A 72,089-nucleotide genomic window follows, 5' to 3' on the forward strand; every position below is an offset into this window, starting at 1 on the left:
TGAAATAATCTCAAACAAGAAGATGTGGTATAGCCTTGTATGCAAAAGGAAAAGAAAATCAGTGGTACATCGATAATGGATTCTCCAAACATATGACAGGTGACAAAGAGAAACTTCACTCATATAATGCCTTAGAAAAGGAAAAGAATGTCTCGTTCGGAAATGAAACTCCAGCTATCATAAAAGGTAAAGGTTCTTTTTTCTTGAAAGAAAATGTTAAAGCTAGAAATGTTATGTATGTAGATGGTTTAAAGCATAACCTGTTGAGTGTTAGTCAAATGTGTGATCAAGGAAATGAAGTGGTGTTTCGATCAAATGGATGTGTTGTTCGTGAGCTTGATATGAAATATACCGTGATCAAAGGTACAAGAACTCTAAACAACTTATACATACTCAAAGGAGGACAACAACAGTGCTATCTAAGCAAAAATGATGAAAACTGGCTGTGGCATAGAAGATTGGGACATCTAAGATTTTCTCAAATAAGAAAAGCATGCAGACTCAAGGTTGTTCGTGATCTTCCAGATATCATCATCCCAAAAAATACAATATGCAAACCATGTCAAATCGGTAAGAAAACGAGAATTCACTTCATGGAAAAAGAAGGGTTAGCTAGTAAGCCTCTTGAATTTATCCATACTGATTTATGTGGAACAACAAGGAAAAAGTCACCTCATGGAGAAGAATACTTTATTTTGTTCATTGATGTTTTTTCCAGAATGTGTTGGATAGGTCTTCTAAAGTATAAAGATGAAGCAATTGAAAAGTTCCAAGCCTTCAAAACTTTGGTTGAAAATGAATCATATGGAAAAATCAAATGCCTCAGATCTGATCGGGGAGGGGAAATTATATCGGATGAATTCTTTGACTTTTGTGAACAACATGGAATAAAAAGGGAATTCTCCACTTCAAGAACACCTCAGCAAAATGGTGTAGTAGAAAGGATGAACAAAACAGTTCAACAAATGGCTCGAGCCATGCTAGATGAATCTGGAACTCCCGCAACCTTTTGGGGTGAAGCTGCATTCACTGCTGTGACTATTCTCAACAAAGAAAATGTTCGAGTAAATAGCACTCAAACTCCACATGATCTTTGGTATGGTAAGACTCCTACTGTAAAATACTTTAAAGTTTTTGGAAGAAAATATTTATCAAAAGGACTGATGAAAAACTTGAAGTTTGAACCCAGAGCAGATGAAGGGATTCTTATTGGTTATTCTTCCAGAAGTAAAGGATATAAATGTTAGAATAAAATACTTGGGAAAATTGTTGAAAGCATTGATCTTGTAGTTGATAAAGCATGTAGAAATCCAAAACAGATAAAATCAACAGAAGATTATGACAATGAGGAAGATGGGGATTAATTTCCCACATCAAATCAAAATTATATTGAAGAAGAAACCAATGAAGCACCAGAAGAAGATATAATGGTAGAAGAAAAGACTTCGTCTAGGTATGTTCAGAAAAATCATCTAGAAACTCAAATTTTAGGAGAAAGGGAGGCTGGTGTACAGACAAGAAGAACTATTATAGGGACCTCAAGCTATCTAGCATTACTATCCTCCACCGAACCTCAAAATGTAAATGAAGCATGCAAAGATGAATGTTGGGTCAAGGCCATGGATGAAGAAATTGAGAAAATTAAAAAGAATGACACTTGGGAATTAGTTCCTAGAACTCATGATAAAAATATTATAGGAACTAAATGGATATTCAAGAACAAGCTGAATGAAAATCAAGAAGTCATTAGAAACAAGGGCAGACTTGTTTGTAAAGGGTATGCTCAACAAGAAGGTATAGATTTTGAAGAAACTTTTGCACCTGTTGCCAGACTTAAAGCCTTAAGAATGTTTCTTGCTCTTTCCAGTTTTCGGAAATTCAATGTATAACGAATGGATGTAAAATCAGCCTTCCTTAAGGGAGATTTAGAAGAAGAAGTTTATATTGAATAGCAAGAAGGATTGATTCTTGGAAATGATGAAAAACTTGTATGCAGACTCAAAAAGGAAATCTATGGTCTGAAATAGGCTCCAAGGGCTTGGTATTACTGCCTTGACAAATATCTACACCAACAAGGTTTTACAAAAGGTTCTGTAGATAGCAATTTATATACAAAGATTGAAAATGATAAATTGCTAATTATTATTGTTTATGTTGATGATATCATTTTTGGTAGCAATGAAGAATCTATGAGTCAGAATTTTGCTTCAGTAATGCAGTGAGAATTTGAAATGTCCTTGCTTGGTGAACTTACCTATTTTATTGGTCTACAAGTTCAGCAAACTAAAGATGATATTTTTCTTTCACAAACCAAATATCTCAAGCAGATCTTGAAAAAGTACGAAATGGAAGATTCTAAACTTGTATGTACTCAAATGGTAACAGGATGTAGTCTCAGCTCAAATGATGAATCAACAGTAGTACATCAACCAACTTACAGATCCATGATTGGTAGTCTGACTTATCTAATAGGTACCCAACCTGACATCATGCATGCAGTAGGAATAGTTGGAAGATTCCAAGAAAATCCAAAGGAATCACACCTTTAGGTAGTCAAAAGAATTTTCAAATATCTTCAAGGAACTCAGGACTTTGGACTATGGTATCCTAGAGATGCAGATCTTACTCTTCATGCATATACAGATGCAGATTGGGCAGGAAGTGTTGATGATAGAAAAAACACTAGTGGTGGTGCATTCTATATGGGTTCCAGATTAGTGTTTTGGTTCAGCGAGAAACAAAGTTCAATTGCTTTATCTACAACTAAAGAAGAATATGTGGCTGCTGAATCTTGTTGCACACAACTACTTTGGATGATGCAAACTTTTCAAGACCATTAGATCACATGTACTCCACCCATATCCATTCTATGTGATAATACAGGTGCCATCAGTATTTCAAAGAATCTAGTCATGCACTCCAAGACCAAGCACATACCCATCAAGTACCATTTTCTACGAGAACAAATGCTTGAAAAAAAGGTCAAATTGGAGTATGTCCCCTCTAAAGAATTGGTTGTTGATATATTCACTAAACCACTGCCCAAAGAAACATTTGAATATCTTAGACAAAAGCTGGGAGTTATTGCTGCATCATCCTGCTGTTAAATCTAGTTTTTTCAGACGAAATTTACTACACGCTAGTTTCATGAAGTATATGCATGGGTACATGTGGGTTGCCTTGGCTGAAAGCACATATATGTTTTTCTAACAAACAAAAAAAAACATTGGTAGCATACGTTCAGGAGGAGCTTTCACATTCCACATTGTTGGCATTATGGTTGCTGAACTCAACTTTTTCTTAGTTACATTAGTCATTAGTGTGATATAACTTCTTCTGTCATGGTCTTTATTTCAATGAGTTCTATTGGTCATATGATGTAATTTATTTCCCCAATATCCTTGGGATGGATGATGTAATAATTTTTGTATTTCTGTCATGTATAAACTTTGGTATATGCCCACTTGGTTAGAAGATGAGTCAAATATGGTGTATCCCCACTTGGTTGGGTGATTGATCTATGTATGAGTTCGTGGTCATAGGGAGGTCATACTCACGTTGTTGAGTTATAGTGTCATGTTATTATACTGAATCATCTCTCCGTAGACTCGGCATGTACTCAGGGGGAGTATGGATAACATCATGCAAAGGAGAAGAGTAGAGTGGTTTTCCCTTTTCCCTTGATGTCAAAGGGGGAGAGTATTTTGGTATTTTGGTGTTGTATGGTATCTCTAACAGTCTTTACAGCTTGCAGTAGTCAACACTATCATGGTTTCCATCAAGTCCAAAGGGGGAGATTGTTGGCATTATAATACAAGTATTGTCCTTGATGGAAACTCTACAGGTTAAGTCAGTTTTGATAAGAGGTTAACAGGAATATTCAGAGGCAATAGGGTAGTGGTACAGAGAATTAGGAAAATGGAACTAAAGTATATTGATTAGAATAAAGAATTTTAAGGAAGAAGATGATGTAAGAGCAGTTTAAGAGATACACACAGGTTCACTTAGTCCAAGAAGCATATACACGCAAGTACTTAAAACAGAAATAGAGTATAACGTACACACACACTCCCACAGAAGGCAAAGCGTGTACATGTTGAAAACCATGGTTTTGGTCTGAGGTATTTGGTCCAAGGTATCTTTGGACCATGATATTTACCCTAGGTATTTAGCCTGAGGTATTCGGTTCGTGGTATTTGATCCAAGGTATTGGTCCTAAGTGGATTCGGTCCATGATATTGAGAAAGGCCAAAAAACTGTATAGAAAAGAGAGGATCATAAGGCCAGATGTGCAAGTGAATAAGATTCTAAGGAATACTTCTATCTGAAGTATATTTTATGTTGCAGGGTTATGTTTGGGACTAGATCTAAAATATTTATGTGCACCTTGAGTTCAATATTGGATCAGGATCATGAGACCCAAAATGACTTATTCTTGAATGAAATGATATTGGTTGAGGCTAGATCTGATGTTTTGCGTTATCTATCATGATCTGGGTTTGTCTGAAGTCTGGAATTGCAACAAAGTTCTGAGTCAATATTTCCAAATCTGTATGCAGGTTCGTCTCAGCAAAAGAGCGTATACACACAGGTTGTGTTCTTTCAAGTAGTGTATACAAAAGAAAGTCTTGATGTTTAGAGATGACTGATCTATCAGATCAATATTGTTGATTTATTGTTGCTGTTATTTTACTGTTGTCTGCCAATGAAGTCTTCTTAGATCTGAATGTAAATCTGAATGCATAAGGAGGTTGATATTTGATTGATTTTATAAGTGAGAAGAAGTGTTTTCTGTTGCCTACATGTGTAAAGTTCTGTAAGTTGACAGTAGATGTTTAATACATTGCTAGTTGGTACATCTTGTGATTAAGAGATTTTATGATTCAGAATCTTTAGAGGTATACGCAGGTTGGGCTGAAGGAAGTCGCATATACACGTAGTTTTTTCTTCATTGAAGTAGCGTATACAGTCTAACAGATGAATTTTGAGGTTTCAGTTGGTTCTAAATGTTGATATAGGTTTCTGGGTTCAGCACAGTGTTCTGATGAGAGTGATCTGATTGTTTCAAATTAACTGCATGTTGGTTGATGAAGTTTGAGTTTCTAAATTTCTGATGGGTTATTGATGAGTCAAGGTATTCATATGTCTTGATGTGTGCCAGGAGCATCCAGTCTGAAAATTCATGAAACGTGGTCCCTGGTGGAAAAGTGGAGTTTTCTATAGGTTGGCACCTACATACTACTAAACATATTGGCTAGTACAAGAGCTAGGGGGTTGTAGCTCCCTTCCAGTAGAAGCTGGAGAATGAGAGAAGGTTGTAACCTTCTGCAGGTAGAAGCCTGCGTACTGGTATGAGTCTGCACCAGTACAAGATTGTAAATAGATTTTCTTATTATTAAAAGAAGACAGAGACGACAGCAGCAGGTGGTTTTCACCCACATTGGGTTTCCACCTTAAATCTTGCTGCTCATGTGTGTTTCTTATGTGTAATGGATTATTATATTTATACTGCACATGGTTACTATTTAATGATTGATGAAATATTGATGCACTAATTAAAGATCAACATATGATGAATTAATTAAATCATAAGTTTACTACATAAATGTTGGTTTCCTGAAAGACATTTGCGTGTACATGCTAGATCCCCTCTATGAAGCAGCGTATATAAATTTGATTATGAAAAAGAAAAATTCTTGATCTAATAATACTAATTCACCCCCCCTCTCAGTATTATTTCCAACACAAATCCCTCCACCTATTCCTTATACCCTAATTCCCTCAAACACATTCCTCCACTTATCCCTTATACCCTAATCCCCAAAACAAAATCCTAAAACCCTATTTACTAAACAGTCCCTACCAAAGAAAAATACCCTCCTTCTCACTCTCATATCATATATATTCCATCCTACACTGCATAAGCTCATCTCCCCTTCCCCTATCCCTGTTCACCATAACTCACTCCTTGATTACCTTCTCTAGGGTTACAAAGCTTCAAAATTCAACAAACATGGACAAAGAGGATAGAGATTATGAGGAGGAGGAAAATAGTGGTAGTGAAAGCATGGGAGATGAACCTCAGCATTAGAGAAAACCACATAAGGGAGGAAGAATTATCAGAGAGGAACCATCAAACATCAAAGAGTTACAGGCTTCTCATATGACTGTCACTTGTTTCAGGAATCTAGGGTGTTATGCGTTTTGTGAGAAGGTACAAAGAGTTCAACATCATCCTGAGACAACCAAGCTTTTTGTAGCCAATCTTCGTGATAACAAAGTAACTCTTGCCGGGGTGACATTTATAGTTTCATCCTCCATCATTGTTGATGCCACACGGATTCCAAATGTGGGGGAAAAATGGTATAAGGCAGAAGATTTGGATGAGCACTACTATGAGCCATACATCAAATCTAGGTACAGAAATGAAAATAAGAGGATCTTTCCTTTTAGGTTCCTTGAAGACAAGTATTCCCCTATGATGAGGATCATTATGAAGTATTTTACATGTGAGGGAATATTTTCTAGATTGTACACCAATCACATTAGGATTCTTATGAATTTCACAAGAGTGAAAATGTTGAACATCCTATATTTCTTATTAAGGAACATTGAGAAGATGGCTTACATTGTACATAAAAAAGCCTTACCCCAGCAGATGAGTAGTATCTATCACTATTGCATGATTAGCATGATTGTACTACATCATCTCAACCTCCTCAATATCTCCTGGGATACATTTATTGTCAATGACATCTTCAATGGTCCCTAGATTCCTCCACGGGTGCCTCAAGAAGTAGAAAGGCCTTCCAGCAGTGCCAAAGTAAAGAAATATGAGAAGGTTAAAGAGACTAAAGCTGTCGAGGAGACAGAATCCTACAATACATATCAGAGAGGGGCTAGAAAGTTGTTTTGCAGCAGATAGGCAAGTGTGTACTCCACTTGATGTGGAAGGGGCCTTTCCTTCTTCATCAGATCATAGGAAAATGCTTGCTCCACAAAATGTGGAAGGGGCTTTTCCTTTTTCATTGACACAACAGGTACAACAGGTGCAACAGCTACATAAAGGGAAGAAAAAGATGCTGGAGGAAAGCCTTGATGATGAAGAGGAAATGGAATTTTATTTGATGGAAGATGATGAACCAGAACAACCACACATCCATCATGGCATTGAGATAGTTTACTTGGAGGCTTAAGATGAGTCAACAAACGAAAACATAACCATAAGGGAAAAAGATGCACGGATCCAAGCACTAATGGACAACTTGGCGAGAGATAAGTATGTAATTTCATACCTTGAGCAAGAGAACAAGCAGCTAAGTGACAAACAAGTCCTCATGGAGCTGGAACTTCTCAAAGCAAAGAGGCAAAGTGACAAGGGCAAGTCAGTAGTGCAACAGGAAGAAATACCAGCTACCTTGACTACAAAACAAAGAATTAAGAAGGAAATTGAGGAGGATAGAGAAACTTCACCTGACAGAGTCAATTTTCATTTGGAGAGGCTACTACAAAAGGCCAATAGGGACAATCGAATCATTAGGCATTTGGCTCGCCATTACTGGACCCGAAATAATATTTGCAACATAAGGGTCAAGCAAATGAAAACAAGGCTAAAACAAGCACTCAAAGGAAAAAAAGGAGGGTGATAGAGTTAGGTTGCTTGCTGAATCTTCCTTAGATAACCAAGATACTTAATGGTGGTGTTTTCCACAAATTTTGAGGAAGTTTTGAAGAATTTTTTGCCTTTTGAAGAATTTGACAATTTTTGACACAGAAATTTTGGCTCTATGCACAGCGCCACTGGCACTGCGCTTTTCCTAGGGGCATCCAATGAGGATATGGTCAGCATTTTTTGATTCATGATGATGATTACATGCACCTTCACATTTTATAAGCTTTTAGAGTAGTATTGGTCAACCAAAAGGTAAAAAAACACCCAAAAAATGACCTCTCTACCCTCTATTTGACACACAGAAGCAGTCTTGGGGGAATCAATTTTTGAGGGGTAAAATGAACTCCAAATGAAAAAATTCAAATTTCATGGAAAGTATACTTGAAGAGCTTTCCAATGAGTTATCATGAGCTCAATTTTGACACTGGGAAGACCTCCAAAATGGTCCTGCAAAAAGAGCTATGCATAGGACAAAAATTGTGATGGGTTTCCACTTCACTGTGCCTTAACTGTAATTTAGGGTTTCCTCTCATGGATGGTGTTTTACAAATGCAAATGGTGATTACATGTACATGTACATGTAGATTTAGAGTCTTTTGTTTTGTACACTGATAGTGGATTGAATGATGTAGATATTCAACTTGTAGAAGTAGATGATGTACCAGAAATTTCTGAGAGTTTTAGAGCAGTTCTTAATCAAGAAAAGGAAAAAATGGCAATTCCTTCTAAGAAGCCTCCATAGGAGTAGAAAGTCAATGAAGAGCGGAAAAATGAAGCAACCAGCAAAGGTAAGATCGAAACTAAAGAAGAATTCCAACATCTGGAAGATGAAGATGGCCTTTGGAGCATGGACTTCGATGGTGCTTTGGGTAAAGATGGTGCAAGTATTGGAATTTGGATTCGAAGTCCTATTTTTCAGCTAGACAAAGTCCCAAGTAATGTTAGAGTGTGTTCCTATAAATTAGCTTTTGATTGCTCTAATAATGAAGTGGAGTAGGAGGAACTGACTATAGGTCTAAAGATTTTGAAGAAGCTGGGTGTGAAAAGGATCTCTGTTTATGGTGATTCAGAGCTAGTGATTAAACAAGTCAAAGGAGAATATCAAGCGAAGCATCTGCGGATGAGAGCTTATAGGAACACAGTCCTGGATATTTTAAAAATGTTTCTAAAATACACATTGACAGCGGTGCCAAGAAGTCAAAACATCATTGCTGATTCACTTGCTACAACATGAGCAATCTGAAAATTCCAATGAATTCTAGCAATAAATTTGAAATTCATGTCAAACGTAGGCCTATTGTTCCTGATAATCTGAGATATTGGCAAGTTTTCTGGGATGACAATGAAATTAATTCCTTTTTGCAAAATGAAGGGAAGTTTAAGAATGCTTTCATTGATGATGTTTGTGATTATGATGAGCAAGACATTGAGGTAAATCAGATGGATGTTTTATAGCTGAAGGATATTGTTATTCCTAGAGGTCTTATACTTTTAGAGGATTTGTTTGATCAAGATGATGTGGCGAGAAAACCAACCTTGGTTCCTACTGACAAAGGAGTTGAAGATGTAAATATTGGGACAACAAACCAACCCAAGCTTGTTAAGTTATCAAAAACATTATCTCCTGAGTCAAAAGCTAAGTATGTTAAATTTCTTTCTGAATTTTCTAATGTTTTTGCGTGGGATTACTCAGATTTGAAAGTATATGACAAGAACATCATTCAACATACCATTCCTATCAAGCCAGATAAAAAACCTTTTAGACAAAAGTTGAGGAGAATCAATCCAAAGCTGCTGCCATCCATCAAGAAAGAGGTAAATAGATTGTTTAAAGCTGGTATCATTGTTCCAATTAGATTCTCTGATTGGGTTTCAAATTTGGTCCCGGTACGAAAAAAGACTGGAGAGATAAGGTTGTGCATTGATTTCCGGAACCTAAATAAAGTATCCCTGAAAGATAATTATCCTCTTCCTAAGATGGACCATATTCTACAAAGAGTAGTTGGAGCATCACGGATGTCACTACTAGATGGCTACTCAGGTTACAATCAAATCTTGGTGCATGAAAAAGACCAAGACAAAACTGCCTTCTCAACACTATGGGGAAATTTTCAGTATGCCAAAATGCCATTTGGGCTAAAGAATGTCGGGGCCACTTTTCATTGGGCCATGGATATAGCTTTCTCTAACGAGAAGGATATTTTCTTGGTGGTTTATTTAGATGACTTGACAGTATTTTCTGGTTTTTATGATGATCATTTACACCACCTAAGGATTGTTTTTCAGAAATGCAGGGAATTCGGGATTTCTTTAAATCCAAAGAAGAGTCTTTTTGCCATGGAGGAACATAAACTCCATGGTATTCACATTGATCCTTCTAGGGTGGAGGCAATCTAGCAAATAGACTTTCCATGCAACAAAAAGGAGATTCAAGCTTTCAATGGTAAGATGAACCTCTTACGCAGATTTCTACCAAATTTGGTTGAGAATTTGCATGAGTTAACTAATATGTTGAAGAAGGACAACACTATGAAATGGACCGAGGATGTCATGAAATCTTTCAACTTGGTAAAGCTTGCTTTGACCACAGCCCCGGTTTTGATCAGTCCCGATTATACTCATGATTTTATATTTTCACTTGCATCTGAGCACACTTTGGCTACAATGTTGATGCAAAAGAAGGATCAGGTGGAACATCCCATTGCATTTTTTAGTCAGACTATTAGAGATGCTTCTTTGCACTATAACATCATTGAGAAACAATCTTTGGCTCTTATAAAGGCATTGAAGAATTTCCGAGTTTACATTCTACATTCTCATACCATAGCATATGTTCCTAACATGGCTGTCAAAGATGTCTTCATGCAAACTAATCTGGAGGGAAGAAGAGGTAAGTGGATAGCAATGATGTTAGAGTATGATCTTGAGATTAAGCCTACCAAACTAATCAAAGGTCAAGGCTTGGAAAAACTCATGGCTGAGTCGAATCTTCATGCTTTGGACATAAATCTCATTGCAGCAATGTTAGATGACGAAGATGGTGGCACCCTCATTCAGGTATCAGAGACATTTCTCAACTCACCTTGGTATTCCGATATATTATATGTTCTTCAGCATCTTTCTCCTCCTCTTGGAATGTCAAGAAGTAAAGGTAGATCACTAAAACTAAAGTCTGCAAAATTTTGCATTTTAGATAGTGCTCTCTATTGGAAAGATCCGGGAGGGGTTCTCCTTAATTGTTTGGTTGAAAATGAAGCTCAACAGGTAATGAATGATTTTCATAGAGGAGATTGTGGGGGTCACTTTTTTTGGAAAAAAACAGCTAATAAAATATTGAGAGCAGGATATTATTGGCCATCTTTGTTTTCAGATTTATATAAGATAGTCATGAGCTGCCACAAATGTCAAGTTTGTTAGGGGAAAAGGAAGCTGCTTCCTCTTCCTTTGAATCCAGTTGTAGTTAATGCACATTTCCAGCAGTGGGGGCTTGATTTCATAACAGAAATTCATCATGCATCATCAACACATCACAGATGGATTTTGACAGCTACTGATTACTTCACTAAATGGATCGAAGCCATTCCCACAAGGCAAGCTACGGACACGGTAATTATTCAGTTTTTAGTGTCCAATATCTTGTATCGTTTTGGTTGCCCTCACAAGATTATTACAGATAATGTAGAAGCATTTAAGTTGAATAGAATGGTTGAGTTTTGCAAAAAATACAACATCACATTGGGTCATTCTACGGCATACTACCCACAGTGCAATGGACTAGCTGAGTCTTCAAATAAATCCTTGGTAAACATTATTAAGAAGATGTTGGAGGCAAACAAAAATAATTGGCATTGGAAGCTTGTCAATTCTTTATGGGCTGATAGAGTGAGCAGTAAGAAATCAATAGGTATGTCGCCTTTTGAATTGATTTATGGTACTGATACTGTGTTTCCCACATCCCTTGTAGTCTCGGCCATGAGATTATTGCAAGAAGCCGACAGTGAAGAATATGATATTCAGCACCGGATCATTCAAATGATTCACCTTCAAAAATCAAGAGAAGAGGTTTCTCAAAACATTTTCTGGCTGCAAGAGAAGATAAATAAAATTTATGACCACAAAACCAAGGCAGAAAAGTTTCAGCTGGAAGATGTAGTGCTACGATGGGATGCATGAAATGAAGAAAAATGGAAATATGGTAAGTTTGACAATATATGGATATAAAATCTCAACCTATCGAGGACAGAATGCATTTTTATTAAAGGAAATGGATGGTCAAGAATTCTCGGGAGGACCAGTGAATGGTGCGCTCTTGAAACACTACTATTTCTGATGCAGCTTGCTGAAGTTGCTTCATTGTCATTGTATATACCAGTTTGATTTCCTTGCAATTTTTGAAGTACAATGTCATTTGAGCTTGGGGCCCAAAGTGAAGGCTATAAAGCTTAAATTCTTTGTGTTGAGTTTAGTTGGTTTTTGAGTTAGTTTAGAATCAGTTGTGAGTCAATCTTCAGTTTGTATCGAGCCATTTTTCAAAAATTTCAAAAAAAAAAAAATTCAGTCTGACTGTATTGGCACAATCAGCTGGGCACTTGGTATACGGTATTCTTGACACCTCCAAGGAGATGCCATACCCAATAAGGCCAATGTTAGTGTCATTATTTGCATACTTCCATTAGGGATCAAATTTTCTCTTTGCATTTTCATTTTAGGTGTCTCATACTGAATTTTTTGGATCATTCCACTAGGTCATGTCAAAATGGTCCACTAATGATTGTCTTCTTCTTAGAAAATCAAATTTTCCTTCATGAGGTACATTTTTTTGACCCATTTTCATGTTGTATTCAGTTATGGTTTCAGTTATGTTATTTTTAGAGTTGAAACAGTTATGTTTCCATTAGGTCTTAGGGTTCATTTTCAAGGTCAAAAGCATAGTTTCAAGTGTAAATAAAGGGCAGCAAAGGTATGAGGATGACCAATAAAAAAAGAGTGATTGCTAATAAGTCATGATTATTGTACAAAGATCTTATTTCACTAATGTAATTTTCATCTCAAAAAACATGTTTTTGAGATGAAAACAAAGTATTTTAGTTGATTTATATTTCTTGATGTAAGTTAAGTCATTTCATGTAATAAGTGTTCCTAGCTGCCCCAAGCATTTCTCCTTGCTACAAGAAAATGAAACCATTGAAGAAATCAATTCAATCAGAGCATCCATCCACCTGAAAAGAGACAAAGAAGGAAAAGCATTAAACAAAGATTTGAAGACAAAGAAAAAGTTCCAAAACATTAGAAAGTGGGTTTTTCTAAAGAAAAAACAAAATCAACCTCTATATAAGATGTCAAATTCCTTTTCCAAATTCATCACTTTCATTTGAAAAAGAGAAAGAAGAGCATTGAAGGAGAGAGGGGAATTGAGGCCAATTGGTGGCTAAACAAAAAAGGAGGCACTATGCACAAAGGAAGGAGCACTGCGCACAAAGGCCAGAGCGCTACACATAGGGACGGAGCGTTGCGCACCTATAGAGGGCACTGCGCATACGACCAGCAAGCACCAAAACACCCTATCAACCATCCAAATTGTGTTTTTTGCCTTCTATAACTTCTAAACAAGTAAGTGTAATCCTTGAACTATCCTCCCAGCATTCAGTTCATCATTTTGAAGTTGGTTTTCTATTTAAAATTTCAAACCCTAGGTTTCCTACAAATCCCTCCACCTATTCCTTATACCCTAATTCCCTCAAACAAATCCCTCCACCTATTCCTTATACCCTAATTCCCTCAAACAAATTCCTCCACTTATCCCTTATACCCTAATCCCCAAAACAAAATACTAAAACACTATTTACTAAACAGTCCCTACCAAAGAAAAATTCCCTCCTTCTCACTCTCATATCATATATATTCCACCCTACACCGCATAAGCTCATCTCCCCTTCCCCTATCCTTGTTCACCATAACTAACTCCTTGATTACCTTCTCTAGGGTTACAAAGCTTCAAAATTCAACAAACATGGACAAAGAGGATAGAGATTATGAGGAGGAGGAAAACAATGGTAGTGAAAGCATGGGAGATGAACCTCAGCATCAGAGAAAACTACATAAGGGAGGAAGAATTATCAGAGAGGAACCATCAAACATCAGAGAGTTACAGACAAGTATGCCCCTATGATGAGGATCATTATGAAGTATTTTACATGTGAGAACATATTTTCTAGATTGTACACCTATCACATTAGGATTCTTATGCATTTCACAAGGGTGAAAATGTTGAACATACCATATTTCTTATTCAAGAACATTGAGAAGATGGCCTACATTGTATAGAAAAAGACTTACCCCCAGTAGATGAGTAGTATCTATCACTATTCCCTGATTAAGATGAATGTACTACATCATCTCAACCTCCTCAATATCTCCTCAGATACATTTATTGCAAATGACATCTTCAATTGTCCTCAGATTCCTCCACTGGTGCCTCAAGAAGCAGAAAGGCCTTCCAGCAGTGCTAAAGTAAATAAAGATGAGAAGGTTAAACAAACTAAAGTTGTTGAGGAGCCAGAAGCCTACAAGACATATCAAAGAGGGGCTAGAAAGTTGTTTGCAGCAGATAGGCAAGTGTTTACTCCACTTGATGTGGAAGGGGCCTTGCCTTCTTCATCAGCTCATAGGCAAATGCTTTCTCCACAAAATGTGGAAGGGGCTTTGCCTTCTTCATTGACACAATAGGTACAACAGGTGCAGCAATTGCATAAAGGGAAGGAAAAGATGCTGGAGGAAAGCCTTGATGATGAGGAGGAAATGGAATTTGATTTGATGGAGGATGATGAACCAGAGAAACCACACATCCATCATGGCATTGAGATAGTTGACTTGGAGGCTCAAGATGAGGCAACAAACGAAAACATAACCATAAGGGAAAAAGATGCATAGATCCAAGCACTGATGGACAACTTGGCAAGAGATAAGTATGTCATTTCATACCTTGAGCAAGAGAACAAGTAACTAAGTGACAAACAAGTCCTCATGGAGCTGGAACTTCTCAAAGCAAAGAGGCAAAGTGACAAGGGCAAGTCAGTAATGCAAGAGGAAGAAACACCAGCTACCTTGACTACAAAAAAAAGAATTAAGAAGGAAATCGAGGAGGATAGAGAAACTTGGATTGACAAAGTCAATTTTCATTTGGAGAAGCTTCTACAAAAGGCCAACAGGTACAATCGAATCATTAGGCATTTGGCTCGCCATTATAGGACTCAGAATAAGATTTGCAACATATGGGTCAAGCAAATGAAAACAAGGCTAAAACAAGCACTCAAAGGAGAAAAGGAGGGTGATAGGCTTAGGTGGCTTGCTAAAGCTTCCTTGGCTAACCAAGATACTTAATGGTGGTGTTTTCCACAAATTTTTAGCATGTTTTAAAGAATTTTTTTCCTTTTGAAGAATTTGGCAATTTTTGACACAGAATTTTTGGCTCTATGCGCAATGCCACTAGTGCTGCGCTTTTCCTAGGGGCATCCAATGAGGAAATGGTCAGCATTTTTTGATTCACGATCATGCACCTTGTGCATTTTCTAAGCTTTTAGAGCATAAATGGTCAACCAAAAGGTCAAAAAACACCTAAAAAATGACCTTTCTGCCCTCTTTTTGACACACAGAAGCAGTCTTGGGAGAATCCGTTTTTGAGGGGTCAAATGAACTCCAAATGAAAAAATTCAAGATGTTCTAGAAATTCGACTTGACTAGATTTCCAATGAGCTATCAGGAGCTCAATTTGGATACCGGGAAGACCTCCAAAATGGTCCTGCAAAAAGTGTTGCGCATAGGACAAAAATTGTGTTGGGTTTCCACTTCAGTGTGCCTTGACTTTAATTTTGGGTTTCCTCTCATGGTTGGTGTTTTACTGATTTAAATGGTGATTAGGAATGTAAATAGGATGGATAATAAGTACTAGAAGGTAGACTAATTATATTAAAAGTTATCTTGAGGAAAAGTGAATGAGTTTCCTCACTTTTAGAGGCAAGTTGTTAGGTTGCTTAGATTCTAGTTTCTTGTTCAGTTTTTGATGGATTAGTTCCTCATCCTTAAGAATTCAACCCCTGAGGATGGGAGGAAGTTGAATAAATGTTTATATATTCTTCTTCTTTCTCATTTTAAAGGGTTGGACTTAGTTGGATGTTGATGCTTTGAGTAGACATCATTTTGTATCAGTTTTCAGCAGGAGATTAATGAAAAGTTGTAGTTAATTCTTTGGGATCCATGTGGTATTATGTTCAATTCAGTTTTCTCTATTGTGATCATATGTTAAAAAGTTTTTTGTAATTCATCAATTATTTCATTGCTTTTAAGTGGACGTTTTCAAGTTGATAGGCAGAACCCATCATTTTATGCTCTGTTTTGGGATATATTCACAGTTTGTCTTTTCTTCGGTTTACGAAGAATCCATGTTGCTTACATGCTCTTTCTAGCTTCTCACCTGTCTTGAATCACCTCACCCATCAAAACCCTAGAGTGTTGAGCCTTGTGCCTACCTTGCCCCATCGAACACCCTACAATTTTGACCTAATTTCCTTGCCCTAACTATTTGGCTCCTCCTGATCCAGCGAAACCCTTCAAAATCAAATCAAACCTTGTGCTATTATACCTAGACTAATATCATTTTCTTGATTGAGTCATCTTGGCTGAGATCCTTACGGAGAGAGCCATCTCCTGGCCTAGTAGGGATAGCTACTTGTCTAAGCATGGTTTGTGGTTACCCTGGCATTGCCTTCCTTCAGCCTGAGGTTCAATCCAGGTGATAACACATGCATTATAGTGGCTATGGCCATTATGTATATATTTGGTGTTACAGTTGAGTTGTCATGCATGATGTTGATAGGTTGATATGCTGGTGTCATTATATATATATATACACACACATCATGCTAATTTGGACTAGTTTGTGTAGATAATATATCCTCCCCTGAACTTCATTAAGGTATGATTTCGATTATGTATATATTTGGTTTATCTAAAATTCTATGTTTGTAGGAATAATAATATCAAATATTATGAGAAAAATGGTTTATTACAGTTCATGTGGCTCTCCTTATAGATCTGATAAGAAGCAAGCGGATGAGTACTCTCCTGATATAGTAGATACACTGAGAAGCTTGAAGGGAGATATCAAAAATTGCAAGGAAAATAATGACAAGATAATTGAGTCATAGGAAAGGCTTGGCAGAGCTCAGGAAAAGTAAGCTGATATTAATGTAGTAATCCTTCAGAGCTTATTAGATTTTCACAGATAGAGAAAGCCATAGATCAATCATGGATAGGAGGATTGGATTAATGGTGCATATGGAAACATGTCTCGATCAGGGTACAAGTTGGATAGGGATGGAATAGTCAAAGGTGGGAGATGGTTGGATACACCCGATAAGAGAGGTAGTTCTTATGGGTTCTATTCTATTTCCAATTCAGAGAGACAACATTATCATCACCACCATCATCCTTATATGAGGAGTGAGAGGAGGTACTTTCCAAATGAATTCAAGAAAGCCAAGTCGCTTAAATTTGATGGAAGGATGAATAAACCATAAGATGCAGAAGGATGGCTTCTTGGGATGAGGAATTTTTTCGAATTGCATGATTATATGGATAGTATGAAACCCAAGATAATTATTTTCAGTCTCAAAGGAAAATAAGATATCAGGTGGGAAGACATGAAACGTGTTAGAGGAATCAAGGTAGAAACATTGAGTTGGAATGAGTTTAAAAGTCTCTTTAGAAAGAAGTATTTGTATGAGAGATATTACGAAGAAAAGGATAAGAAATTCTATGAGCTAAAGATGGGATCTATGATAAATGAAGAGTACATGACTAAGTTTTTGAAGTTGTTGAGGTATGTGCCTTACCTCAAGGATGAGAAGATTAAGGTTCAAAGGTTCATTAATGGATTTCCCTTAACATTCAAGGATCATATTGAGTATGATGAACCTAAGTCATTAGAGGAATTCATCGAAATATAAGCATTGTTATGAGTATTCAAAGCATAAGTTTGATCCTAATTAGGATTGGAAAGGGAATGATAAGGTTAAGGGAAATTTTCCCCAAAAGAGAGGAAGACCTCAAGATGCATGTGAGAAAGAAAATGTGGCTGCTTACAAGAAGTTCAGTGCAACTAAGAAGGGACATGGGCCTCATCCTAGACAATAAGAGAAAAAAGGTAGTGGACAAGAACCATTGAAGTGTTGGATTTGTGGCAAGGATCATTGTAAGAAGGATTTTCCATTGTACTAGGGTGGTAGATCTCATATATATAATGCCTAGGAGGTGCAAATAGTTGGGGATGTTGGCCAAAGCATTCCTTATATCTATGCAACACTTGATAATAGGCAAGCATATCATTGAGAATCCAATATTGAGATGGAATGTAAGCTCTATGATCAAGTTGTTTCCATTTTGATTGATCCTGGATCTAATTAGAGTTATGTTAGTCCTGCCCTGGTGGATAAGTGTGACTTGAATAAAGAAGTGCATTTAGAGTCTTGGTTGGTGCATTTGGCTACAAGGACCAAGAAAAGAGTTCATCATTGGGTGAGAGCTTGTGCATTTCAGCTGAATGTTATGCATACATCAACATATCTAAATGTGCTTCCATTGGGTTCATATAGCATGCTTTTGGGTATGGATTGGTTGTTTACTCACAAGACCAAGGTAGACTGTTATGAGAAGGATATTTAGTGCCTAGTTGATGATGGAGAAAAGAGAACTGTGTAGGGAAAGAAGAAGCCTACATTGGTGAGAGTGGTTACAACTATGCAGGCTAAGTGCAATTGCAAGAAAGGGTGTGTATTATTTGTAGTGCATGTTTCTAGTGACAAGGGGAAGGATGATGAGGATGAAGAAGTTTTGAAGAGTTATCATGTTTTGTAGCAGTTTCAGGATGTGTTTCCAGTAAATTTCAGAGTTACCGCCTCATAGGGATGCATATTTCTCTATGAAGTTGGTACTAGGAGCAACACCAACATCAAATTCATGTTATAGGTTGAGCACTCTGTAGTTGGTGAAATTGAAGTTGTAGCTTAAGGAAATGCTTGATAAAGGATATATAAGGCCAAGTGTGTCGCCTTGGGTTGCACTAGTGTTGTTTGTGAAGAAAAAGGATGGTATTCTCAGGTTGTGCATTGATTACAGGTAGTTGACCAAGGTGACCATCAAGAAAAGGTATCCTTTTCCATAGATTGAAGATTTATTTTATCAGCTAAAGGGAGAAATAATGTTCTCAAAGATTGAATTGAGATTAGGATATCATTAGGTGCACATCAAAGAAGAAGATATTTACAAGATTGCATTTCATACTAGGTATGGGCATTATGAGGTTGTGGTGGTTCCTTTCGATATTACTAATGCTCCAACCACTTTCATGTGCTTGATGAATAGTGTGTTGCGTCCTTATCTGGACAAGTTTTTGATAATGTTATTTGATGATATATTCTAATAATATATTCTAAGAATGAGGAAGAGAATGCAAATCACTTGGAAGTGTTATTGAGATTCTTGTGAGAGCATCATTTTTATGCCAAGCTCAGCAAGTGCAATTTCTTTTAAACTGAAGTTCATTACTTAGGGCATGTTGTTTCCAAGGAAGGTATAACAGGGGCTTCGAAAAGATTAAAGCTATCGTTGAGTGGCTAGCTCCTAGGAATGTGGATGAGGTTAGATCATTCATGGGACTAACAATTTATTACAAGAGGTTCATCATGAACTTCTCATGGATTTACTATCCTATTACATCATTATAGAGAAAAGAAAATAAGTTTGAATGGATTGAGGTGTGTGCACCTAGTTTTTAGCAGTTGAAGCATTTGCTTACAAATGCTCCAGTCTTGAAGATTTTAGATCATGATAAGGACTTGGTGATATGTACATATGCTTGCGTGATAGGATTTGGTGAAGTCTTGATGTAGGAAGGATAGGTGGTATGCTATGAGTTAAGGAAGATGAATAAGCATAAGTAGAACTATGTGACTCATGATCCTAAATTCGCAGCTATCATTCATGCCTTGAATATGTGGAGACATTATCTTATTGGCAGGAGGTTCATATTGATGAGTGATCACAGTGGGTTGGGGTAATTCTTTGACCAACCCAATCTGAATGTCAAGCAAGCTAGATGGTTGGCTACCCTCAGTGAGACTTCGAGATTAGATACATCAAGGGAAAGGGGAACAGGGCTACATATTCTCAGTAGGAGAGTGAACATGAATCACATTTCAGTTGTGAGCTCTTATGGGATAGATTTACAGGGGAAGATCTTGTAGGTATGGTAGTAAGATGATAGGTACCAGTAGCTAATGATCAAGGATAAAAAATATGCTAAAAATAAAAGTGCTTGGAATCACTCAAAACTGGCACCAAATCGTAGATCTCGTGGTTCTATTCAATGATGTTTGAATCACCTAAATCTAACATTGTATGTGAATTTATCATGTTATGAAGTTTCTGGAAAACAACTAAAAATTTAAACTTGCGAGGTTGACTAGGTTGCTAACTAGATAGGCCATACAGTGACGTCATGCTAATGTCAGCAACCAATCAGGAAGGTACAATGTGTAGTATGAAATAATCACATACTACCATATGGATTTATCATACAAGCGTGGTTAGAGAGATTTGATTGGTCATTGGTTGTTTGGGTGGCCCAATTAGGAGGTTCCATGTGGCCAAATGGTAGGGCAACATGTGGCCCTCGGTTATTGGCAATTGTTTCTTTAAAGGTCGACCAACCTCTGCGGGGTTCGACCCCTCAATCTCCCTCACAATATTTCAATGTCTTACCACCACACCATGCTCATGGTTCTTATTATGTTGCGGTCAATGTTTTTATTTATTGTTATGTCAAGGCATGTTTGGGGGGATGGGTCAGATATTGTGTATCATATGCCCATGTAAGAGGAGGCTATGATGGAGGGGGCTAGTGAATAGGCCCCAACCTCTGGTCCCATGTATTCACCATATGACCCAGCGGGAATGATAAAAAAATGTGTGACATTTAATTGGAGGACGGGAGTTTGGGCCAAATGCTAGAGTAGAGGAGTTGGGGGCGGACACATGGCCCAGCCTCTGGCCACATGTAAGCCAACATGGCCATACCTGGAGCCTATGGAGGAGGGCCAGACGCGTGGCACCCAGCCCCGAGCCACATGGCCACAATGCGACCAACTTGGGGGCTAGAAAATCAATGCTAGGGGGTTATTGGTGTGATTAAGGAGGCAACAAAATGCACCTTTTCAATTGGATTTTCATCGTTCCCATGCCAATTTGTTGCTCAGCAGTCTGCCAAAAGAAGGAATCCGTTGCTTTGTTAGTCAATTTTTCCATTTTGCAGGGCAGATAGTATAGAAATGTTCCAGGAGGCCTAACTTGGTCATTTTTCAATCTTTTTGAGCCCAATAAGAGCCTACACAAGGGTTTTTTGTGTTTTGAACACAATTGAAGCATTATTTTATTATTATTTAAGAACTTTATGTTAGAAAATTTCAGATCCAAGTCCTTTTGTGTTGCAGATAGAGATAATGCTTGTTAGGGTCCCACCCTAACCCCCTTATTTATGTCATGGGATCACGTCATAGTCAAGAGTCAATAAAGCCCATATTAATATTTGTAAGTGGTTAACCCGCAATTAATGACGGGACCACAGTTAGTTGCAAATGGGCGGTAGTATTAGATAGATGGTATTAATAAAACCCATGGTATTGGCCCGTGGTATTGCATGTATGAGTCATATATAAAGGATAGAGACTCCCTGTGAGGAGTATCGTGTCTTGGTTTTGTAATCGAGCTCTGCTCTATTGGAGGTTGCCCCCTCAAAGAGGCCTGTGAACATTTCTCTCTGAATAATAAAATCATTGCTATTCTTTGTTCTGGGTATCTTTTCTTCGCATATTCTGTGTTCTGGGTATCTTTCCTTCGCATATTCTGTGTTTGGGTATTACTTTTGCAGGTTAAGAGCATAACAAGTGGTATCAGAGCACTTTCCAGGGCTCGGTGGGATTTCCAATTTTTAGCAAAAAAAAATTTTGGCTAGAGACGTGTTCCGGCGTCTTTAAACCACGGGATCTGTCGTTAAGCGCATAAACCAGCGGATTTGGGGAGGCATGCATGCAGGAAATACAAGAGGTGGTCATGTCTGTTGGACTCCCTTGTAACCCCTGTGGGTACCCCTTCGAGTAGTAGCGCATTAGACAGAACCGCGCACGGACTGTCTTCCACGTACCCTCTGGGTATATAGGAAGCCCCCTAGCTCCCTTGAAACCTCGCCATAGATAAACCTTTGGCCGTCTTGTGGCTACAGTACACCGAGAACAGCACTCGGAGAGATTACTCGCCCGTACGATAGGGTAGTCGGGTTGTACGGCTAAGGGTACGGTCGATCCTCCTTAGTTAGAGCCCTGAAACATTGGGCCGATTACTACTGACAGACCCTTATGTATATTGCGATCTGTAGCACCTGACACTCCTCAAGACCATAGTTCCCTTTCTATCGAGGGATTACACATCATCTATTCTAGATCAGCAAGTGCAGCAGCAGCAGACATCAGTCCCGCAGCTCCATCAGATCAGCAGCAGCAGTTGTTCCACCATTCAGATCTCTCAGATCCACCAGATCGGAGTAATTGTGAAGGGTTCCTGTACCTGGATATACTTTTCGCAGGACCTTTGGCGGCATTGACATTTTGAGGATTTGGCGACTACAGTATTGATCAAGGAGTAAAACTTCCGAAGCGCTTATTTGTGATCTAGCCCATCAGCATCAGGACGACGAGCTGAGCACGGTGGTACCATTCAATTTATTAGAAAAAAAAATTTGGCGGTCCCAATTTTTCATCAAGTTGGTGTATGGTAGAAACTAGAGCTCAAGCAATGGCCAATGAAGGGCTAGACAAACTTGAAACAGATATGAACGAGCTCAAAAATACGATTAGCGGACTATCTAGCCAGATACGGCAAGCACTCGATAAGGGCAAGGAGCCAGCTCTCGAGGAACCGTATAATGGCCATGAACACCATGAGGGTGAGTCTAGCCACTCTCCTCACGTCTGGCACACCCATTCACCACCTAGTCAGCGACCTCCCAAGTTGGATATGCAGAAATTTGACGGTTCTCACCCGTCCGCATGGCTAGCACAAATGGACCAGTATTTCAAATTGAATCATCTCCAAGATGATTGGACTAAGCTTACGGTGGGGACCATGTACTTGGACAGTGAACGATGGCAATGGGCGGAATGGCATCAACGTCGCAATGGACCTTTTTTGAGTTGGGCCCAATTTTCCAAAGCTCTTCGAGATCGCTTTGAACAGGGAGACTCCTTTTTGGGCCGTCTCACTAATCTCCGACAGACGGGTACAGTGGATGAATATATCACCGCTTTTGAAGCCTTAGCCTTCCGCACTCAGCATCTCTCAGATGAGTTCTACACGGAATGTTTTATCAGTGGTCTTAAAGAAGCCATCAAAGCTCAAGTTCTACTCCACCACCCTCCCACATGGACGGAAGCTTGCCAGGTAGCCCGTAAGGTGGAACGTGCCATAACAGCCCAATACAGCTGCCCCAATTTCCCCACTAAAGGTCGTCCCCCACAAGCTCACAACACGACTCAGACACTTAAGGTCCAAAAGGTGTCACCTCAGGAAATGGCCGAAAGAAGGAAGCAAGGACTATGTTACTACTGTGATGAAAAATATTCCCCTAGTCATAAATGCAAGGAGCCCAAGTTTTTTCAAATAGATGCCACTGACTACAGCTCCACCGAGGAAGATCCACCACTTGAGGAACCGGAGGCGATCGAAGAAGACAGCCAAAAGGAGATTGTATCTAATGAACCAGTTATTTCGCTCAATGCGTTGGCAGGAATCTCTTCCCCTCAAACTCTCAAAATCAGGGGTTTTCTTAAACATCGCCCAGTAGTAGTCTTGATTGATAGTGGAAGTACCCATAATTTCATCCATCAAAAAATCGCCGAAGCAGCGCATTGTTTTGTACGGGCAGTTTCTAACTTCCAAGTCCAAATTGCAGATGGGGGCACAATGAAATGTGAAGGCCACTGTGAAAATGTCAAACTTCAAATGGGGGATTATCAGTTGAAAACCCACATGTTTGCCATACACATGGGGGGATGCGACATTGTCCTAGGCGCTGAATGGCTCCGCACCCTTGGGCCAATCACAATGGATTTCCAGGAGTTATATATGAGTTTTAAGCAGAACAACTCCACACATACCCTCCGTGGCCTCCAGGCGGGAGCCCCCTCTGTCATCAGCTCGCATCGGATGGAAAAATTGTTAAAAAAGGGTCATCATGGAGTGGTAGCTCAATTTAATGCCATCCAGGTAGTCGAAACCAGGTCTCTGCCAATTCATCCTGAGATGCAGCAGATTTTAAATAACCATCGGACGGTCTTTGACAAGCCTCATGAGCTTCCACCCTCGCGAGGGGAACATGATCATAGCATCACCTTGGTTCCAGGGGCCCAACCCCCAAATGTGCGGCCATACAGATATCCGTTCACTCAAAAGAATGAAATAGAAAAAATCATCAAGGAATTGTTCGAAGCAGGTGTCATTCGTCCCAGCATTAATCCTTATTCATCCCCAGTGGTCATGGTCCTCAAGAAAGATGGGGAGTGGCGGATGTGTCCCGACTTCAGGGCCCTCAACAAGTTGACAGTCAAAGATAAATTTCCCATTCTAGTGGTTGACAATTTGCTGGACGAACTCAATGGGGCTCAATTATTCACTAAGTTGGATCTTCGCTCCAGCTACCACCAAATTCGCATGAAGGAAGTCGACATTCCCAAGACGACTTTCAGAACTCATGAAGGCCATTATGAGTTCCTGGTCATGCCATTTGGTCTCTGTAATTCCCCTTCTACTTTTCAGAGTATTATGAATCACATCCTCAAACCATATCTCAGAAAATTTGTCCTTGTCTTCTTCGATGACATTCTCATCTATAGTGGCACTTGGGCGGCACATCTTTAGCATGTAGATCTACTCTTGCAACTGCTCCGCAAGCATAAATTATTTGTCAAGATGTCTAAGTGTTTGTTTGGCATGGAAGAAGTTGAGGATTTGGGCCACATTGTGGGGCGTGAAGGTGTTAAGGTGGACCCCAAAAAGATCCAGGCAATGCAAGAATGGCCTCAACCTAAGACTTTGAAGAGCTTGAGAGGATTTTTGGGTCTCACAGGCTATTATCGTAAATTTGTCCACAACTATGGCCGCATAGCGAAGCCCCTCACTCAACTCCTAAAGAAAAATTCCTTCTTCTGGAACGAGGAAGCACAACAGGCATTTACCACTCTCAAAAACGCCATGTGTACCACTCCAGTCTTAGCACTACCTGACTTCACCAAATCCTTTGTCATTGAATGTGATGCTTCGGGTACAGGTATTGGGGTGGTCTTAATGCAGGAAGGGCGACCATTGGCCTTCACAAGCCAACAACTCAGTGGGAGGAATCTGGGCCAATCTACCTACGAGAAGGAAATGATGGCCATCTTACATGCAGTTGAGACCTGGAGACCTTACTTATTGGGGCGACGTTTCCAAATCCGCACAGATCATCACAGTCTTAAATATTTTTTGGAGCAATACCTATCCTCCCCACAACAAAATAAATGGTTAGCCAAAATGCTGGGATATGATTATGAGATCATTTACAAGAAAGGGAAAGACAACAGTGTAGCAAATGCATTATCGCGCCAATTTGAGGAGGAAAGTACTCTGCTCGCAATTTCCCTTCCCATTCCAGACTGGATTGAAGAGGCTCGCAGGGAATGGTTTTCACACCCAGGGCTCTCCCAACTCATTTCTCAATTGGAGGTAGATCCTAATTCCAGCAAGGGCTACTCGTGGCAGAATGATATTCTTCGCTACAAGGACAGAGTCGTAATATCACCAACATCTACCCTCAAAAGTCGCATTTTGGCAGAATTGCACTCATCTCCCATTGCAGGGCATTTGAGCTTTCAGAAGACGTATGCTTGCACCAAAAGATCATTCTTTTGGACAGGCATGAAAAAGGACGTCCTTACTTTCATAGCCGAATGTGATGTCTGTCAACGCCACAAAGGGGAAACCATCAACACACCAGGCACCTTACAACCATTGCCCATTCTGGCATCAATTTGGATGGAGGTTTCTATGGATTTCATTACAGGTCTTCCAAAATCAGGGAACAAGTTAGTCATCATGGTGGTTGTGGACCGACTGTCGAAGTATGCTCATTTCTGCGCCCTACCCCACCCGTTTACACCAACCTTGGTTGCTCAATCTTTCATGGATCAGATCTTCAAATTACATGGCATGCCCACTTCTATAGTGTCCAACTGCGACCCGATCTTCACCAGCAATTTTTGGCAGGAACTCTTCAGAATAGAAGGCACTCAACTCAAACTCAGTACTTCATATCATCCGCAAACAGATGATCAAACCGAAGCCGTCAACAAATGTCTAGAAACCTACCTTAGGTGTTTCACTTCAGAAAAGCAACACCTTTGGGCACAGTGGTTACCTCTAGCTGAATGGTGGTATAACACCAACTATCATGCCACCACCAAAATGAATCCCTATGAAGCAGTCTATGGGCAACTTCCACCTTCCCCTACTTCTTATCTCAAGGGATGCTCCAAAGTACAAGCAGTGGATCAACTCCTACAACACCGCGCAACCATGCTCGCCCATCTTCGCGAGAATCTTCATCAAGCTCAGAACCGCATGAAGCAACAGGCCGACCAACATCGCTCAGAGCGCCAATTTCAAGAAGGGGATCAGGTCTTTTTGAGGCTGCAACCATATAAGCAAACATCACTCAAAGATAAGGGTTGTCAAAAGCTCTCTCCAAAATTCTACGGACCATACCAAGTACTTCAGCGCATTGGAGAAGTGGCTTACAAGTTGGCTTTGCCACCTACGGCAAAAATCCATCCAGTTTTCCATGTATCGTGCCTCAAGAAAGTGATTGGGAACAATTGCCGAGTTCAAACCAGTCTACCGGAATTAGACGAAGAAGGGTCAGTCTGGCTTCAACCCGAACAGGTTCTAGACACACGAGACAAGCACCTGCGCGGCCGCATGATTAAGGAAGTCCTCGTCAAATGGAAAGACACCTCTCCGGAAGATGCAACTTGGGAACCAGCCACTATTCTTCAGCAGTTTCCGCAGCTTCAACCTTGAGGACAAGGCTAGTCTTAAGGGGGAGGGCATGTTCGGGTCCCACCCTAACCCCCTTATTTATGTCATGGGATCACGTCATAGTCAAGAGTCAATAAAGCCCATATTAATATTTGTAAGTGGTTAACCCGCAATTAATGATGAGACCACAGTTAGTTGCAAATGGGCGGTAGTATTAGATAGATGGTATTAATAAAACCCACGGTATTGGCCCGTGGTATTGCATGTATGAGTCATATATAAAGGATAGAGACTCCCTGCGAGGAGTATCGTGTCTTGTTTTTGTAATCGAGCTCTGCTCTATTGGAGGTTGCCCCCTCGAAGAGGCCTGTGAACATTTCTCTCTGAATAATAAAATCATTGCTATTCTGTGTTCTGGGTATCTTTTCTTCGCATATTCTGTGTTCTGGATATCTTCCCTTCGCATATTCTGTGTTTGGGTATTACTTTTGCAGGTTAAGAGCATAACAATGCTTGTATTTTTTATGTCATATGGAGACCTTTTTGAGCATGGAAAGAGCCTGGACAAGGGGTTTTCTAGCCTTCGGGATGCATTTGCAATAGCGATTTCTTCATTAGAGCAACCATTTCCAATCTATTCTCAATTGTTTTGTGAGAAAAGACCATTTCAACACTTCATTATGAAGTAGTTGAACTTTGTGCTTTTTTATCTCGATATTAGTACAAGGACCTGTAGCCACATTTAGTGAGAGAGTCCTTTTTCTCTTGACACAATCATTTTCTTTGTTGTTGAGTCAGCTTGTGAGTAATATTTCTTTGAAGCAGGACATGTATTTGAAGGATAAACAAGTGCCACTCTAGATGGAGGTTTACTCTATGAGTCAAAGATATATAATGTACTCTTTTCATTTCTGAGATCAATAAAGAAGCCTAGTTATTGAAGCATGGCTCGAAGACATGGCTTAGGAGGGGTGAACTCCATTATCACATGGTTTTTCTCTTCTTCATTTTCATCATGTTGGGTTTCATTTGATTTTGTTTCATCTTTAACTTCATTAAAAACTTAGCTATTGAACTTTGAATAAGTTACCATCTAAGTGACCATTTAAAGACCCAAATTTATTGAACTTGTAAAGTGTCAAAGGATAGGCAATTCTCATTTTCAGGTCAGTTGAAGTAGAGGTTGAAATAATAGGTTGAAGGTGATAGGGATGAGGAGTATCACCTCAAGGAATATGGCTTGGTCATATGCAATAATTATATTTATGTACCAAATAGTAGTGAGCTCAAGAAGCTTATCTTGAGGGTGTTTCATATCAATCCGTATTCAGGTCACCTGGGACATGAAAAAACTTTGAAAGTAGTCAAGAAATTCTATCATTGGCTGAACTTGAAGAAAGAGGTGGCTGAGTTTGTTGCAATATGTATGGACTATCAACACGTAAAATCAAAGTGTAAGAATACAACTGGTTTATTACAACTGATGACAATTCCAGAGTGGAAAATGGAGGTCATTTCCATCGACTTCATTATATGTTTGTCAAGGACATCAAAGTAGCATGATTCCATCATGGTTATCATTGAAAGGTTGAGTAAGGTAGCTCACTTCATTGCAGTTAATTCTACTAATTCAACCAGTGAGGTGTTGGAAATATGTTGTCATTGATGTCAATAGGTGGAAACAGGTGTCACCGAGAGGCACAAGTGTCAAATAAATACCTCAGGCAGCTTGTTCTCATCACACAATAAGGGAAAAGGATCAAAATTAGTGTAGTATCTTTGTAGCCAATTATAGAGTAGAAGATCATATTAGAAGCATATTGAAACCACAGAGATGGATAAAGCTCTAAAAGACATTTCCAATGATATATGGATGTCTTGAAAAGGCCTTTTTGATCAAAATATAGAGCCAGTCAAATTTTGGTGACCCAAGGCCTTCATAGTAGAGTTAAATATTGTTGGAGTCTTTGGTGTGTAGTTAAAGTTGGAAAGTTCCAAACTTGGCACCAAGACTGGCAAAGCCTCTAAGCGAAAGATTTGGGAAGACGTGGCAATAGTGGGCCAGACCACAGGTGGAGTCCATGTTGTGGGATTGCCCCGACAGATACACCCTAGCGAAATTGTTTTAGTGCTCAAGTATAAGCAACCAGGTGGTATTAGTTGGGACATGACAATTAAGCGATTTCTAATGGCGAGTGAGAAGCGTAGCCCACAGTACAGGCTGGAGTCGACAGAGGCATCTCGGGCAGTGAAGCCCATAAATTTGTGTAGGGCACACATGGCTAAGTATTAGGAGGAAAGGGCTAGGCCACGTGCCACCTTTCCAATGGCACTGGAGATAGCCCTCTGGACACACTTTGTGGTCACTGGAAGTGGTTTCCAACATAGTTGATTGTGCATATAAATGATGGAGAGCGACTATAGGGAAACTCCTCCCAAAACCACATTCCACTTAGGAATGGTTTCAAGGACAAAATGCTTGAACCTAATAGTTTTTTAGAAAAAAAAATTATAAAATAGAATGGTCACAAATAGGCCTACGAGGACCTTCTCTCTCCTCTCTAACAATGACGTCAGCATGGGCACGTGGCTAGTGGATTCAACGTTTTTGGGCACCCAAGTGGCCCTTTTCTAGGTGACATGTGTCACCACTCACAGGTCGACACGTGCCAAGAGTGACATCATACAGACGGGATGAGCTCAGAAGATTCAAAATCGTGCGCAAGAGGTATTTCTAAGAGGTAGGTGTTGGGACACATCGATAGACAACACAAAGCGACAACCAATGAAATCAATGTTGGGTGGTCCCCACAATCACGTCAACACAGTGGAAAAACCTTGGCGGGTAAATAAAGGCACAATTAAACAAAGGATTGGGATGTTGGGGACTTTGGGCTACACACCCGCACAAGGTCTTGTGCAAATATTGGAGACCGGGGGTGTGATGGATAATAAAAGGAGCCAACTTTGGGAGCTCTAAGCTTAGTGCATAGACCCAACATTTGGGTCATTTTGTGTAGAAATGAACCCAATGCATAGACAATAGAATCGTGGAGGATCTTGGGAGGTATTGGGCTCATGAAGGCTTCACTTAGGGAGAAATACCATACCACGTGCATTCATATTGGGGGATATATATTGAGGAAAAGATGACATAATATATTGACTCACATATAATAGGGGGTAAAGGGTTTTTATATTGGCAGGTATAAAAAATGGAGATCAAAGTTAATGAAAAATCATAAAAGGGTATTAAAAATGTTATTGAAAAAATGGATACATACGATATCTACTGAAAGTAGGGGTTTTTTGAATTGGGAAGGTGTATTGGGCTCGTAATTGTAGGTAGTTAAATAATGTGTTTTTTAGAGGTATTTTCCAATATGTAGTCAAATTAAGGGCATTGTTTAGTATGCCACGAATGCACATGCTATGTTAGAGGTTCATTGAGTGAAGCCCCAATGACTGGACTAAGCACCTAGACCTGTTCCTTTGTTGTTTTTTAGAGAAACACGACCAATGACATGAAAAAAATAGAATGTGGGGCCATCCCTAGAACCCAGAGTCCCATAACTTGTTAAGAATTGTGATTAATAAAAAAATTGGGACTTGGAAGCGCCAACCTTTGAGTTGATGTGTTGTTGTTTCGCATAGAAATGTGACCAACGATGCAGAGTCGTTAACAAAGGAAAAGGCCCCCAACAGGGCCTAATCCAGTGGTCACAAAGACCCATTCTTATGGCAAAGAAGAGGGAAAAGGAGCTAGTGAAAGGAGCTTAAGCTTAGAACAACAAAACTGTCAATTTTGGCAACGAAATTTGACAATTAAGCCAAACTAACTATAGATAAAAATAATAGGTGCACTGCTAAATCTTGTAACAAAGCCATAATTGAAAAAAATAGAATTTTGACTCAGATTTTGAGCCCAAAAATAAATATCAAGGATGAGAACTTGATGAAGAGAATTCATAGGAAAAAAGTGAACAAAATAAAAGAAAAAATATTGATTCATGAAGAAATCCTAAAAGACAAAATTAGCAAAATAAAAACTGTAAAAGAAGGCCTAATCAAGCATAATACACACAATTTTTTTTTGAGACAGAGCTTCTGGTGCAGGAAGGTATTGGTATGGTGTTTGTAGTAATCAAAGATTGTTGTAGCTATTTTTTGAGTGGTGACTAAGATAAATTGTTTGTTAGAAAAGCAGAGAAGGTAATCTTTCATCCTAGTGTGAAAATGGATGAATGATGTAACAATGAGTGTCAAACCAAGTTGTAGCTTACTGATTAGAATTTGGTGCTCCTTGTAGTGGGTGTTGGAGAATAGTTGGGGTTGTAACCTCATCAGTTGTAGCTGATAAACTAGGAAGTTTTAGGTTGCACTCTGTTGCGTAAACACCTGAACCTGAGGGGGCGGTGGTTGTTGGGTCTGAGGATGCATGGGAGGCTGCGGCACCAATGCTTGAGGGGTTGGAGCACTAGGCTGTGCATAAGGAGGAAAAATGGTTTGGTAGACAGGTTGGGGCCCTAAAAACATGTTGCTAGCAGGAGGGGCATAATTGTTGGAGGAACTAGTGCCCCTTGCGAATAGCCATAACTTTGTTGAGTATATGGTGAAGGGTGTGAAAGGATTCCAACAATACGTCGGCAGTGTGAGATGCCTCCTATGCAATGGAACTTCCGGGATGAGGGAGGTCTGGAATGAGGGTATAGACATAACCGGACTGCGCATAAATCAGGTGATATCTTAGAGCGGTTTGGAGAGCTTCTTCCTTGATTTGAGGAAAATGGGATGTGACATATTTTCTAATGGGTGATAAAAGGCTCCTAAGAAAGCAATCTAGGTAGACACGGTCCTGAAAGGGAGGAGCACAGCATGTGCTCCTCCTTCGATGCCACTCTTGAACATGGTCGGAAAGGCGAGTGGCGGAGGACTGACGGAAGGAGTGATGGGTTGTGTTATTTTGAACCCTATATTAGGTTGGGCATACCTACCTATGGTTTTCGGTCCATGTTTTTGGATGCGATGGTTCTCTATCCATGGTATTGGATGCTTCGGCATGTATAAATATGTATTGTAACATTGAAAGGAATATAATGAAAAATCAAGCTGGTAGTCCCGTTTTGGGATCCAGGGGAAAATATCTTTGTATATGTGTTTTATGTGTTATGCTCTCGCATTTTCTATTTTCGTTGTTTTAGAATTTGTATGTAGGTAATTTCTGTACGGGGTTAAAACCTACATTTAGTATCAGAGTCATTTTGGCTTCAAGGGGACGCCTTTGTTGCTGAGGGGTTTCGCTCGGGCCTATGGTAGACCCTGTTTAGTGGGAGATTTGTGGGATCGATTCTGGTGGTGAAAGAAGATGGCGAGCAGTGGAAAGATAGATATTGATAAATTTAATGGTCAGAGTTTTGAGTTATGGAAACTCAAGATGGAGGATATGTTGGTGGATAAAGATCAGTGGATCACGGTAGATCTAGGTACTAAACCAACGAGAGTGTCTGATGAAGAATGGAAGAAGTTGGATCGGAAGGCAAAGAGCACAATACGATTGTGTGTCTCAGATTCAGTATTGCTGAATGTATCAGGGGAAGCTACGGTGAAGGCTTTGTGGGACAAGTTAGGGACTTTGTACCAATCTAAGTCTCTGGTGAATAAACTGTTCCTACAGAAAAAGCTATATAACCTGAGGATGAAAGATGGAGACTTGGTGACAAAGCATCTGAACACATTTAATACTGTGGTAAGTCAGTTATTATCTATTGATATTAAAATTTCAAATGAAGATAAGTGCATCAGTTTGTTGTGTTCTCTACTAGATTCGTGGGATAGTCTGGTTATTGCAATAGGTAGCAATGCAATTGCCTTGTAGTTTGATGAAATAGTCTCATCCTTGCTAATGGAGGAGATGAATGGAAAAATATGGAGACCCAAAATCGTGATCCCTTTTCTGTACGAGGATGGTCCCAAAACAGAAATAAAAATAAGTCATCGAGTCGGAGATCTAAATCTCCAGGAAAACCTCTAAATGTGGTGTGCTGGAAATGCGGAAAGGAAGGGCACTACAAAAGGGACTGTAAATCTAAAGCTCCTGACAAAGGAAAGGGATCTGATGATGCTTCTTCTGCAGAGGAAAAAACCACCTTAGATGAAGGTGGGGATGTGTACATGGCTTCTTCAAGTACACATGTAGATCATGAGGCATGGCTGATTGACACAGGTGCATCCTTTCACTTCACTCCCCATAGAGAGTGGTTTTGTGAGTATGATAAATATGAAGGTGGTGATGTCTTCTTAGGGGATGATAGGAAGGCTAGAATCATTGGTTGCGGAGAAGTAAAGTTGAAGTTGCAAGGTGAAAGGGTTAGAACACTTTCGGGTGTTCTGCATATTCCTGCATTAGCCAGAAATCTGATTTCTATAAGCAAGCTGGATGATGTAGGTGTAAAAATAGTGTTTGAGAAGGATACCTGCAAGATGGTTTGAGGAGCACTGGTATTGATGTGGGGAGTTCGGACTAGAACTCTGTACAAGCTGCAAGGTAGCACGTTGATGGGTGCAACAGTTCTGTGGTTCCTGAAAGTGGAGCAGAAAATCTAGTGGTCTATGGAGAGAAGACCATGTTGTGGCATCAAAGGCTTGGACATATTGGAGAGAAGGTCCTTTGAATACTTCATAGTAAAGGTATGGTAGAAGGTATGAGTAATAGCTCTCTGGATTTTGATTTCTGTGAAAATTGTGTATATGGGAAGTAGAATCGGGTGAGTTTCACCTCTAGTGGTAAGAGGGCGAAACAGATATTAGAGCTTGTGCAGAGTGATGTGTTTGGACCTGTGAAAGTTCCATCACTAGGTAAGTCTGTGTACTACGTATCATTTATAGATGACTTCTCAAGGAATACATGGATATATTTCCTTAAGAAGAAATCTAAAGTCTTTGATAGGTTTAAATAATTTAAGGCTCTGGTGGAAAACCAGACAGAGAAGAAGATAAAGGTGTTGAGGACAGATAACGATGGAGAGTTTTGTAGTAAGGAATTTGAAGAATTATGTAAGAAGTGTGGTATAGCACGGTAGAAGACTACTCCATATACATCTCAGCAAAATGGAGTTGCAGAAAGAATGAACAAGGCGTTGATAGAAAGGGCAAGAAGCATGCTCAGTGGTGTCGGGTTAGGATAGGAATTCTGGGCAGAGGCGGTGGAGACACCGTGTTACCTGGTCAATAGATCACATTCATCAGCGTTGGAGGATAAGACTCCAAAAGAGGTATGGACTGGTAAGAAACCCTCTCTTTCACATTTGAGGGTATTTGGATGTGATGCATATGTACATGTTCCAAAGGAGAAATGAACCAAGTTGGATAGTAAATCTAAAAAGTGCATCTTTATTGGGTATAAGGATGGTTTGAAGGGTTATAAGCTTTGGAACCCAGCAACAAGGAAGCTTGTGTACAACCGACATGTGGTGTTTAGAGAGGTGAAAGATGTTATTAAACATGAAGTCCAACCAAAGGAACCTGAGAAGATAGAGTTTGAGCTAAAGGAGGAAGAATTAGACTCTACAGCAGAGGAGGAATTAGAAGATGAAGAGCCACAAACTTTGGGTGTAAGAAGATCAATTCGAGAAATAAGGCAACTAGAAAGGTATAGTCCATCTGATTTCTATTCAAATTTTTCTTTATCTATTACTGATGATGATCCTAGAACTATGAAGGAAGCAATAGATTCAGAGGATGGAAAACTCTAGAAAGAGGCCATGGTTGATGAAATGGCATCTTTGCACAAAAATGAGACTTGGGATCTAGTGGAGTTGTCGGCTGGAAGGAAACCCATTGGCAGCAAATGGGTGTTTAAGAAGAAGACAAATGCAGAAGGAAAGGTGGAGAAATACAAAGCTCGGTTGGTAGCAAAAGGTTATTCCCAACTGCCGGGAATTGATTTTGGTGATATTTTTTCTCCTGTTGCAAAGGTAACTTCTATTAGATTACTTTTATCTATTGTTGTTGCTTTTGATTTTGAGGTAGAATAGATGGATGTGAAGACAACATTTCCTCACGGGGATCTGGAAGAGGAGATCTAAATGAAGCAACCTGAAGGCTTTGCGGTGAAGGGTAAGAAAGAACTGGTATGCAAGTTAAAGAAGTCTTTGTATGGGTTAAAACAATCACCAAGGATGTGGCATCAGAAATTTGATACATTTATATGGGGACTTGGCTTCACCAGAAGAAAAGCATATCACTGTGTGTATTCTAAATTAATTGGTGAATGTGTTATTTATCTAGTCTTGTATGTGGATGATATGTTGCCGGTTGGAAATGACAAAGAAATTATCCAAGATTTGAAGACCCAATTGTCCTCCAAATTCGACATGAAAGATCTTGGTGCTGCAAACTATATTTTGGGCATGGAAATTAAAAGAGATTGGGCAAAAAGGAAGCTTTGGTTAAACCAAAGGAAGTATGTCGAGACAATACTGCAGAGGTTTAATATGTAGGATAGTAAACTGGTGAAGGTTCCTATTCCTGTAGGTGTAAAGTTATCTGTTGAACAGTGACCCAAGACACAAGAAGAGGAAGAGGATATGTCCCATGTTCCATATGCAAGTGCAGTCGGTAGCCTGATGTATGTAATGGTATGTACTAGACTAGACATTGCACATGTAGTGGGAGTATTGAGCAGGTTTATGTCAAAACCAGGGAAGGAGCATTGGAGAACAGTGAAGCAGGTTTTTAGGTATTTGTGTGGCACTAGTGATTATGGTTTGTGCTACCAAGGAATACCAAGATTGGACAGAGTTTTGGATATCCATGGCTTTGTTGATGGAGACTGGGCTGTAGATTTGGATTAGAGAAGATCTACAAGTGGGTATGTGTTTAACCTATTTGGAGGTGCAGTCAGTTGGATGAGTAAGAAACAATCTGTAGTGGCACTATCAACTACAAAGGCAGAATACATGGCAGCCACTCATGCAAGCAAGGAAGAAGTTTGGTTGCAGAGATTGTGTTCAAGTATGGGGTTAGTACAGGGAGCTATAAGAATAGATTGTGACAGCCAAAGTGCAATTTTGTTGGCAAAGAACCCTGCTTATCATTCAAAGACAACGAACATTGATGTTCAGTATCACTTTGTGAGGGATATGATAGAAGACAAAAAGGTGTTGCTGGTAAAGGTGGACACTTTAAAGAATAATGCAGATGCATTGACAAAATCTATGAGCTCTGAGAAGTTCTCCTGGTGTAGAGAAACAATGGGCATTTCAGGGCTGGAAAAATGACTAAGCTCTACTATGGCCCCCTCTGGAAAGAAAACAAGAAGTGGGAGAGTGTTGGGTTGTGTTATATTCTTTCCACGACTAACCTACGTAGTGAACCGGGGGGTTAGAGGGCGGACAAAGCCTCCCCTTCATTGGGCCGATTGTGTATTAGGGGGGGGGGTCATAGGGGGTTTAAGGTGGGTGGGTAGCCCCCCTCTACGGGGTCTAGTGTAGCGCCCCGGGAAATTTTTTTTTCGACCCTATATTAGGTTGGGCAGACCTACCTATGGTTTTCGGTCCATGGTTTTGGATGCGATGGTTTTCAGTCCATGGCATTGGATGCTTCGGCATGTATAAATATGTATTGTAAGATTGAAAGGAATATAATGAAAAATCAAGCTGGTAGTCTCGGTTTTGGGATCTAGGGGAAATATCTATGTATATGTGTTTTATGTGTTATGCTCTTGCATTTTCTATTTTCTATGTTTTAGAATTCGTATGCAGGTAATTTCTATACGGGGTTAAAAGGGCGGAGCACGGCATGTGCTCCTCCTTCGACGCCACTCTTGAACATGGTCGAAAAGGCAAGTGGCGGAGGACTGAGGAAAGGAGGTCAATAGCCCTGTACCAATGTCATACCAGAGAGGTAACTATAGATATGAAAGGAATGCTTTAGCAAGCGTCGTGAAAACGGAATGAGATGCGGCAGGCTGGTCTACATACCATTTTGCAGCGTCTCCAGTGAGTGTGCATTAGAATAGTTGAAGACGAATGGAGTCATCGGTAATGGAGTTGGATGAACACCACATGTGGAAGGATTAGAAATGGTTGGTAGGATCCTCTCGAGCATTACCCTCAAGCTTTGGGATGTCTGAGGGATGCTTAGTTTGCATAGAAGGCCAGTCAACATCATGGTGTATGGGGTCATTTATCAACTGGCTAAAATCCGGTAGACTTAACCCAGCCATAAAGGGGAGCATGGGGGTTGCCGGAATGATTCTTAAGACTGTTCTGCTTGATGTGACCATGGGGATAGAACCGGATCCAACAACAGGTTGGGTTCCTGCACCAGCTGTGGGTCCAGACATGGTGATGATATGCAATGAAAGAGGCTCGGAATCAGATGAACTAGGAGAAGAGTCGGTATGGGGACTTGAAGGGCTATGAACTTGAACCTGATGGGGAGGGGTAATATTCCCAAGTGGAAACTAGGGGTGAAGGCCTAATAGTCTCCGTGACAAATGACTTGGTGGCGCAATGGTGGAAAGACACACGTGACATGAAAATGGTGAAGGGAGATCAACAATATGCCTTTGTCTCGATGAGGGGAGATAAATTTATTATGTTAAGTCTTGGCTTGGCAGTGTAAACCAAGCACCCTTTGCTTAAGGTGTGCTTGTGTGTGAAAGTGTATTTATTGATTAAGTCCAGATCGTGTTTGTAAAAAATCAAAAAAACTTGCTGAAAATAAATTGAAAATAACGACAGAAAATGAATAGCAAAATTAACTAAACTCCACCCAAAATGGGTTTGCAAAAAATGTGCTGGTTGGTGGCTAAATCGACGGAAAATACAATGAAATGGTCCAGAGATCTAAATGTCAGTGTGACTCAGATCAGGTGACACTAAGCTGCTGGAAAGTGGTGCAGCAACAACAAAAAACCAGAGGGGAAGATCGCTACAAAAAGATAGGGAGATGGGTGAAACACCTAGGGAAACCGATGGGACCCCAAGGCCAATGACCGAAAAAGTTGTAATGTGAAACTATGAATGGTAACAACCTATCTTTATAGATCTAAAACATAAGGGTGTAGATCTGGAAAATATGGCTGAAAGTGCTGCAGAAACTCAGACTACTCACTTAGCTAAACTCCTCCTATAAAGGTGGAAGCGTACTAGAAGCCTTAAGGGGGGCTACATTCGGCTTTGACAAGTAAATCAGAGTAGATCAAGGCCTAAGAGGGATGATACAGAGGTTAGACACCCTAGAAGAGAGATCTCTGCAAAACCCAGAAACAGATATGATAAAAACCCTAAAACCTAGAAATCACAGGTACTTACCTATTTTCAGGTGAGATCATACTTTTTGGGCTGAAAGGTGTGCTCTGGAGTCTAGATTGCACTTTTTGGGCTAAAAGGTGTGATTTCTGCTCCATGGATCCCGATCAGAAAATCTTAGAAAAAATTGTCGCCTTTGTCGCGACTGGTTCCTGTGACTTGCAGAAAAGACTAGAAAGCTTGTAGAAGTCAGAAATTTAACAGATCTAGGGTTAAAAAACTAGGAAATATTAAGAGAATTGGAAAAAGAAGAAACCCTAAGATTAAAACTAAAGGTCACCTAGGTTTCTAGATCTGAGGTATAAAACCCAGCGGAGTCGCCAATTTTGTGATTGGCAACAATCAGAAAATCCCCAGTGGAGTTGCCAATTTTGTTGTATTGTTTTCTTCTTAAAGATGTATGAAAAGAATCCACTTAAGTTTGTGGATGACAAACAATCTCAACAGTATAAATAGATGTTAAACATTGTAGATTTGCAGCAACTGATAGAAACAAAAACTACCAAAATTCTGATCTATGCCACAATCATAGTTAAACAACAAAAAGAATTAGTAATAACTCTAATCATTTAATGGAAACCACATATATAAAGAATATATTTTATTATAACACCTGTGAAGGGAACAAATAAATGTTACCAGTCCCCCTCTATGGGATGGTTTCTTGGATATCCTCAAATGTCTTCACCTTGTGTAGAGTCTCTCTCCTCTATAATGTGTAAACCCAACAAAAATATGGTGTGTGACAATGAAAATAATCAGAGTTACAACAGTGAGTGCAACAATGAAAATAATCATGAGTGAATAATGAATGGAAAACCCTTCTATTTATAACAAAATATTGAGTTATCCTTGAATAATGAACTATAATAAAATATTATTAACTCCATTCTTGAAATAACCACTTGGAATATTTTATTATATTTGGTTAGAAGGGAAAAAGTATTTAAACTTTTATTTAGAAATAATAAATAAATAAATGATTTATTTATCATCTCAAGGAATTGGTTAAGGAATAATAAACAAATAATGATTTATTTAATTATTCCTAAGGGATTTAGTCAAATGTGACAAGGAATAAAAATTAATTAGTGATTAATTAATTATTCCTACAGAAAATTAAGATAATTAATAATTTATCTGTTTATTTTTCATGATTGGGTCAAATATGACAAGGAATAATAATTAAACAAGGGTTTAATTAATTATTCATAAAAGAAAATAAAAAAAATAGTGATTTATTTAATTATTCTTCATGGGTTTAACTACAAATTACTTAACAAAGGTGGTTTATTAAGTAATTTCTCATAGTGAAAGCAATTTTACTATGGTAAAATTGACTTTACATGGTGTACTTCGATCCATCTAGTAAATTAGGCTAGATGATCAATTTTTTGGTGATAACAGATCTCCTACCCCCACATATTTCTTTTCATCTGCCATGAGAGGCCGTTGGGATTTGCGAGGCTGATCTTGCAAAGGTTTGACCAGTTCACACCCTAACTCCTTCTATCCCGACCTCAATGGGGAAATGCAAAGAAAAACTGAGAAAGAGCGCACTGATCTAATACCATTGATCCAGATTTAAAGAGGAACACAACAAATTATAGATATAATCATAAACATAGTGATGCAATCGAAAAACACTTCACTTCATTAATATCAAATAATGAACTATGTTTACAAACATAATGGAAATAAGATAGCTTGGGCGATGGTAGCTTATCTCTAAGAAGAGATGTGGTAGCTACATGCCTCTAAACTGAGTTACAATGGGGCTCAAGGGCCTTTTTATTATTGAACAATAAGAGAAAGCCCTAAACAACCAAAACCCTAACCCAAGGAGATGTACCACCAAGAGTTTATGGGCCCCGTTGGGGTTAGTCGGGCAACCAACTTCCCAGGGTCGTAACTTGGTCATATTATCTCCGTTTGATGTGTATGATACCTCATTGGAGAGATCTCTCCGATGACTACAACTAGTGACACAACATATATAGATATCACAAAAGGATTTTTTCCAAAAAAATCCGTCGTTTAGGGCCTCAAAGTGGCTCCAGAAGTTGAGGACCCAAAAACTGCCAAAAAGAGTAAATTATGCTACAAATAAGGAAACTAAAAAACTGAAAGAGACAATGATGGGGGTCCAAATGGGATAGGTAGGTGGCCACCAATATCCACCTAGATCACAATGATTCTTGAAAACCATTGTTGTATGCGAACTCAACCAAGGGAAGTTATTCCTCCCACTTCTGCTGCTACTACATCACATACATCCTCAACGTATCCTCCAATATGTTATTGACCCTCTCTGTATGTCTATCTATCTACGAATGATAATTTTTACTGAAGGCAAACTTTGTGCCCAAACCTACAAACAACTCCTCCCAAAACTTGGAAGTGAACTTTGCATCCATGTCTGAAACAGTCTTCTTTGGAACACCATGCACTCTAACCACATCTTTGATGAATAGTTGTGCCACATCGCTAGCTGAGAATGTAGACTTCATTGTAATGAAGTGTGCAACATTTTTCAACCTGTCCACAACAACCATGATGGAGTCATGTTGTTGCACTATCATCGAAAATCATGTGGTGAAGTCCATGGAAATGACCTCCCATTTCCACTTTGTAATCGTGGGTTGTAGCAATCCACCTGGATGTTTACACTCTGCCTTTACTCACTAACAATCAAAACATCTAGCCACAAAATCTGCTACATCCTTCTTCAGATTTAGCTAATAATAATTTTTTTACTGCAGTCAATGTCTTCTGATAACATGGGTGACCCGAATATAGTTTCGCATGAAACTCCTTCAAGATCACCTTCTTGATCTCACTGTTATCCGGCACATATATCTTGTCTCTGAATCTGACCAATCCATCTATCATAAGACAATAATCCATACCCTTTGCACCTACACTACATATACCTATACCTGTGCCTGTACTTGTACTGCCACCTATACCTATATCGCTACCTGTACTTGTACGATCACCTATACCTATACCATCACCCTACTGCAACTTGTGCACAATCTCCATATACCTAACATCTTGCTGACCTGCCTACAAGATCCTATCCTGTAAGTCTGTCCCATAGGAGCTCATAGCTACCAAGTGGTTTACATGTACCTGCCTATTGAGAGCATCTACCACCCTATTCTCTTTACCTTTGATGTACCTAATCTCGAAATCAAACTCACTAATCGTGGCCAACCATCTAGCCTACCTGGCATTCATATTCGGTTGGTCAAACAAATACCTCAACCCAATATGATCACTCATAAGTACAAACCTCCTGCCAAGAAGATAATGCCTCCACATCTTCAATGCATGTATAATTGCTGCCAACTCAGGATCATGCGTGGGGTAGTTATGTTCATGCTCACTTAGTTTTTGTGACTCATAGAATACTACCTGTCCATCCTGCATAAGGACTCCACCAAGTCCTTTCTTGCAAGAATATGTGCATACTATAAACTCTTTGTTTGAATCTGCAATCTGTAGGACTAGTTCATGTGTCAACAGCTGCTTGAGTTTCTCAATGCTAGCCTCACACTCCTCTGTCCATTCAAACTTCTTACCTTTCCTCTATAATGATGTAATAGGATAAGAAATCTACGAGAATTTCCTCATGAACATCCTATAATAGCCTACCAAACCCATGAAAGATCTCATCTCGTCCAAATTATTAGGAGCTACCCATTTCATGACGACTCTTATCTTTTATGGATCTACTGCAATGCCCTCATCGGAGATAACATGTCCCATCTAATTTACCTCAGTATGAATAAACTACACTTGTTGAGCTTAGCATACAATTGATGCTCCCTTAACAAACTCAACACTGTTGCTAAATGCTCGACATGCTCTTCCTAATTTTTAGAATATACCAATATATCATCAATGAACACAATGACAAACTTATCCAAATATGGACGCAACACACTATTCATCAAGCACATAAATGTAGTTGGAGCACTAGTTAAGCCAAATGGAACAACAAAAAACTCATAATGCCCATACCTGGTCCTGAACGTAGTCTTTTAAATGTCCTCCTCTTTGATGCATACCTAATGATATCTAGATCTCAAATCAATCTTCAAGAATACTGCTTCTCCCTTTAGCTCATAGAACAAGTCATCAATCCTCTACAAAGGGTACTTGTTCTTGATAGTCACTTTTTTCAACTGCCTATAGTCAATGCATAATCTGAGAGTTCCGTCTTTCTTTTTCACAAACATATCGGTGCGCCCCAAGGTGATACACTTGGCCTAATGTATCCCTTGTCCAACATTTCCTTCAACTGCAACTTTAACTCGACCAACTCAGGTGTGCTTATCCTATAAGGTGCTTTTGATGTTGGAGTTGCCCCTAGCACTAACTCAATAGAAAAGTCTACCTCCCTGTGAGGTGCCAACACTTTAACCTCCTCAGGAAATACATCCTAAAATTGCTGCAAAATTGGGTACTTGCTCAACACATCTGCGTCCTCAACCTCCTTACTCTTATCACTAGAAATTTGCACTACAAATAACATACACACTTTCCTGTGACTACACTTTTCTTTCATAGTTGTCACCATCCTAACTGATGTGGCTTTCATCTTACCCTACAAGACTCTTGGTTCCCCATTATCATCAACACACTCAATGGATTTGTCATAACAACCTACCTTCATTCTTTGAAGATACAAGCAATCCATGCCCAAAAAAATACTATATGATCCCAATGGCAATACATTTAGATGTGTTGCGGTAGGCATGCCATTTAAATCAAATGCACAAACTCTTACCCAATGATGAACTCGCTTCTTTGTACTTGCAGGCAACTGCACTAACTAAGACTTGGCATGCAATTACTTACTCAAACAACACTTATCCACTAAGTCAAGACTAACATAGCTATAATTAGATCGAGGGTCAATCAAAATAGAAATAAATTGATCACAAAGCTTACCATCCATATCAATGATAGATGCCTAGTCTTCTGCGTGTCTGTTGTCCACGGTCACATAAATACGAGGAATGCTCTACCCTACATCCCAAATAGACTGTGCCTCCTATGCACTGTATATCTTAGGCTGACCACCTTGATGTTGTGGACAATGTATCCTAAGGTGCTCCTCTCCACATGTCCAACACTCCAACTTACCAATGCCCTCACCTCTATGTTTTTTCCGTTGTCACCTATGTCCTTGTCTAGCTGCATTAAACTTGTTTTGTGGTGCCATATTTTCTTTCCCATTTGCATTCTGAGGCCTTGTTCTCTTAGGCTACCATTTACCTTTACCTTTGTCTTTCCCTTTCCATCCTTGCTGAGATTCATTCTTACACTTTGGCAATTCATAGCAATGCTTCAATTTCCTAATGACTTCCTGTTGTGCTATTCAACAACCCCCCCATTTATTAGTTTAATAGCTAATATTCCATTAATAAATGGGGACCCTTAATAAAAACCCTCCAAAAAACAAATTTAGTAAACTTAGGCACTTTTCTTTGAACTTTTAGGAATAAATCGAGATATCAAGTCAAAAAATCCTTTGAAAACTATAAATTCTCGCCTTTTTGCATATCAGTGGACCAAATATGTTAAAATCCTTATTAATGAACAAAACCTGTGAATTGCGATCAAAAGGATCATTGCACTTAACTTAAATATCATTGGGCTTTTCATTTAAAGCTAAAACCTAAGGCATTTCCTAAAAAATAAAGGCCTTATCGCAATCGCACATGAACGCTCACAAAGGACGCAAACCTATAAAGCATGATGAAACGTGTGAGATGCAATATTACGATAGGACCAGTCAACCTTATCGCATCACATCAAAATACTTCAAAAAAGGTCTAAATCTTATGAATTAAGCGATCTTGTGAAATGTGATAAAATCTCGGACCCGATAGAAGCCAATGTCATAAATGGTAATTAAGGCAGTCGCGTAGTGAAAAACACTTTATAAGGTGATTTCTCCATCAAACAAACTATGCTCTAAAACAATATGTCGCTAATAAACTTCGAGAAAGAACACAATCAAATATGCGATAATGTGATTTGCGATATTGCATCACAATTGCAAAATCAACATTCTTGCAGCTTAAGCCCGCCACCTTAAAAATTTTCCTTCCTATGTTTGCGATGCGATACATTAATGAGTAAGAAAGGAAACGGTAAGGGACCATTAGTGGCTATTTAATGTAGGTTAATGACATTTATGTTAAAAAGCGGCTCGACATGATATGATATCTTTTCATCTGCATTTGATTAAAACTCCTTTCTTATCACCTTTTCAAGTTATCTATATCATTCATTCTCATTGTCATTCTTACTTGTGTTTATCTGATAACTCCTGTTTTGTTGGAAATAATACTGAGAGGGGGGTGAATCAGTATTATCAGATCAATAATTTAATTTTCAAAACTGATTTGTATATGCAACTTCAGCTTAGTGAACTAGCGTGTATATGCAACTGTACTTAATGCAGCCAGCGTATATGCAGAGATCTTTTGATTTACTCAAATTATCATGTATTGAACTTTAACCAGTATATCAGGAATCCATTATACAGTGTAGTAAAAACATAATAAAGCATCACACATAAGCAACACACATGAACACCAAGATATAAGGTGGAAACCCAATGTGGGTGAAAACCACCTGCTGCTGTCGTCTCTGTCTTCTTTTAATAATAAGAAAATTCTGTTTACAATTTTTGTACTGGTGCAGTCTTATACCAGTACGCAGGCTTCTACCTACAAAAGGCTACAACCTTCTCTTGTTCTCTAGCTTCTACTGGAAGGGAGCTACAACCCCCTAGCTCTTGTACTAGCTAATATGTTTACTAGTACATAGATGCCGGCCTACAGAAGGCTACAACCTTCTCTTTTCTTCAAGGGACCACGTTTCATAAATTTTCAGACTGGATCCATCAACAACATCATTCAATCATTAAATATATCTGCATCAACCAATCTCCTTTTGAACCAACCATAATCGAATCGATCAATCACTTTGACAACCCATCAATCTGATCATTCAGAATGTTGTCACTAGAATACAGTAACCAGAACCCAGAACACTGAAACAGCAAACAAAAGCAACTAAAACATATTTGATAAGGTGTATGCTACTTTCATGTGTCGAACTTGCATGCATACGCACTTTCCTCAAAGCGAACCAGCGTACAGATTTGCAAATCAAATTTATGATGTATACGCTGCTTTGACATGCAGAACCAGCATGTATACGCTTCTTTTCTAAAGTGTACCTGCGTACATATCTATAAATGATGATTTAAACCTTACAACTATTCTAGACTTCAGTTATACCCAGATCATCATATTTATAGACTACAACATGTGCCAGTTATTCAGATACACGATCAAACCACATAAAGATAATTCACTTCAAGCCTTAAGATCCTGATACATCATTAGATCTTATCCTTCATCAAACGCTAAGGTTCATCCTTGGTTTAGATCAAGCACATCACCATAAGCCAATAACCTGCATATTAGATCTCACACTTCATCAGATATTCGATACTTGCACACCCTGGCCTAATGATCTTCTCCTCCTTTTATAATTTTAGGCCTTTCTCAATACCATGGACCAAAACCACTTAGGACCAATACCTTGGACCAAATACCTAGGGTACTAAATACCTTGGACCAATACCATGGATCAAAATACCATGGACCAAATACTTTAGACCAAAAATTTAGTTTTCCAAGGTATACACGCTTTTCCTTCTGTGAAAGTGCGTGTGTACGTAATACACAACTTGGTCAATGATGAACCTGCGTATACCTCTCTTTCTTCATTCTGTGAAGATTGATATGTAATTCTTCAGTATTTTACCTGCTATATTGTGATCTTTCATCTGAGTGAGTTGCCTTTTGAACTGATTCCTTGAAGTTGCCATGCATTTCATCACATATGTAAACACCATTGTCATGCATTCTGTCACATCTGATATCTCTTTTGTAGATTCATCTAGTTACCATATACAAGTGAGTTGTTCTGCTACAACTGGGTTGCCATCAAGTACAACACATACATCATAATTCCAACAATATCTCCCTTTGGACTTGATGGCAACAACCACACCAAGTCACTCTCCCCCTTTGACATCAAGGGCAAAGGGCCATGCTCCCCCTAAGTGCATGCTGAATTCTCTGATATGCTGAAGTGTGTTGATTGAGCTCCCTGACCGAGTCCATGCTCCCCCTGAGCATAAGGAAATTCTGCAAAAAGATGTTCTAAAAGAAGAACATGACTCTATACATACATCACAAATGACCTTCCTATCACCAATGACTCATACATGCATCCATCTCCCATCCAAGTGGGGATATACCAAATTTGACTCATCCACCCAACCAAGTGGGGATATATCTTCTTAGTAACCGAGGAACCCACAGCAAAAACCATTTTTTGTCAACGTTTCAAATCCCAACAGGGATCTATCCTCAGGACTTCTTGAATGTTGATAGTATAAGAGCTTGAATGAGGGTTTTAAATAGTTTTGAGGATGAAGGTCTACAGCTCTTCTTGCTATCTTCACTCTAAATTTTTTGAATAAAATGATTTCACTCCATATATCCCCTCCATATGGGGATATATCAATTGTTTATACATGTCAAAAACAAGAAACATTACATCATCCATCCCATGCATAGTGGGGTTACAAATTAGGTTTTTTCATGACTATTACATTAAAAGATATACATGACATATATAACAGAGACCAAATATCTTAAGCAAGACCATGATAGTCATCAACAACTATCATATGATCTGGACCATTAGCAGCATCTGTCAACAGCATCCAGACCAACAACCTGTATATGTCCATCATTAGTTCCCAAAATGTCATCAACCATGTTCTCCCCTTGAACCTGTTCCACCTGTTCACTGTCAGATATCAAAGCATCATCATCAATCAGATATACATCAAGCTATCAACAACTTTATGAGGAGAAATATATTTCCACATGTTATCAACAGATTGAAACCATCATCAAACAGAGTAGATAATTGATAGAACCATAGCAGACCCCTTTTTTCTGAGTCTGGCCCATTGCTTTTCTTTAAACCAACATATACATGACTGTGCCCACAAAAACCCGCATATGTATGCGACTACGCTTTATGAAACTTGTGTATAACCACCTTTCTCTGAAGAAAATAGGTTTTAACAACAGGATGATGCAGCAACTACTCCCAGCTTTTGCCTGAGATATTCAAATGTCTCTCTGGGCAGTGGTTTAGTGAATATATCAGCAACCTGTTCTTTGGAGGGAACATACTCCAATTTGACCTTTTGTTCAAGTACTTGTTCACGTAGAAAATGATATTTGATGGGTATGTGCTTGGTCTTGGAGTGCATGACTGGATTCTTTGAAATACTTATGGCACTTGTATTATCACATAGAATGGAGATGGGTGGAGTAAATGTGATATGAATGTCTTGCAAGGTTTGCATCATCCAAAGTAGTTGTGTGCAGCAAGATGCAGCAGCCACGTATTCTGCTTCAGCTGTAGATAATGCAATTGAAATTTGTTTCTTACTAAACCAAGACACTAACCTGGAACCCATATAGAATGCACCACCGCTAGTGCTTTTTCTATCTTCAACACTTCCTACCCAATCTGCATATGTATATGCATGAAGTGTAAGATTCCTATCTCTAGGATACCATAAACCAAAGTTCTATGTTCCTTGAAGATATTTGAAAATCCTTTTGACTGCCTGAAGGTGTGATTCCTTTGGATTTGCTTGGAATCTTCCAACTATTCCCACTGCATGCATGATGTCCGGTCGAGTACCTGTTAGATAAAGCAGACTGCCAATCATGGATCTGTAAGTTGGTTGATGTACTACTGTTGATTCATCATTTGAGCTAAGACTACATCCTGTTACCATTGGGGTACATACTGGTTTAAAATCTTCCATGTCGTACATTTTCAGGATCTGTTTGAGATATTTGGTTTGTGAGAGAAAAATACCATCTTTATTTTGTTGAACTTGTAGACCAAGAAAATAGGTAAGCTCACCAAACAAGGACATTTCAAAGCAAAATTCTGACTCATGGATTCTTCATTGCTACCAAAAATGATATCATCAACATACACAACAATTATTAGCAATTTATCAGTGTCCATATTTTTATATAGATTTCTATCTGCTGACCCCTTTGAAAAACCCTGTTGGTGGAGATATTTGTCAAGACGGTAATACCATGCCCTTAGAGCTTGTTTTAGACCATAGAGAGCTTTTCTGAGTTTGCATACAAGTTTTGCATCATTTCCAAGAATGAATCCTTCTGGTTTTTCAATATAGATTTCTTCTTCTAAGTCTCCATTAAGAAAGGCATATTTTACATCCATTTGCTATACTTTGAATTTCTAAAAACTAGAAAGAGCAAGAAACATTCTTATGGCTTCAAGTCTAGCAACAGGTGCAAAAATTTCTTCAAAATCTATACCTTCTTGTTGAGCATATCCTTTACAAACAAGTTTGGCCTTGTTTCTAACAACTTCTCCATTTTTGTTCAGCTTGTTTTTGAATATCCGTTTAGTTCCTATGATATTCTTATCATGAGGTCTAGGAACTAATTCCCAAGTATTATTCTTTTCAATTTGCTCAAGTTCTTCATTCATGGCCTTGACCCAACATTCATCTCTGCATGCTTCATTTACATTTTGAGGTTCAGTGGAAGATAGTAATGCTAGATAGCTTGAGGCTTCGACAATGGCTCTTCCTGTCTGCACACCTACCCCTTTTTCCCCCAAAATTTGAGTTTCTGGATGATTTTTCCGAATATACCTGGACGGAGTCTTTTCTTCTATCATTATCTCTTCTTTTGGTGTTTCATTGGTTTCTTCTTCAGAATCAATGTGATTTGATGTGGGAAAATGATCCTCATCTTCTTCATTGTCATAATCTTCGGTTTTTATCTGTTTTGGATTTTTGCATGCTTCATCAACCACAACATCAATACTTTCAATAATTTTCCCAAGTCTTTTATTATAACATTTATATCCTGTACTTCAGGAAGAGTAGCCAAGAAGAATACCTTCATCTGCTCTAGGTTCAAACTTACCAAGTTTTTCATCAGTCTTTTTGATGTAACATTTTCTTCCAAAAACTTTGAAGTGTTTTACAGTAGGAGTCTTACGATACCAAAATTCATGTGCAGTTTGAGTGCTGTTTACTCGAACATTTGCTTCGTTGAGAATAGTTACAGCGACGAATGCAGCTTCACCCCAGAAGGTTGCAAGAGTTCCAGATTCATCTAGCATAGTACAAGCCATTTGTTGAACAGTTATGTTCATCCTTTCTACCACTCCATTTTGCTGAGGAGTCCTTGCGGTGGAGAACTGCCTTTTTATTCCATGTTGTTCACAAAAGTCAAAGAATTCATTCGAGGTAAATTCCCCTCCTCGATCAGATCTGAGGCATTTGATTTTGCGATCTGATTCATTTTCAACCAAAGCTTTGAAGGCTTTGAACTTTTCAAATGCTTCATCTTTATGCTTTAGAAGACCTATCCAACACATTCTGGAAAAATCATCAATGAACAATATAAAGTATTCTTCTCCATGAGGTGAATTTTTCCTTGATGGTCCACATAAATTAGTATGAACAAGTTTAAGAGGCTTACTAGTTGACCCTTCCTTTTCGATGAAGTGAGATCTGGTTTGCTTACCGAATTGACATGATTTTCATATAGTATTTTCAGGAATGTTGATATCTGGAAGATCCCGAACAATGTGGAATCTACATGCTTTTCTTATTTGAGAAAAACTTAGATGTCCCAATCTTCTGTGCCATAGCCAGTTTTCATCATTTTTGCTTAGATATCACTGTTGATGTCCTCCCTTGAGTATGTATAGGTTGTTTGGAGTTCTTGTATCTTTGATAATGGTTTCTCTTGTATCAAGCTCACGAACAACACATCCATTTGATCAAAACACTACTTCATTTCCTTGATCACACATTTGACTCACACTCAACAGGTTATGCTTTAAGCCATTAACATACATAACATTCCCAGCTTTAACTTTTTCTTTCAAGAAAATAGAGCCTTTACCTTTTACGACAACAGGAGTGTCATTTCCAAATGAGACACTCTTTTCCTTTTCTAAGGCATTATATGAGTGTAGTTTTTCTTTGCCACTTGTCATGTGTTTTGATCATCCAATGTCGATGTACCACTAGTTTCCTTGTCCTGCTGCATATAAGGCTATACCACATCTTTCTGTTTGTGGTTCTTTCTTTCTCCATATTTTGGGATTTAATGGAGTTTGATCCTTTGGAGATATTTGTCGAGATTTACTCCTGCATTCAGATTCTTCATGGCCAAAGTTGTTACAGATTGAGCATTCTATTTCATTTTCAAGAAGAGAAAAGTTATTATAGGAACTTTTCTTGATCCCTATCACATTCCTTTGATTTCATGCTTCTCTAGTCATGATGGTTTTGTAAGAAACACATTGAGCAGCTTTGTGTCCAAAATTATGACATGAGAAACATTGACCATTAAAGAAGTTCCTGCAATTATCGAATCTACTGACCTGGTGATTGTAGTTTCTATTGATATTTATATTTGAAGCAAATTGAGTATGATTTACCTGAGGTTGATTGTGGCTTCTATTCATCCTTGAAGTAAATTGAGCCTGATTTACCTGGTGATCTGTTTTATGCCTTTGTTGACGATTTTCAAACTGTTCACCGCTCTTTGCTGCATCAAGATAGATTTTAGTGGAGGTTGACGGCTTCTGTGATTGAGATGCTTCTTTAGTATATCCAAGACCTGTCTTTATTAGAGGAGAATGTTGCACTTTGATAATTTCATTTAAGGTTTCTGATCCTTTAGCAAATCTAAGATTGAGAGCTTTTGTTTTCTCAAGATCCTTTCTTAGACCCATAATTTCACATTCTAGTTTTTCATTGTGTTTTTCTCTTTCAGCAAGTTGGTATGTCAAGGTATCTATAATCATATTCTTTTCTTCTAAATAGATTTTGAGTTTAGAGATTTATTCATAAATGTCATCTTCATCTAAAGCATCTAAGAAATCATCATCTTCATAAGCCATCAGAAGTCTATAGTCATTACTATTTTCATCTTCATCACTATTTGATAAACCATCGCTATCTTCATGAGTATAGTAGCTCTTTTTACTTACACTTTGTTTTCTATTCCATTTTGTAGATTCCTTCCCTTTATCATTTTTATCTTTATGAGGACATTTGGCAGCATAATGATTAACTCTACCACAGGCAAAACATTTAAAAGGTAGTTTACCTTTGAATCTTTCGGAACCCCATTGAAGCTTCTTGACAAAGTTTACATCCTCTTCTTCTTCTAAAATATGTCTTGATTCATTGAGTTCTTCTTTTCCTTTTGCTGAAGCTTTAAATGCGGCTTCTCTCACATCTCATGGACCTCCTTTTCTCTTCTCAAAGGCAGTTAAGATTCCATGAAGCTGTGTCATAGTAATAGTATGTAGATCCTGCTTTTCTTCTATGGCAAATACTTTTGATTCAAATTTAGTAGACAAGGATCTTAAAACTTTTTCAACTAAGGTAACTTCCCTTATCTCTTCACCCAGATTCTTCATGCAATTAACAACCTCATCTATACGTAAGAAATAACTAGCTATACTTTCATCATTGTGCATCTTGAGAGTTTTATATTGAATTCTGAGAGTTTGCAGTTTAGCACGTTTTAGCTAAGAGTATCCTTCATAGCTTATAATGATTTTGTCCCATATTTCTTTGGCTGATTTAAGCTACATAACTTTGAAAAACTATGATTGTGATAGACTTCCCAATAATGTATTAACAGTTTTGGCATTGGTTTCATATTACTTTTTACCTGCCGTATCTGTAGGAATTGTTGATGGAAATGCATATCCTCCTTCCATGATTTCCCAGACATCTGTTCCAAGTGATTGAAGATAGGTTGTGGTTCTTACCTTCCAATAAAAAAATTTTCTCCCATCAAAGATTGGTGGTCTGATGGATCCCCCGCTTTCTTGATTACTCATGATGCTGGATCTTCCTTCAAGCGATCAAGCTTCTTCTGAAGGACATGCTTTGATACCAATTATTGGAAATAATACTGAAAGGGGAGGTGAATCAGTATTATCAGATCAATAATTTAATTTTCAAAACTGATTTGTATATGCTACTTTAGCTTAGTGAACTAGCATGTATACGTAACTGTACTTAATGCAACCAGCGTATATGCAGAGATCTTTTGATTTACCCAAATTATCATGTATTGAACTTTATCCAGTATATCAGGAATTCATTGTATAGTGCAGTAAAAAAAAATAAAGCATCACACATAAACAAAACACATGAACACCAAGATATAAGGTGGAAACCCAATGTGGGTGAAAACCACCTGATGTTGTCGCCTCTGTCTTCTTTTAATAATAAGAAAATTTTGTTTACATTTTTTGTACTGGTGCAGTCTTATACCAGTATGTAGGCTTCTACCTACAGAAGGCTACAACCTTCTCTCGTTCTCTAGCTTCCACTGGAATGGAGCTACAACCCCCTATCTCTTGTACTAGCTAATATGTTTACTAGTACGTAGGTGTCGGCCTACAGAAGGCTACAACCTTCTCTTTTCTTCCAGGGACCACGTTTCATAAATTTTCAGACTGGATCCATCAACAACATCATTCAATCATCAAATATATCTGCATCAACTAATCTCCTTTTGAACCAACCACAACCGAACCGATCAATCACTTTGACAACCCATCAATTTGATCATTCAGAATGTTGTCACCAGAATACAGTAACTAGAACCCAAGCCAGAACCCATAACACTACAACAACAAACAGAAGCAACTAAAACATATTTTATAAGGTATACGCTACTTTCATGTGTCAAACCTACGTGCATACGCGCTTTCCTCAAAGCAAACCAACGTATAGATCTGCAAATCAAGTTTATGTTGTATACGATGCTTTAATATGCAGAACCAGCGTGTATACGTTTCTTTTCTAAAGTGAACCTACGTACATATCTGTAAATGATGATTTAAACCTTATAGCTATTCCAGACTTTAGTTATACCCAGACCATCATATTTACAGACTACAACATGCGCCAGTTATTCAAATACATGATCAAACCACATAAAGATAAGTCACTTCAAGCCTTAAGATCCTGATACATCATTAGATCTTATCCTTCATCAAACACGAAGGTTCATCCTTGGTTCAGATCAAGCATAGCACCATAAGCCAATAACCTGCATATTAGATCTCACACTTCATCAGATATTCGATACTTGCACACCCTGGCCTAATGATCTTCCCCTCCTTTTATAGTTTTATGCCTTTCTCAATACCATGGACCAAAACCACTTAGGACCAATACCTTGGACCAAATACCTAGGGCGAATACCTCAGACTAGATACCTTGGACCAATACCATGGATCAAAATACCATGGACCAAATACTTTGGACCAAAAATTTAGTTTTCCAAGGTATATGTGCTTTTCCTTCTGTGAAAGTGCATGTGTACGTATACGCAACTTGGTCAATGGTGAACCTGCATGTATACGTAGCTTGGTCAATGGTGAACTTGCGTATACCTCTCTTTCTTCATTCTGTGAAGATTGATCTGTAATTGTTTGCTGTTTTACCTGCTATACTATGATCTTTCATTTGAGTGAGTTGCCTTCTGAACTTATTCCTTGAAGCTGCTCTGCATTTCATCACATCTGTAAACACCACCGTCATGCATTCTGTCACATCTGATATCTCTTTTGTAGATTCATCTAGTTACCATATACAAGTGAGTTGTTCTGCTACAAGTGGGTTGCCATCAAGTACAACACATACATCATAATGCCAACACGTTTTGCTACATTTCAGGAAAAATCTGCAGGGAGCATCATTAGAAAGAATGGGAAAGAAGGGAAAGACAATTGCATCTGAGAAATCAGAAATGATCCCTCTTTTCTCCGATACTACATGTAGCATAGATGGAGGAGCTACGACATGGGAGGCCATGTACAACTTGTTAGAAGAGGAGCACCCCAAGCCACTGGAAACAAAGGCCACGACAAATGCCCGGGAGTCATATGATGCCTCTTATTTTGAAACGGCATGCTCTTTCCTGCACTGGATAGTTGCACGACCAAAAATAACCCCATACACGGACATGGTCAAATGGGTAATTGATGAGGCAGACATCGCAGACCGAACATTCAGGAATCACATGCAATAGGTCATGGGGTGTTTCTCAACAGATAGCCTACGACTGATATACCAGTTACCTGAGCCACAAAATTTTTACAACAAACAGTTCCTTGAGCAATTTGCCAAGGAAAATGAAGACCCAACAAACGCCACACATACCTGGAAATCAAATGAAGGCAATCTCAAATGGGATAAAACAGGTATATACTCTACGACATCCATTTCTCTCCCTCATAGTTTCATAGCAGCAATGATATGTATATTATTCGGTAGACCCAATAGCACCAAGTTTTCTCTGGAATGGCTCCCATTGATAGATACAACAGTGAATGATTTAATAATGAACTGGGCTCAAATTCTATCCGGCAATTTGGCTAAGGCTATTACAGAATATAGAAGGAAGAGAAATTCTTCTCTAAGAGTGTTTCCCCCCTTTTTCATGAGTGATTTTTTAATGGATGCAATCTTTTTTAGTTCTAAATTTCCCAATATGGGATGTAAGTGGACTATACAGGACCTGCTTCCCATCCATATGTACCATAATATTTTGTGGGAATCTCAATTTCACCCCCATTTTTATAAAATCTGTCAACGAGTTATGCTACCCATCCATAAATAAGTATACAACAGAACCACCCCTAGGTTTTCTAAAGAGGCTGAGGTAGATATCTTGCCAGTAGCCAGATGGTTTGGGGAAGAAACCTTTACCTACATCAGAGTATTTGGGAGCATCTCTTCACCGCATGTTCTCCCATATTACGTTCCCGACAAAATAATGGCAAGAGAAATAGCCTACCAAACAACAGGGGAAGGTGGATTAAGCAGAGGACTGAAAGAGCAGAAGAAGGCCATTTGGCCTACATTTCCATTACAATGTGGTGCATTTTCACTACATGATTTTGGACATGCATGCAAAGAAGCAGAGATTATTAAATCTCTGAAATTAGCTACACTTCCGAGAAGGTAGTATGACCCAAGGCGCACTGTAAAGGATTTTACTACTATGGTAAAAGTAAAGCAGTTCATCCATGAAGGGGATGCCTTTGATGACCTCTTCCTACAGGCAGAAACATATTCACAAGTGTTGCATTTGGCATTAGTACTTTTAATTCCAGATGATCTTAGGGATTTCTGTGTGTATAGGGAAAAAATATTATTGAAGATCCCATTGGACCTATTGCAGATAGAACCAATAAGGGAACCAACTCCCAGTGTAAGCTTGGCAGATAGCTCCAAAGAAAACTCTGAAGAAGAAACCCAAGAGAGATCTATGCATGAGTCAAGGTACTCAGTGCAGTAGTCTCAAAATGGAGGAGGAAACATAAATAAAGAGTCCGAGAAGGACACAACTATAACTACAGAAGATACAACCGAGCAAACCTCAGTAAAGAAACAAGAAGAAATTGCCTCTACATCAACTCAGTTAGGTAAAAGCCCAATTATTGATTTGGAACAAGAATGGGAACAGTTCAACAAAAATCTTCACACAGATTCAAACCCTGAGCAAACATCTGAGATACATACTCCTAAGAAAACCCAACACAAGTCAAATCCGGAAATGATAGGGGAAAGAGCTACGGGCACTCAGGATGTTGAAATCATTCCTGCTACTCCCACTTCAGAAATTGTTTTGAGAGTTGAAGAAATACCTCTACTAGATGTATTTTATAGTCCTACCCACAAAGTTGTAGTCAAGAGACAAAGGAAGAAAAGAAAGTTGGACGTTGTAGCTATTACAACTTCGGAAAATGAACCAATGGACATTGTATGGAAGGACTCACCCATGGACCCATCTGAAAATCTCACAAAATTGTCGCAATTCATAGGAGCCTATGCCACAACAACTATTGACAAAGAAACAAAGGTAAAAATGCTACTCAAAGAAAAGAAACAAATAATTATGCTGTTAGAACATCAATTAGCTCAAGAAAAATCCAACCAATAAGTAGAATTACAAATATCCCAGCTCCAAAAGGAATTCAAACAAATGAGAATACAACATCAGTCCATCTTAGTAGAAAGAGATGCGCGGATACAAGCTATGATGGATAAGTTTAAGGATAATCCGCAAATTGATGAGTTCATAAAGGAAGCGCTCAACCTTAATTCCCTACTAATGCAGCAAAAGGAAGTAATTTTCTAGAAAATCTCGCAAATATGTCAATATTGTGAAATCAATGATAAGTTAACAAACCAAGTCGTTGACATGAGACTTGAGTATGACGAAATCCATAAAATAATTTCTGACTTTATCACCTTGCAAGAATTAGAGGATAGGAGAAAGGATGACTTGCCGAAGCTGGAGGAATCTCATAAAGACACCATGTTCACAGATTGGGATTCTCGGTTGAAACAAGTGGAAAGGGCAACAACAATAGCAGCGACAACAACAAATAGCATAATAGAAGCCATCAACGAAAATATTCATGGCACCAATCTTGTTATGGAATGTATACTAGGATTTCTTCTGAATGTCAAACAGTTAGAGCAGCAGTGGAGACATGCAGCGCAGGAAAAAATTGGAGGCAATCAGACAGATAAACAGGCTAAATTGGGAAGCATACTGGCAGTTTTTACTAAAATCACATAGTCACTAGATTACCTTGATATTCTTAACAACCTCTACACAAAATATGGTGCCAACGCTAGGAGATGTCATATTTGCTGGGTAGTTAAAATCTGCAATTGGCCAACCGGCTCAGCTCAAGCCAATGACTGATATTTGAAATCTTAGAGATAAAGTCCAAAGCAGTTGGTCATTTAATTTATTTTTCTTTTAGTTTTATTTTTGCATATTATGAGGAAGGTCATTTAAACCTCCTCGGATATTTTTGTAATAACCTATTTTAAGACATATAGTTTAGTATTTAAACCCCTCTCATGCATTTAGAGAGGGGTCCAAAATTTTTATCAAAAACATTCTTCAGAACATTTCACTTTTGTACTTTTGGGGAGGTTTTGATAAAATGAATGGAAGTGGATCTATTTTCTTTCAAATATCTAGCATGCTCTACTGAAATTCACTTTTGTACTCTTAGAATGTGTTGGATTGAGTGAGATTGGGTTAATATTGCCGAAGCATATGAGCAGGACTTATCATATATGGTACTTTTATCTTATGATCATGTTTTATTTATGTATCAAGCAATAATTCTTATTTCAATTTTTTTATGTATGAAATTATGAATTATAGTTTAGCATTATTGCACTTTTGTATGATGTTAGCTATGATTCTATTTTGAATACATGAACGATTTTATATGCGATATATTTCTCTCAATCATTTTGTCTAACTATTTATCCAAAATGATTATTGTTAAACGATTTAACTTCTTATTGCAGTTGAATGATCTTTATTACCAATTGCTATAAGATATCATTGTAGATCGCATATTGTATTTAATTCCCAGGCATTTCTATAGTTAAATAGTGTTAAATTAGGATATATGTATGTGTTTATTAGTTAGATTAGATTACACTTAGCTCAATCATTTTCATGTTACATCATATATCACCCCATCAACACTATCAAAATCTCTTCTGGGAAATTGGTCCCATTATCCCCATTCAGAGCCACTACACTAAACAAAAAAGGAGCTGCTAACCAAGGTCCGGACCAGGTTGTTTTCCCCCATGTTATCGCAGCGATTTTTGGAGCTTCAACATTTTGGCGCTAGAAGGAGGGCCTAACTATGAATGGCAAGCAAATCTAAATAAGTAAGCCATTCCAAGATTAAAACTCCCTCACCATCACCTCCAACTTCTCGGTCACATTGTAAATCCACAAATCCTAAGCGAGAAGTTTTAAAGAAATCCCTAGAATCCACTACTGAGGTCCCAAAGAAGTCAGATCAATATTCTTCTATTGAAACTCTTGAAGTGTGGTCTTTAATCTATAAACTGCAAGGGATTTCAATATCTCAAGAAGAATCTGAGTTATCTCAAGCTAGTGTTACTTCTTAGTTTCCTTCGTCTCAAAGGTTAACTAGATCATAAAGCAAAAAAATTGGGATCCCCCCATTTGAATTCCCTCTACCAAACCAAATGAGAACTAAGAAAACATAGTTTGAAGCTCATAGTGAGGTTCTCTCATCATCACCTGAAACACCTTCATTCATTCCATCCACTTCATCACAAAATCAACCATCCAACTCATAACTCCAAATCATGGTTTACACTGGTACTAGAGTGCAAACCTCCTCTACCCAATCACCTTCAACTACTGGGACATCTTCCTCTACACAGATACCCATTATGGCTGAAAGACCATGGACAAATCCATGAGTTTTGCGAATGGAAGGGCCATTAAATCCATTACTTGCGCATCTAATGAAATGGTTGCCAAAATTCAACCCCGATGATGGTCTGCCTGTTGAAGAACATATAAACAATTTTATGTTTTCCATAAATCTAAATGCAGTGGCAACGTAGTTGTAAGATTATTCTCTTATACTTTACAAGGATTAGCAGGCTCATGGTATTTTTTATTACCATCTGGTTCCATTAATAGTTTGGATGCTTTTCAAGAACAGTTCTTAACCAAGTTTGGAGATGACCGATCAACAACTACTCTTATTAATGATCTTTCCAACTTGAAAGTTGAACCTAGAGAACTGATTAAACATTTCAATTCACGTTTTAATAAATTATTGAATAAAATCCCAATGGCATCCAAGCCCAGTGATGAGGTCCAAAATGAATGGTACATTTCTTCTCTTCCTTCAAACACAACTATTTTTGTCGATAGGGCTGCCAAACCAACTTTGGCAGAAAATATGAAAGAAACCATAGCTATAGAAAAATTCATTTTAGCTTTAGAAAAAAAGAGTGCACTAGAAGAACGAAAATCCAAGAAGGTTACTTTTAGGGATGAATCCAAGAAAAAAGCACCTAAAGATCCTTTTGATCTTGAAGGTCTACAAAAAGTCCTTAAAACCATGTCCAATGAAATGGTTGACATCAAGAAACAGGTAGCAGAGACTTCCTCAAGGAAACCTTACAGACCTTACAAAAGAAACCCTTCCTCTGATCTGAAGCCTCCAGGTACCATATCAAACGTTGAATCAGATGTGGAGGAAGAAGAAGTCTCAACGGCTGAAGAACAAATTGATGACAAAGAAGTGGTTGAATTACAAGGAATGTGGGATTTCATTCTCCCTAATGAAGAAACACAAGACGCATTACCTGTCGCAACCAGAAGTAGAAGCATTGTTGATATACCACAAAAAAATCCAAAATAGAAAGCATCAACTCCAACCCTCAAAGATAAAGTAATAGGTAAGAAATCTTCCTCCAAAGCCACTCAAAACACTCCTCCTCAATCAAATTCTTCACCTTCAGCTAAAACCCTATTAGTCTATGATGAAATGGAATACAACATCGTAGAAGATATGAAAAAGACCAGGGAAAATATTACATTCCATGAGCTTAGCAAGTTAAAACATCTACAGAAGCTATTTCTCAAAGATCTAAAAGCAGTCCCTACTTCTCCTCTTCCCGCTGTTGTTATTTCACAGGCTACTCAAGAAATGGGAAGGCCTCCTAATACCTCATTAGATAAAATCAGCTCAACTGATATCACTCTGATAAAAGGAAGATCCAAATCCCATACTCCTCCGTTTCTTTTGACATTTGGAAATTTCAATAAAAATCTACACAATTGTTTAGTTGATTCTAGAGCTTCATCTAACATTCTACCAAGAATTGTTTGTGCGAAATTGAATGTAGATCCCCAAAAATGTATTGTTCCAATTGTGTAGTTAGATCGATCTCAAGTCGAAGTTATAGGCAAACTTAATCAAGTCATTATTCGACTCTCATCAAACCCGAAAGTGTGTCAAGTCATTTACATCCTTGTGGTTGATATCTCGGATTTCTATGACCTATTCCTCAACAGAGACTGGTCAGAAAAGCTTCATGGCTATTTCACAACCAACTGGTCCCACATGTGGCTTCCATATAACGGTAAGACGAATCAAATAAGGGTTGACCGAGAGAAACATCAAAAGTATATTGTCACAAACCTAAAGGGAGAAAATGAACCAGTCGCATACAATGGTAATATCATTGGAAATTACTCAGCGGAATCATTCCTAGGAAATTTTAATGAAAATACCTCACCCTTCTTGGAAATTTCTGTTATATTGCAAGTTGAAAATTACTCTCAAATCGATTCTTGTAAATGTATAAATTTTGTAGATGGACTTATAGTTAAAACTTTATTTTGGAAATTATATTTTATGGATCTAGATCTAATGATGGAGCTGGAGTAGGATGCATACTAGTTAGCCCAGGAGGGGAAAAGAATATGTTAGCATGCAGACTTTAATTTGAATGAACAAATAATACTGTCGAATATGAAGAATTAGTTCAAGGGTTGTATAAAGCTATCAGCCTTAATATAAAATATCTTCAAGTATTTGGAGATTCTGAAATTGTAATTAAGTAGGTGAGGAATATTATACACTGCCTCTCTGGACACTTGAAACATTATCAATCATTAGTCCATGACCTCACCTCTCATTTTACAACATTTAATATTTCCCCTATCCCAAGAGTCCGAAATGCAAGTGTCGATATTTTGGCTAATGTTGCATCCAAGCTCATTCCACCAGGAGATTATAGCCACGATCACTTTTCTATTGAATTAATATTTAGGCCTTCTATTCCCAACAATATCACCAATTGGCGAATATTTAATAATGATTTGGATATCATAAGTTTACTAACATCCGAAGGCTCTTATGACGACCAGATAATTGATGAAGATCAGCATGACAGCGAGCTCAAGCAAGAAACAATTGTAAATTCTATACCTAAATATGTTGTTAAGCTGGAAGATTTATATGATCTCAAGGACAGGTTCAAGAAACATACTAACTCAAAACTTCAATGTTCAACTTTGAGGTTTGAACTAGTTAATCTTGGAATTGACCTTAAACCTCAAAATATCAATCTAGGACTTGGTCTTACATTACATGAAAAATCAGCCTTTATTCATTTATGGAAGAAATAAAAAAAATTCCTTTGCTTGGAACTATGAAGATCTTAAGACATATGACACTTCCATCATTCAACATACCATTCCCATGATATCCGATGAAAAGCCTGTGCAACAAAAGTTGAGAAAGATTCATCTAAATTTAGAAAACGAGATCAAATCTGAACTGAATAAGCTTCTCAAGGCCATAATAATTTTCCCTCTCAGGCATTCAAGGTGGGTTTCTAACCTTGTCCCAGTAAAAAAAAAGAATGGTGATATTCGAATATGTATAGACTTTCACAATCTTTACAAATCTTATCAGAAGGACAACTTTCCATTACCTCCTATGGAACAGATACTGCAAGTAGTTGCAAGCTCAGAACTAATGTCTTGTCTGGATGGATTTTCAGGTTATAATTATATTCTAGTACATCCATATGATCGACTAAAGACTACATTTCAAACCTAATGGGGCACCTATGCCTATCAAAAGGTGCCATTTGGATTAATCAATGCTGGTGCAACATTTCAGAGAGCCATGGACATAGATTTCAAAGGTTTGGTGAACAAATCAGTGGTAATTTATTTAGATGACATAGCTTTGTATTCCAAAAAGCACAGTAATCATTTAAACAATTTAAAACAAGTCTTTGAGTGTTGTCAGAGGTGCGGGATTTATCTTAACCCTAAGAAATATTTCTTTGCTCTGAGTGAAGGAAAGATCCTTGGATTTATCGTATCCAAAGAAGGAATTCTTATCGATCCTGATAAGATAAGAGAAATTTATGAGATCCTTTTATCTCATAAAAAAAAACCATGCAATCTTTCCTTGGTTAAATAAATTTTGTCAAAACATTTGTCCTTGAATTTTAACGAATTGTTTTACCTCTCCAATCTATGATTAAAAAACAATGTTCTTAAATGGGGACATACTAAGCATGAATCTTTTAAACTAATTAAACAAGAAATGATAAATGCTCCCTCTTTAGCAACCTGATTTTTTCTAATTATTTCACTTTATATACCTTTGCTTTTGAGACATCATATGGAGCTATACTGACATAGGTCAATGATGACAAAGTCAAAGCACCAATTTCTTTCTTTAGCTCCAATTTGCAGGGGGCTAAATTAAACTACTTAGATGTTGAAAAACAAGCTTTCACTATTTTCAAACCAATAAAGCATTTCAGACCCTTTCTCCTCAAAACTCACACCAAGATAGTAGTCCCATTCTCAGCAGTGAGAAATCTATTAATGCAAAGAGATGTAGGTGAGAAAAGAGAAAATTGGGTAACAACATTGCAAGAATATGACATTGAGATCAGACCAGCTAAAATTGTTAAAGGTCAAGGTTTTTGCAGAATGTTAGCAGGAGCATCCAACTTACCAGCACTACAAGATTTAGGTGATGATATACAAGTATATGAGGTAAGCCTCAATGACACTGAGTCCAAATATGCTGACATTATCTTTTATTTGAAAAATGGATATGCCCCTACGCAACTAAGTTATAAAAGAAAAAGGGCTTTGAGGATAAAAGCTAAACAATATGAGATCATCAATGATGTGTTGTTTAGAAAGAATTATGATTCTATTTTTCTTAGATGTCTTGAAAAATCTGTGGTAGAAAAGGTTTTGCAGGAACTCCATGATGGACTAGCTTGTGGACATTTTGGAGGAGACATGACAACACATAAAATCTTGCATGATGGCTATTATTGGCCAACCTTATTCAAATATGCACTCAAATATCTAAGGAAATGTAAAATTTGTCAGACAAATGCTGGAAGACAGAGGAAACCCGCATTGTCATTACAGCCAGTCAACATTGAATAGCCATTTTAACAATGGGGACTGCACATAATAGGTGAGATCGTTCCTCACTATTCAAAGCAGCATATATATATATCCTTACAGCAACTGATTACTTCACAAAATGGGTGGAAGCAATTCCACTTAAGGTAGTCAATTTTGAAAACATCATTGAATTCATTGATCAGTTTATTATTACCAGATTTGGTCTACCATCTACCCTCATGTTTGACAATGCATCTTATTTTACAGGAAATCCTATGACAGAATTTTCTCTTACAAGAGGTTTTAAACTTAAAGATTTTGCTAACTATTATCCTCAAGGAAATGGCTTGGCTGAATCAACAAACAAAAATCTCATAAGAATCATCAAATGAACCATTGATCAAAGTCAGAAAAATTGGCACAAAGCTTTAACATTTTCTCTATGGGAAGATCGAATAACACAGAAGGCCTCAATAGGCACTTCTCCATTTAATTTGGTCTATGGGAAAGAGGCTATCCTCCCTACAAATGTAAGTATTCCCTCTATAGCCCTAGTTCAATTTATTGAATAAACTCCTTTCTCTTCTATGCAATTAAGACAATCACAAATTTTTACACTCTAAGAAGAAAGGGAAAAAGCCAAAATCACACATGCACATCATCAACAGTTAGTCCAAAAATTATTTGATGTGAATTCTGTAAGTTCAAAATCATTTCAGCTCGGAGACCTGATATTAAAGTGGGATAAATCACACGAGGAAAAAGGTAAGCATACCAAATTTCAAAGAATGTGGCTCCGCCCATTTCAGATTATGAAACAAATAGGCCCACCAACCTTTTTATTGTAAGATTTATCAGGCAAAAGAGAGTATCTACCTGTTAATGGGTAGATTCTGAAAAAATATTTTTCATAGAAGATAACCTCTTCTATCCCTTGTACACTATTGTCTTTACTTTTTGTGAAAATAAAAGTTAGATAACATTTACTTTTGTCCTTTACAAAAATAATTTGTTTTATATTTTTGACTTTTTTCTTGTATAAGTAGGGATTGTTAAGAAAATGATTTTCACATTTGAAACATAAGCTAAGTTCTATTACTCTGAAATCTGCTTGTTCTCTACCAAAATTACTTGTCCTTTGCTAAAACTCAACTTTGTAAAGAAACCTTTGTTCTACCATCAGTCAAGAAAAGTATCTATAACAAAGCAAAGACTCTCTGCAGAAAATCATCCTTAACTCTAAAATTGTCATCCAGAAACTCTTAAGGAGTCAATGATTCTCCCCATCTAGTAAGATTTTCTATTTTTAGAGTGTAATTCTAAAATATGCTTAAACTTAAAGGATAAGAGGTCTTATCAAGAGGTGACTTACCAAGATCATAGGGAAGTAACAAGCTGGAATTACCAACACTGCACATCAAAACAAGGTAATGGCTTAAGATTATGTTAATCAAAAGACAAGGGGTCTCATCACGAGCCAACTTGTTCAGTTAAGTTACAACAAGTGAATGGCATTGTCAATTTTGGCCACCAAACTAAGACAATCACCTTTAAGGAGAAAAAGTGAAATTTTTAAGAAAAGGGATTGTTTAGAAAATAAAGGAAAAAGGAGCAAGTATATGAATATGAATTTATCTCTGAAAATTGCAATCTTATCTGGATGGGATAAATAATCATTGCTAGTTAAAAGGTAACCATGTTGAGGCTATGGACGCCTACTAGCAGCAAAGGCTCTGCCTATGACAACTGAGTACATCTAAAAGCTAATTTGCAAGAACCCCTTGCTTTTATCTTTAAAACCAAGTAATGACTGATGTAGACAAAGAAATTTTCATATTGAAGAGGATAATCAAATGGATGATAATTAGGTAGATTTTGTTTTTATTATTTAGAGAAATGTTACTTATATTGTATTTCATGGGTTTCCTATTTTTTTGAAATATATTTATTTTGGAAGTTTTTGAAATTTCAAAACACTATTAGAGATAACTTGTTCTTCCAATGAATCGCCAATTGTTGTGTTATTCAACAACCCCCCATTTATTAGTTTAATAGCTATTGTTCCATTAATAAATGGGGACTCTTAATAAAAACCCTCCAAAAAACAAATTTTGTAAACTTAGGCACTTTCCTTTGAACTTTTAGGAATAAATTGAGATATCAAGTCAAAATCCTTTGAAAACTAGAAATTCTCGCCTTTTCGCATATCGCTGGACCAAATATGATAAAAGTCATATTACGAACAAAACCCGCGAATTGCGATCAAAAGGATCATTGTGCTTAACTTAAATATCATTGGGATTTTCATTTAAAGCTAAAACCTAAGGCATTTCCTAAAAAATAAAGTCCTTATCGCAATTGCACATCAACGCTCACAAAGGACACAAACCTATAAAGCATGATGAAATGTGTGAGCTGCGATATTGTTATAGGACCAGTCAACCTTATCGCATCGCATCAAAATACTTCAAAAAATGTCTAAATCTTATGAACTGCGTGATCTTGCGAAATGCGATAGAAGTCAATGCCATAAATGGTAAATAAGTCCGCCGAGTAGTGAAAAACACTTTATAAGGTAATTATTGCATCAAACAAACTATGCTCTAAAAGAATATGTCTCTTATCTCGCATCGCGTAGAATCCTAATAAATTTCAAGAAAGCACACAATCAAATATGTGATAATGTGATTTGTGATATTGCATCGCAATCGTAAAATCAACATTCTTGCAGCTTAAGCCCACCACCTTAAAAGTTTTCCTTCCCATGTTTGCGATGTGATACATTAATGAGTAATAAAGGCAGTGATAAGGGACCATTAGTGGCTATTTAATATAGGTTAATGGCATTTATGTTAAAAAGTGACTCAACGTGATACGATATCTTTTCATCTATGTTTGATTAAAACTCCTTTATTGTCACTTTTTCAGGTTATCTATATATTTCATTCTCATTGTCATTCTTACTTGTGTTTATTCGATAACTTCTGCTTTGCTCCATTTTAGGAAAAATCTACAGGGAGCATTGTTAGAAATAATGGGAAAGAAGGGAAAGGTAGTTGCGTCCGAGAAATCAGAAATGATCCCTCTTTTCTCTAATACTACATGTAGCAGAGACAAAGGAACTACGACATAGGAGGCCATGTACAACTTGTTAGAAGAGGAGCACCCCAGGCCACTGGAAACAAAGGCCACGACAGATGCCCAGGAGTCATTTGATGCCTCCTATTTCGAAACGACATGCTCTTTCCTACACCGCATAGCTGCATGACCAAAAATAATCCCATACATGGACATGGTCAAATGGGTAATTGATGAGGCAAACATTGCAGACCAAACATTCAGGAATCACAGGCAATAGGTCATGGGGTCTTTCTCAACAAACAACCTATGACTGATATACCAGTTACCTGAGCCACAAAATTTTTACAACAAACAGTTCCTAGAGAAAGTTTCCAAGCAAAATGAAGACCTAGAAGACGTCACACAGATCTGGACATCAAACGAAGGAAAGATCAAACAGGATAAAATGGGTATGTACTCTACAGCATCCATTTCTCCCCCTCATAGTTTCGCAGCAGCAATGATATGTAGATTGTTTGGTAGACCCGATAGCACCAAGCTTTCCCCAGAATGGCTCCCATTGATAGATGCAGCAGTGAATGCAACAATAATGAATTGGGCTCAAATTCTATCAGAAAATTTGACTAAGGCTGTTATAGAATATAGAAGGAAGAGAAATTCTAGGGCATTTGGCATCAGTACTTTTAACCCCATATGATCTTAGGGATTTCCATGTGTATAGGGAAAAAGGATCATTGAAGGTCCCATTGGACCTATTGCAGATAGAACCAATAAGGGAGCCAACTCCCAGTGTAAGCTTGGAGGACATCTCCAAAGAAAAATCTGAAGAAGAAACCCAACAGATATCTACGCATGAGTCAAAGCACTCAGAGAAGTAGTCTCAAAATGGAGGAGGCAACACAAATAAAGAGTCCAAGAAGGACATAGCTGGAATTAGATAAGATACGACTGAGAAAACCTCTATAAAGAAACTAGTAGAAATTGCCTCTACATCAACTCAGTCACGTTAAAGCCCAATTATTGATTTGGAACAGGAATGGGAATAGTTCAACAAAAATCTTCACACAGATTCAAACCCTAAGCAAACATCTGAGATATAGACTCCTAAGCAAACCCAACACAATTCAAATTTGGAAATGATAGGGGAAGGAGCTAGGGGCACTCAGGACGTTGAAATCATTCCTACTACTCCTACTTCAGAAATTGTTTTGAGAGTTGAAGAGATACCTCTTCTAGATGTATTTTATAGTCCTACCTTCAAAGTTGTAGTCAAGAGATAAAGGATGAAAAGAAAGCTGGACGTTGTAGCTGTTACAACTTATGAAAATGAACCAATGGACATCATATGGAAGGACTCACCCATGGACCCATCTAAAAATCTCACAAAATTGTCACAATTCATAGGACCCTATGCCAGAGAAACTATTGACAAAGAAACAGAAGGCCAAATGCTACTCAAGTAAAAGGAACAAATAATTGTGTTGTTAGAACATCAATTAGCTCAGGAAAAATCCAACCAACAAGCAGAATTACAAGTAGTCCAGCTCCGAAAGGAATTTGAACAGATGAGAATACAACATCAAGCCAACTTAGCAGAAAGAGATGCGTGGATACAAGCTATGATGGATAAGTTTAAGGATAATCCGCAAATCAATGAGTTCATAAAGGAAGTGCTCAGCCTTAATTCCCTACTAATGCAGCAAAAGGAAGTACTTTTCCAGAAAATCTCGCAAATAATTCCATATTGCGAAATCAATGATAAGTTAACAAACAAAGGCGTTGACATGAGACTTGAGTATGACGAAATCCATAAAAGGATTTCTAACTTTATCACCTGGAAAGAATTAGAGGATGGGAGAAAAGATGATTTGCCGGAGTTGGAGGAATATCATAAATGCATCCTATTTACGGATTGGGATTCTCGGTTGAAACAAGTGGAAAGGGAAACAATAATAGCAGCGACAACAGTAAACAACATAATAGAAGCCATCAATGAAAATCTTCATGGTAGAAATCTTGTTACGGAATGTATAGCAGGATTTCTTCTGAATTTCAAACAGTCAGAGCAGCAAAGGAGATAGGCAGTGCAGGAAAAGGAGGAGGCAATCAGACAGATAAAAAGGCTAAATTGGGAAGCATACTGGCAGTTTTTAGTGAAACCACATAGTCAATGGATGACCTTGAGATGCTTAACAACCTCTACACAAAATATGGTGCCAACACTAACAGATGCCATATTTGTTGGGCTGTTAAAATATGCAATCAGCCAACCAACTCAATTCAAGCCAATGACTAATATTTCCAATCTTAGAGATTAAGTCCAAAGAAGTTAGTCATTTAATTTATTTTTCTTTTATTTTTAATTTTGCATATTATGAGGAAGGTCGTTTAAACCTCCTTAGCTATTTTTTGTAATAATAAGACATATAGTTTAGTATTTAAACCCCTCTCATGCATTTAGAGAGGGGTCCAGAAATTTTATCAAAAACATTCTTAAAAACGTTGCACTTTTGTATGATGTTAGCTTTGATTCTATTCTGAATACATGAATGATTTATATGTGATATATTTATCTCAATTTCTTTGTCTAACTATTTATCCAAAACGATTGTTGTTAAATGATATAACTTCTTATTGCAGTTGAATGATCTTTATGACCAATTTTTGTAAGATATCATTGTCGATTGCATATTGTGTTTAATTCCCATGTATATCTATAGTTAAATAGTGTTAAATTAGGATATATGTATGTGTTTATTAGTTAGATTAGATTACACTTAGCTCAATCATTTTCCTGTTGTAGCATATATCACCCCATCAACACTATCAAAATCTCTTCTGGGAAACTGGTCCCATTATCCCCAGTTGAACTGGGTGGTTTTCCCCCATGTTGTCGCAGTGATTTTCGAAGCTTCAAAACTTCCTCAAGTGACCAAGGCTCATCATACTCAATCTGATCTCTAAATGCAAATGGAAAATCATTGACAAATCATTGAACTTTATCCTTCTCATCAGTAAGATACGGTACATACCTCAATAGCTCCAAAAACTTGTTCGTGTACTCTTCGTCTGTCATTGACCCCATCTTTAGTTCATAGAATTCTTTGGCCTTACTGTCGTAGTATCTCTTTGACAAGTACTTCTTCCTGAAAAGCCTATTGAACTCCTGCCAACTCAAGTCATATGTCCTGATGTATCTGACCCTCTCAACATATTCCCCCCAGATGTCTTCTTTACCTTTCAAGCTGAAAATATCTATTATGGCCTTCATGTTATCTGTGTACTCATGCAACTCAAAGAATTTGTTCATCCCAAGTATCCAGGCCTCTACCTCTTCCAGCTTCTTTACATCTCCATCAAAAGTAGGTGGTTTTTCTTGCTTGAATTCATTCGACAAGTATCCCCTATCACTCCTCCTGTAAGGATGATAACGATGATGATCATGATGTCTATCAGAATCATAACTATAATAGTACTTGTGCTGATCACCCCTTCTATCCAGAGTGTCCAACAACCTTCCAACTCTCACCCTATAAAATCTATCTGACCTATGTCTACCAGGAGACTTACTACCATATGCCCTATTAGTTCTGTCCTCCTATGAATGGTTCATCCAAAGTGGCCCTTGTCACTACAATTCTGACAAACTCTGAAGAAGTATTGCATTAACCTCTGCTTGTTTCTCTTGTGCCTGTATGATCTAATCAGTATCTATCTTACAACTCCTTATCTCTTCCTTCAAGCTTCTCAAGCTATCTTCCAAATCAGAAGAGTGTCCTACACCATGCTACTCATCTTATGCATAGGGAGATTCTATGTAGTCTACCACCTTGCTATCCATTTTATATCTTTCCTACAATGCATAATATGTCAGATAAACTAAATCACAATAAATCAACATACATTAGTAAAATTTGGAGAGGTTACCTCGTCTACATTATCAACAAATCAACGTGATACATGTATAACATAAACATCATAGCATATAGACATATAACAAGTAAGTGAATCAATGATAAACATCATTCTAGTTAGGGTTCAGTCATCAATGCAAGGCTGTTGAGAAATGGCGACAAAAAAATCTAGTTTAATTTGTGCTTGAATTAAACTGTGAATTAAAAGTGAATTATATTCTCATATCAACTTGTAAATAGTTAATTAAGTTTAATTAACTTAATTAGATTAGGAATTTTGAGTTGGAAGTCTTTCTGCATTCATGTATATGTTCTCCCTAAATTTTAGGGGTTCAAGATGAGTTTATTTGAGTTGTAATTAGATAACTTAGTTTGACTAAGTTATAGACAATTAAACTAGTTCTAATTGTTTGTGGAACTAGTAGAGGTCTAGTAGTGAGTTGGTGCACTGGTCCATCCTCAATGATACTCCAGCTAACTGAAGATTCCTTCATGATAAACTCATGCATGACAATTCAAAAAAATACCCAGTTGTGACTAGAGTGCAGGGACAATATACTATCAATTGTATGATGATCTCAGTTGTACAGGTCACGCATGAAATCAGAGAAGGACCGAGTTTTGGATTGTGTAGTTATGGAGGAAGGATTTCCCAATTAAATATGGGATGATTCTCATAGGAATTGTAGAAGGAAATAGGGGCTTGGCAGGCAACAAACTTGGTTAAGTGTTAGCCAGAGCGGGCTTGTGAGGCAGAGAGTTGATCATACTTGTGCAGGAATTGCTCTTGTGAGAACAAGCTTTGTATTATCACTCAAATTTATGATTAATGCAATATATAGTCGAGGTTTTGAGCAGTGGATTTCCTGAGAGAAACAATTGTTTTATGTGTCTTTGATTATCTTCCTCTTGTCGATTATTTTTTTCATCGATCTATTGGTTTCAACTATTTAAAGAGTAGAGTAGATTCTTGTCTTGTGTTTTAGTACATTACATGAGCTTTGAATCTACAGAAAAACCTACATCGTATAAGAGCTGAAGATTAGGTGAAATAGGTGAAATTCGAATTTGCAATACATTCTTGAGGATTGACAAATGGATTTCTACAGTTTGAGGCTCGAGTATGCCTTGGAAGGTAGATCAAATTATATAGCTTGGAAGGATAGGGTGGAGGCTATGCTGGAGGATAATGGCCTCGATAAATTCATTGATCAAGACTTTCCTAAGGCAGCAGCATCGGATGCACAAAATCTAGCTGAATGGAAGAAGTTTGTGGCGAAGGTGAGGCAGATAATCCTTGAGGGAGTTCGAACCCACATTGGCTCAAGTTCCCATGGGAAGGAAACTCTGTATGCTATGTGGAAAGAATTGACAGACCTATTCTAAAACAACAGTCACCATAGGAAGTTGGCACTGAAAGACAAACTTTGAAAAATTGAGTTGGAGAAAGGCAAGGCCATTCCAAAATACTTTACCAAGTTCACTCACTGTCGTGATGAGCTTGGAAGTGTTGGAATAACCATTGTCGAGGATGACATGGTGAGCGTAGCTCTCCTATGCCTTCCCAAGAATTGGAATAGATATCAGGACTCTGTTAATGGTCAGGAGAAGTTGCCAGATTGGAAATGACTATGGTCAGATTTGATTCAGGAGGAGATCAGAAGGAATGCCAGAGATGGTTCCTCATCAAAGATTGATGATGAGGAAAATTGTGCCTTAGAGGGTAAGGCAAGGAAGGAGAAAGGGAAGGTGTCCCATTCCAAATTAGATTCTTTTCATGGAGGCAAGAAGAAATATATGTTGAAAGTTAAGTGCTTTCATTGTCATGAATTGGGACGTTTTTCTATAAACTTCCTGCTCAAGAAGTCCAAGAAGAAGTCCTCAGGGGGAGCAGTAGGTGAGGCTTTGGCCTCTC

This window comes from Pinus tabuliformis, chromosome 1_2, assembly GCF_031772625.1.
Source record: "Pinus tabuliformis cultivar Carrire ecotype Pingquan chromosome 1_2, CPIR1, whole genome shotgun sequence".
Classification (NCBI taxonomy): domain Eukaryota; kingdom Viridiplantae; phylum Streptophyta; class Pinopsida; order Pinales; family Pinaceae; genus Pinus; species Pinus tabuliformis.